The following is a 72,089-nucleotide window of genomic DNA, read 5'->3' as shown; positions in this document are numbered from 1 at the left end:
ATACTAGCCCTTTGTCCGATATGTCATTTGCAAATATCTTTTCCCATTCCATTGGTTGCCTTTTAGTTTTGTTGGTTGTTTCCTTTGTTGTGCAGAAGCTTTTTATCTTCATAAGGTCCCAGTAGTTCATTTTTGCTTTTAATTCTCTTGCCTTTGGGGATGTGTCAAGTAAGAAATTGCTAGGGCTGAGGTCAGAGAGGTCTTTTCCTGCTTTCTCCTCTAGGGTTTTGATGGTTTCCTGTCTCACATTCAGGTCCTTTATCCATTTTGAGTTTATTTTTGTGAATGGTGTGAGAAAGTGGTCTAGTATCAACCTTCTGCATGTTGCTGTCCAGTTCTCCCAGCACCATTTGTTAAAGAGACTGTCTTTTTTCCATTGGATGTTCTTTCCTGCTTTGTCAAAGATTAGTTAGCCATACATTTGTGGGTCTAGTTCTGGGGTTTCTATTCTATTCCATTGGTCTATGTGTCTGTTTTTGTGCCAATACCATGCTGTCTTGATGATGACAGCTTTGTAGTAGAGGCTAAAGTCTGGGATTGTGATGCCTCCCAATTTGGTCTTGTTCTTCAAAGTTACTTTGGCTATTCGGGGCCTTTTGTGTTTCCATATGAATTTTAGGATTGCTTGTTCTAGTTTCGAGAAGAATGCTGGTGCAATTTTGATTGGGATTGCATTGAATGTGTAGATAGCTTTGGGTAGTATTGACATTTTCACAATATTTATTCTTCCAATCCATGAGCACGGAATGTTTTTCCATTTCTTTATATCTTCTTCAATTTCCTTCATAAGCTTTCTATAGTTTTCAGCATACAGATCTTTTATATCTTTGGTTAGATTTATCCCTAGGTATTTTATGCTTCTTGGTGCAATTGTGAATGGGATCAGTTTCTTTATTTGTCTTTCTGTTGCTTCATTATTAGTGTATAAGAATGCAACCGATTTCTGTACATTGATTTTGTATCCTGCAACTTTGCTAAATTCATGTATCAGTTCTATCAGACTTCTGGTGGAGTCTATCGGATTTTCCATGTATAATATCATGTCATCTGCAAAAAGTGAAAGCTTGACTTCATCTTTGCCAATTTTGATGCCTTTGATTTCCTTTAGTTTTCTGATTGCTGATGCTAGAACTTCCAACACTATGTTAAATAACAGTGGTGAGAGTGGACATCAATGTCGTGTTCCTGATCTCCGGGGGAAAGCTCTCAGTTTTTCCCCATTGAGGATGATGTTAGCTGTGGGCTTTTCATAAATGGCTTTTATGATCTTTAAGTATGTTCCTTCTATCCTGACTTTCTCGAGGGTTTTTATTAAGAAAGGTTGCTGAATTTTATCAAATGCTTTTTCTGCATCGATTGACAGGATCATATGGTTCTTATCTTTTCTTTTATTAATGTGATGTATCACGTTGATTGATTTGTGAATGTTGAACCAGCCCTGCATCCCAGGAATGAATCCCACTTGATCATGGTGAGTAATTCTTTTTTATATGCTCTTGAATTCGATTTGCTAGTATCTTATTGAGAATTTTTGCATCCATATTCATCAGGGATATTGGCCTGTAGTTCTCTTTTTTTACTGGGTCTCTGTCTGGTTTAGGAATCAAAGTAATACTGGCTTCATAGAATGAGTCTGGAAGTTTTCCTTCCCTTTCTAGTTTTTGGAATAGCTTGAGAAGGATAGGTATTTTCTGTGCTTTCAACGTCTGGTAGAACTCCCCTGAGAAGCCATCTGGTCCTGGACTCTTATTTGTTGGGAGATTTTTGATAACTGATTCAATTCTTCTCTGGTTATGGGTCTGTTCAAGCTTTCTATTTCCTCCTGATTGAGTTTTGGAAGTGTGTGGGTGTTTAGGAATTTGTCCATTCCTTCCAGGTTATCCAGTTTGTTGGCATATAATTTTTCATAGTATTCCCTGATAATTGCTTGTATCTCTGAGGGATTGGTTGTAATAATTCCATTTTCATTCATGATTTTATCTCTTTGGGTCATCTCCCTTTTCTTTTTGAGAAGCCTGGCTAGAGGTTTATCAATTTTGTTTATTGTTTCAAAAAACCAACTCTTGGTTTCGTTGATCTGCTCTACAGTTTTTTTAGATTCTATATTGTTTATTTCTGCTCTGATCTTTAATATTTCTCTTCGTCTGCTGGATTTAGGCTGTCTTTGCCATTCTGCTTGTATTTCCTTTAAGTGTGCTGTTAGATTTTGTATTTGGGATTTTTCTTGTTTCTTGAGATAGGCCTGGATTGCAATGTATTTTCCATCAGAACTGCCTTCGCTGCATCCCAAAGCGTTTGGATTGTTGTATTTTCTTTTTCATTTGTTTCCATATAATTTTTAATATCTTCTCTAATTGCCTGTTTGACCCATTCAGTCTTTACTAGGGTGTTCTTTAACCTCTATACTTTTGGAGGTTTTCCAGACTTTTTCCTGTGGTTGATTTCAAGCTTCATAGCATTGTGGTCTGAAAATATGCATGTATGATTTCAATTCTTGTATACTTATGAAGGGCTGTTTTGTGACCCAGAATTTGATCTATCTTGGAGAATGTTCCATGCGCACTTGGGAGAAAAGTATATTCTGTTGCTTTGGGATGCAGAGTTCTAAATATATCTGTCAAGTCCATCTGATCCAATGTATCATTCAGGGCCCTTGTTTCTTTATTGACCGTGTGTCTAGATGATCTATCCATTTCTGTAAGTGGGTTGTTAAAGTCCCTTGCAATTACCACATTCTTATCAATAAGGTTGCTTATGTTTGTGAGTAATTGTTTTATATATTAAGGGGCTCCTGTATTCGGCGCATAGACATTTATAATTGTTACCTCTTCCTGATGGATAGACCTTGTAATTATTATATAATGCCCTTCTTCATCTCCTGTTACAGCCTTTAATTTAAAGTCTAGTTTGTCTGATATAAGTATGGCTACTCCAGCTTTCTTTTGACTTCCAGTGGCATGATAAATAGTTCTCTATCCCCTCACTCTCAATCTGAAGGTGTCCTCAGGTCTAAAATGAGTCTCTTGTAGACAGGAAATAGATGGGTCTTGTTTTTATTATCCATTCTGATACCCTATGTCTTTTGATTGGTGCATTTAGTCCATTTACATTCAGTGTTATTATAGAGAGATATGGGTTTAGAGTCATTGTGATGTCCGTAGGTTTCATGCTTGTAGCGATGTCTCTGGTACTTTGTCTCACAGGATCCGTCTTAGGATCTCTTGTAGGGCTGGTTTAGTGGTGACGAATTCCTTCAGTTTTTGTTTGTTTGGGAAGACCTTTATCCCTCCTTCTATTCTAAATGGCAGACTTGCTGGATAAAGTATTCTTGGCTGCATATTTTTTCTGTTTATCACATGGAAGATCTCCTGCCATTCCTTTCTGGCCTGCCAAGTTTCAGTAGAGAGATCAGTCACGAGTCTTATAGGTCTCCCTTTATATGTTACAGCACGTTTATTTCTAGCTGCTTTCAGAATGTTCTCTTTATCCTTGTATTTTGCCAGTTTCACTATGATATGTCGTGCAGAAGATCGATTCAAGTTACGTCTGAAGGGAGTTCTCTGTGCCTCTTGGATTTCAATGCCTTTTTCCTTCCCCTGATCCGGGAAGTTCTCAGCTATTATTTCTTCAAGTACACCTTCATCACCTTTCCCTCTGTCGTCCTCCTCCGGAATACCAATTATGCGTAGATTATTTCTCTTTAGTGCATCTCTTAGTTCTCTAATTTTCCCCTCATACTCCTGGATTTTTTTCTCTCTCTTTTTCTCAGCTTCTTATTTTTCCATAATTTTATCTTCTAGTTCGCCTATTCGCTCCTCTGCCTCTTCAATCCGAGCCGTAGTTGTCTCCATTTTATTTTGCAGCTCATTGATAGCATTTTTTAGCTCCTCCTGTCTGTTCCTTAATCCCGTGATCTCTGTAGCAAGAGATTCTCTGCTGTCCTTCATACTGTTTTCAAGCCCAGCGATTAATTTTATGACTATTATTCTAAATTCACTTTCTGTTATATTGTTTAAATCATTTTTGATCAGTTCTTTAGCTGTTGTTATTTCCTGGAGATTCTTTTGAGGGGAATTCTTCTGTTTGGTCATTTTGGATAGTCCCTGGAGTGGTGTGGGACTGCGGGGCACTTCCCCTGTGCTGTCTTGAATAACTTGTGTTGGTGGGTGGGCCGCAGTCAGACCTGATGTCTGCCCCCTGCCCACAGCTGGGGCCACAGTCAGACTGGTGTGTGCCTTCTCTTCCCCTCTTCTAGGGGCAGGATTCACTGTGGGGAGGCGTGGCCCATCTGGGGTACTTGCACACTGCCAGGCTTCTGGTGCTGGGGATCTGGCATATTAGCTGGGGTGGATCGGCAAGGTGCACAAGGGCGGGAGGGGCAGGCTCAGCTCGCTTTTCCTTTGGAGATCTTCTTCGGGAGGGGCCCTGTGGCACCGGGAGGGAGTCAGACCCGCCAGAGGGATGGATCTGAAGAAGCACAGAGTTGGGTGTTTGCGTGCTGCAAGCAAGTTCCCTGGCAGGTACTGTTTCCCTTTGGGATTTTGGCTGGGGGATGGGCAAGGGAGATGGCACTGGTGAGAGCCTTTGTTCCCCTCCAAGCTGAACTCTGTCATCCGGGGCTCAACAATTCTCCCTCCTGTTGTCCTCCAGCCTTCCCGTTCTCTGAGCAGATCTGTTAGCTTATAACCTTCCAGATGTCAAGTCCCACTTGCTGTTGGAACACACTCTGTCCAGCCCCTCTGCTTTTGCAAGCCAGACTCGGGGGCTCTGCTTGGCCGGCGGGCCGCCCCTCCACCCCGGCTCCCTCCCGCCAGTCCGTGGAGCACGCACCGCCTTGCCGCCCTTCCTACCCTCTTCCATGGGCCTCTCGTCTGCGCTTGGCTCCAGAGACTCCGTTCTGCTAGACTTCTGGCGGTTTTTTGGGTTATTTAGGCAGGTGTGGGTGGAATCTAAGTGATCAGCAAGAAACGCGGTGAGCCCAGCGGACGCCACCATCTTCCCAGGATTCTTCATTTTTATTCTTTATTTCATTAATGTGGTATATCACCTTGATTGATCTGCCAATGTTGAACCATCCTTGCATCCCTAGAATAAATCTAGTTTGATTATGGTGTATGGTCCTTTCAATGTATTGTTGAATTCAACCTGCTAATAATTTGTTGAGTATTTTTTACATATATGTTCATCAGGAATAGTGACCTGTAATTTTCTTTTCTTGTGACATCCTAATCTGGTTTTGGTTTCAGGGTAACACTGGCCTTATTAAATAAGCTTGGGATAGTTCCCACCTCTTTGGTTATTTGAAAGAGTTTGAGAAGGTTTAGTATTAACTCTTCTTTGAAAGTTTGGCACAATTCACCAGTAAAGCTATTTCTTTGTTTGGAGAGTTTGGATTTCTGATTCAGTCTCTTTGCTAATAATCTTTCTGTTAAGATTTTATGTTTCATCATGTAGGTAGCCTTAGTAGGTTGTACATTTCTAGGAATTTATCCATTTCTTCTACGCTGTCCAATTTGTTAGTATGTAATTGCTTATAGAACTGTCATAATATTTTTGCATTTTTCTTTGGTATTAATTGTAATGTCTCCTCTTGTACTTGTGATCTTATTTATTTGAATTCTTTTCTTTTTCTTGGTGAATCTAGCTAAAGTCTTGTCAATTGTGTCTATTTTGCAGAGAACCAGTTTTTAGTTTTATTGATCTTTTCTGTTGTCTTTTTAGTCTCTATTTCATTTATTTCTGTTCTAATCTTGTCATGTTTCCCTTCAACCACCTTTGGCCTTTGTTCTCTTTTAGCTTCTTGAATATAAAGTAAAGTTGTTTATTTGAGACTTTGCATGTTTCTTGAAATAAAATTTGTTGCTATGAACTTTTCTCTTAGAACTGCTTTTGCTGCATCCCATAAGTTTTGGTATGTTCCATTTCCATTTCCATTTGTTCCTAGGTATTTTTTTTCTCTTTTTCTTTCTTTGAACAATTGGTTGTTCAGGACCATTGTCATTAATCTACACATATTTTAATTCTCCAGTTTCATTCCTGTAATTAATTTCTAGTTTCCTCCTTTTGTAATTAAAAAAATGGTTAATATGGTTTCAGTCCTCTTGAAATTAAGACTTGTTTTGTGGCCAAACATATGGTATATGCTGAAGAGTGGTCCATATGTGGTTGAAAAGTATATTTTGTTGTTATGCAATATTGTGTTCTATAAGCGTCTGGTAACTCCAAGTGGTCTAATGTGTCATTTAAGTCTAATGTGTACTTAGTGATTTTTTGTCTGGGTGATCTATTGATGAAAGTAGCGTATTAAAGTCCCCTAGTATTACTGTATTGTTGTCTATTTCTCCCTATGTTTGTTGATGTTTGCTTTGTGTACTTAGGTGCTAGTATTCCTCTCTAGACAAATAAAAATGTGCGTTTTTAGCAACAATCTTATCTATAAAGATCACTTTTTCCAGTCATATATTATGTGGTGACAAAAGCTTTTAAGTAAATTTTTGAATTTTTCAAATAGAATTTTCAGTGAGTTTTCATAGAAATAAGGTTTTCTTCTGTTAAATAGAGTTGGATAAACATCACAGAAGTATAGTACACTGTCATTAAATATGGCCATTTAAGAGATGGATCATGTCTAATCATTAGTAAAAACACTAATAACTGCAATAATTTTTAACTTGTGATTACCAATCATCCATCACATTTTTTCTAAATGAAGGTATTGAAACTTTGAATTATGTTTCTTTTCATAAAAATTCATTTTGTTTTTTTTTTCATTTTGAAAGAACAAACATTACTTTCTATATCTTAGATGAATTTTTTCTTAATAAAAAGAATATATTTCAACCTATAATTTTGATACAGCTCTTTTTGATATCTCCTTTTGAGGGTTGTCTCCATTTAAAAGTGAAAATGCACAATTACAATGCCATCCCTGACTTGTAAAGATTCTTACATAGAATTGCATGTGGTATTTAATAGGATACCTTTTCTTTTTTTTAATGTTTATTCATTTTTGAGAGACAGAGAGAAACAGAGTATGAGCAGGGGAGGGACAGAGAGAGAAGGTAGACACAGAATCCGAAGCAGGCTCCAGACTCTGATCTGTCAGCACAGAGCCCCACGCAGAGCTCAAACCCACAAACTGCGAGATGATGACCTGAGCTAAAGTCAGACTCTTTCTTAACTGACTCAGCCACCCAGGCACCCCAATAGGATATCTTTTCTTTGCCAGTATACCAAACTTTGATTTTTGAAAAATTAAAATTTTTTGAGTAAGGAATTTTATAAAACTTAAATGGTGAAGAATGTTTTGGAACATTATCTTCTCAGGTGCACTTCTGGAAAAGACCGGTATATCATTGTTAAAAGAAAACTAAGTAAGGCAAGTGATGGGAAACTTGTGTTATACTTTCAGCTTTGTTACTTCCTTAATGTAAAACCCGAAAAATTTACTTCATTTTTCTAGACTTCATATCTCTTATCCATATGATGTTCAGATACATAGAATGCTAATGACCACAGCCACATTGTCCTATAAAAGTTATTGACTGTACTCTATAGCCATTGTAATATTTATTAAATATCAAGTGTGCCAATTACAAATACTTTCTCTTCACATGCCAACATTATTTGTTTCTAAACAAAAAAACTCACAAAGGGATTGTACACTATTCCTCATTATATTTGTGTCAAGCCTATCTCTACCATTTTCTTACTCTTTTAGATTCTTAGATTTCTCAGCATAGAGTGGTTGTATATATATGAATAGATAAGTGAAGTAATTAATTGAAGAATATACAAAAGAATGAATGAATACCATTGAATAGTGACATTCATTGTTTGTAACGGTAAAGGCATTATGTCAAAATGCATAAGTATTATAGATAGTGACATTTGGTTTCTCCAGGTTAAGAGTCTAGGAAGTCAGGGGGCACATGGGTGGCTCAGTTAGTTAAGCACCTGGCTTCTGCTCATCTGGGATCAAGCCCCGCATGGGCTCTGTGCTGACAGCTCAGAGCCAGGAGCCTGTTTTGGATTCTGTGTCTCCCCCTCTCTCTCTGCCCCTCCCCTGCTTGTACTCTGTCACACTCTTTCTCTCAAAAATAAATAAATGTAAAAAAAAAAAAAAAAGAGTCTAGGAAGTCTTTTAAAGTGGTTTCTTAAAGTGAGTCTGCAAATATATTTGGGAGTGTTGGAAGGTTCAGCATTCTGTTATTTTTTAATATTAATTTTACTAGTTATAAAGGCAAAAAAAAAGTTTAAAGCCCATAGTTATGAAACACTTTCATAGTATAAACTTTAGTTTCCAAAATCTGTTACAGCTCTGTTACAAATCTGAGAGTTATTTTCTTTAAAACACTGTGTGTGTGTGCCTGTGTTTGCGACTCAAATTTGAGAAAGACTTTATCTATTTATAAATGTAAAAATAACTAACTAAATAAATAAATGTAAAACCACTATACTTAAAATGGAGTTTCTTACAGTATTTTTTTTCTATCCATCTAAAAAAAAAAAAAAAAACCCACACTCATTGCATTTGCTATTAGTTATTACTTTGTCAGTAGGAACTTATGTTCCCTACTGGAATGTAGACACCTTGGGGTCAGGATCATTTCTAATTTACTTATGGCTATATCTATTGTATATAGGATAGGCCTACTACATAATCAGAATCTAGTAAATTTTTGTTGAATGCAAGAGTGCACAATAATGAAAATTCCAAATTATTTTAACTCACATTAAGCTAAAAACAAACAGTTCCCTGTTTAAGAACAAAGCACTTTGTTTTGCCTTTCTTTAACTTCCAAGGCACCGTGGAAAATTCTCAAACCCTCTATTTTCTGTCACTTTTTAATAAGCTCATTGTTTTGCTGAATCTGCCAGGTCAAGTCACAATTAATTTCACATTTGAATTTTAAATTTTTTTTAATGTTTATTTATTTTTGAGACAGAGAGAGACAGAGCATGAACGGGGGAGGGTCAGAGAAAGAGGGAGACACAGAATCGGAAGCAGGCTCCAGGCTCTGAGTTGTCAGCACAGAGCCCAACGCGGGGCTCGAACTCACGGACCGTGAGATCATGACCTGAGCTGAAGTTGGGCACTTAACCGACTGAGCCACCCAGGCGCCCCACATTTGAATTTTAATGTGTGTAAATGGTTCTGTTGTGAAATTGGGTTAACTAGCACCTTTGCAAAATTTTTTATTTTAGCCACTGGGGATCTATTCAAAGGGTATGTTTTTAGAATATAGACACTGCATTTCAGAGACACAAGATTCAATAATCCTTCTAAAGACAGAAAAAAATGAGGTGAAGATCTTAGGTATCCTGCTTTTCATTCATTTTTCGGTCCACTGGAAAATTCTGTTGGAATGGCAATTCTCCTCAAACTTTATGTATTAAGGCTAAAGATTTAACTTCTTTATTTACTTCTGCTTCAGTAAAAGAAAGGTTTGTGTTTTCGTGAATCAGTATTAGTTTAGTCTGCCTTTTCTTGTGAAGGATCATCACTGGTTAGCTTATAAAGATCCTCTATTTTAATTATACATGTAATGGGGTATGTAAGATACTCCAAATAACCAATTAGAATCAAAATATTTATCATAAATAATGCACAATTTCTATACTGAAATATTAAATTAGTTGGCTGGTTGGTTCATTATTACTGCGAACTTTGATTAGTTGTTTATATTTCTAAAAGAAATATTTTTATTTGCAATTTTGTGGCTACATGTATACATACACAGAATCCAATGGCAAACAGGTATGTATGTTTATGGATAGCCAACCAAGAATTTTCCAATTTAATTACAGAAAGAACGAGAAGAAGCTCAGCTAAAATGAATCTACTCAAACCTAAAATGTCATAATAGTGAAAATAAGTTTTATTAGAACTTTTCATGAAAAGAAATTAAAAACTGTGGAAACACTTTTTCTATTTAAAAACTTAGAGTATAATTAAGTCACTGAATAAGTAATAGTGGTGATTTTTAATATGCAAATTCCACCAAATTAAATGATACAAATGCATAACTTTATTTACTTGCCTTTTGACTTTTGCAGTAAGATCATAGTAAGACTCATGACTACAAAAATATTCAAGGACTTCATCAACTTTCCTAACAGCTTCTATTCATATTTGTTACCTAAATCGTTTTCTTTTAAAATATACCCTTTTAAAACACACCTTTTCTTTTTCAAGTACAACTTTATTGGTTCATCATTATTTGTATTTCCATCAATTCTATAGTTACATAATTTCTTCTTATCTTAGTAATAGCTAACATTTATTGAATTCTCATTATGTGTGAGGCTCTGTTCTAAATGCCTTAAAGGCATTATTTCATTTCATCCTTACAACATCACTGTGTAATGAAAACACCTGTTGTCTCATTTCACAGATCAAAAACTAGAGCATGGAGAGATTGCTACCTGTCCAAAGTCTCAGAGTTAGTACGTGGTAGAGAGACAATTTGAAACTAGGCAGCCTCCAAAATGTATATATTTGAAACAATGGCATCTATATCCAAAATAAACTTCTCTCATAAAATTATATGTGGATCATGTTCCTTATAACACCTCTGGGGTTTAGTATCCTGCAGTAGCATTTTTTTTTTTTTGAGAGAGAGAGAGAGAGAGAGAGAGAGAGAGACAGACAGAGACAGAGACAGAGACAGAGTGTGTGTGTGTGTGTGTGTACAAGTGGATAGAGGGAAAGAGACAGTCTTAAGCAGGCTCCATGCTCAGCATGGAGCTGTATGTGGAACTCCATCCCACGACCCTGGAATCATGACCTGAGTCGAAAACAAGTGTTGGTGCTCAGCGAACCAAGTCACCCAGGCACCCTTGTAGTAGCATTTTCCATTGACTCTTCTGTTACGCAAAAGGAGTGTTTGAGTGGATACTAATTTTATAGTCTTTACTAGCAAATATTTTTACTTAAGACAACTTTTGCTGTTTTTCCAAACCTGTAAATGTAAGAATCCTGTGATAATCCATACTCACTAAAAATGTCCCACTGCACCTATTTATGTTAATATAAGAATATTATATGTTGAGCCACAGGAACACACAAAGAGAGCACAATTGAGACTAGTATTTAAGTGTTCTAATTTCCAGCACTATTTGTAAATTGGTTAAAAATCTCAGAAAGAGAGGGAATTCTTCTTCCTTGATCTACCTACCTAGACTTCACAGGGCCCAATGTGTAGTTCCACATTAAAGATTCCTGAACAAAAGATAAAGATCAGATTTGGTTTGCTGATGATTTTCAGTTTGGGCAGACTTTTTTTTTTTTTTTAGAGAAAATTCTTTGTGGAATATAATCTTTTACATTTTTAGTTTAAAGCAACCTGGATAAGATTTGGCTATTTTTATTTTATTGAAGTGTAATTGACATGCAATATAATATTAGTTTCAGGTGTACATCATAGTGTTTCAATATTTTTATACATTAAGAAATAAGCCCCATGATAAATCTAGTTGCCATCTGTCACCATACAAAGGTATTACAATATTATTGACTATATTCCCCTTGCTGTGTATTACATCCCCATGACTTATTTATTATAGCTGGAAGTTTGTACCTCTTAATCCCCTTCACCTATTTCACCAGCCCACCTCAATACCTCCCCACTCTGGTAACCAGCAGTCTGTTTCCTTGATCTATGAGTTTATTTCTGTTTTGCTTGTCCATTTGTCTTGCTTAGTGATTCCATGTACAAGTTAAATTGTATGGTATTTGTTTTTTTCTGTCTTATTTCATTTAGCATAATACCCTCTAAGTCCATCCACATTGTCACAAATGGCAAAATTTAATTCTTTTTTATGGCTAATATTCCACATATCTATATGTATGTATGTACATATATATTTGTGTATGTATATATGTATATATATATATATATATATATATATATATATATATATGTGCAATCTTCTTTATCCATTTTTCTGTTGATGGACACATGTTGCTTCAATATCTTGGCTGTTATAAATAATATTGCAATGAAAAATCTGACCCTTTAAGTTCATGCCATATGTTTGTTGATTCCTAACGATCTTAGCATTGGTTTTTTCAGTGTCATTCCTCATTTAGTTATCAAGCCTCTGGATCTTCTGGGTTTCTCTGAGAGTCTATTGAATCTACTTTTTCTGAGCTATTGACACAGATTTTGTGTAAACTGAGAGATACCTGTATTACCCAGCATTATTCAGATTTCATCAATTTAAATTCTGGACACTCTCATGATTATGTTGTATATCAGGAAATATGCTTTGTAACTTTTAATTTCTCCGCCTGTCAGTTATCATTTTGCCATGTATTGTGATCTGTAGAAATATCAAGGCAAAAGGAGTAGTAATCCTGGAGAGTGTGGTAACTTTTTATTTTCTATCATGGGCCAGGTGCATCTATGTTTTCATCTTTGGTGATTTATAAAACTGCTCTCATCCTGCCAGTGATTCACTTTCACTATTTCTTTTCCAAAGGCAAGAAGTTTTTATGTTGCTTTCTTTAAAGCCCAACTGCTAGCTTCCAGTTGTCTACAACACATTTTATTTGAAGAAATATATTAGGAAATGCTAAGTAATGAACTTTTTGACATTGCTAGATTGTCACTACCAAGATACGTACCTAGAATGTCCTTAATTTTTTTCTCTACCCAGATTGAATAAAAATCTTAAAGTGTTAACTTTTCTTTTCTTGCTATACAAATGACACTTCTGAGTTAATTCTCAACAATTTTGCCCATATGGCTCTTTGCTACAAGGAAACAGCCACTGGTAAAGAGTCTCCATTTATTTTATGGTCTGAAAGTTATAAGCAGTGTTATAATCCAATTCAGCAATGCCTCTTGCACTTCTCACCATGGAAAGTCATGTATGAAGCCAGAGACAGGTGATCTGTCATATCTGAACCTCTATTGTATCTGCATGATTTAGCACTTTATTATATCACTTTATCTTTTAATTGGTTATTTTTCTAATTCCCCAATTCCTAGTAATGTCATAAATTGTTTTAGGATGGGAATTACATCACCGCATTGTTCTAATGTCCTCATTTCCTCCTCTGTTGTGATCATAGTACCTAATGCTTATACTTGAAATTGAACAATATTTATTATTTAGTAATTCTTATCTAAGTAAGTATCATTTAAAAAGTTACTTCCTACATGAAATCTGAATGGATGTACTTTGTAAATCTGCTAACATCACCTCTAGCAAAAATTATAAAAATGCTTTTAATGTATTAGTTCAAATTCTTCATGCATTTCCCATTTTGGTGTGCTCTTTGCCCTATGACAATAATATTTAATTTTATTTTGAGGAGCTTCAAAATATAATAATAAATAATGACAAATTAAATAAATAATTGTAAAATTATGTTTGCTGTGTAAGATTGGCAACTAAAACAGGAGGGTTTCAATAGGATGAATTTGAATCTTTTCTGAAAGCATAAACTTTTAGAAGTATGAATAAGGAAATTGTAGAAATGTATCAGTTGTATGTGTATCTGTTTGTGACTTGACAGTGCAGGGAACCTGGACCTCAGGACCAGCCAGGTGCATATCATAGAGTCTTAAGGACACATTCATTCCTATATGCTTCTGTATTTTTAGGAAGAAATATGTTTACTACTGGTCTTTTGATATTTCTCTGAATTGAAGTTTTCTTATCACACACAGGCAGCATTCAAATCCATGAATGTCTGAGTACCATCTATCACTGACAATATTTTTGAGAAACTCCCTGTGGAATACTTCTTTTTCGAACACTCTCTGCATCACGCTTATTAAGTTGTATCACGCCCACCAAGATTTCCTTGTGAATATCCTCGGAAAACCCACTGAGATTCTAAATAGAGTGAACCACTGATTAAATGAAAAACTCAATTAATCAGCATTGTTTTCTCTTTCTGAGCTCCAACGACGGGTAAAGAATTTAACAGCAATAACAATAGCTATGACAAAAGAATTATATCTTAAGTGAATAATTTTTTTTCTACAATGTGACTAGGATCAGTCAAGATTAATTCTGATCTCTGGTGAGCCAATTTTTAGCCCTGAGGCTGCTCATGAATCATGGGAAAAATAAATTAGATTTTCTACAATGTACTTTCCAAGGTATATATGGAATAACATATCTAAGAAATATTTCAACCCACTAGTAGGAGGAAAGAAAAAAAAATATTTCATGACACTCAATGAGCAAGAAGCTTTACTGCATGAGACTATACTATTGTTTTATGCTTTTACTTAACCAAAGATTATAATCAATATGTACATTGTCTTTAGCATCTTTTGGGAAATGTGGCCAGCTCTTAATGTTTCTCTGGCTCTGAGAACTTTCGTATTTACCAACAAGAGCGGGCTCTAAGTACCTGCAGTCTGGGACACAGCTGCATGGGTCAGGAATGGATTCCTAGTGCAGACTGGGCACGTGGCTTTTCTCTCCAGTTTGTTGGTGGCATGTGAGTAGAACCAAGTTCACGTTCTCGAGAGCTGTGTGGGTATTATACGTAAAGAAACCCAGAGGAAAGCAGTCTGCAGATTGAAACACACCAGTCAGGATGAGCCTATTTGACCCCAGTAACTAAGAAACCAAGAGAGCAGAAACTTTGATACCTCATGGCTTTCCTTTTCTTGATTCTAGGTTTCCTGGCTTTACATTCTGCTCTTGAGTTGTATCACATGCCCCTCGATCCTTGAACATGCTGAGCCAGTACTAGTAAACTTGATGTTTGCAGCTAGAAAAATCATAACTAGCAGCCATTAAGTAGTAGTTAAGTCTTTATTACTTGCTCTTCCGGAAACTGTTTTTCTTATGAGAAGGTACTATTATTTACAACTTTCATTTTGATGTACTTCATATACAAAGCAAACTACTTGCATTATCAAATTCTAGTGACTTTGAAGTGAGACTTTGGTATTATTATTTTCCTCTTGATAGTTGAAGAAACTGAGGTCGAAGGAGGTTAAGAATATTTCAAGAGTAGTCATGATGAAATGGGGATTTGAATACAAGAAGTCTGGTACAGAACCCATATATGTAAACCCCAATTCAGTTTTGAAAATTAAATAATGATGAGGGGGACTATGTTCAATATATGATAATGGGGAAAATACAGAAATTTGTGAGAAAACAAGTATGTGTGTGTATATGTGCATGTGTACATATATGTATGTGTGCAAATTTATATACCCTTATATATACAGAGATTCACTCATCCTGTGTTAGGGTATTGAAAAAAAATTATATATGAAATTGTTATAGAAAGTTTCACATAGCTTTTGTATTTTGTTATGTTTTCTGGAAATACCTTCACCTATTACATGTCTAAGTAAAAAATGCAACATGTATGCAATGGGCATAATTGGGCCTTCGGTGCGTATTCTTGATTAGCACACTCACACAGACTTCTGACTGAATCCCCAACTTAGGCTGCTTCCTTCTGTAAGCAGTCATCACCTTTGCATAATCTCTCTACTCTGAGCTCTGTCTGGGCAAACCTAGTGAGACAGGGTGAATTTTAAAAGGCCACCATAAACTGAGCCACAAATTACCAACAGATCCAATGGTTCAAGAATAATTTCCTCTTCAGCTTGAAATGTAACTATGGCTCACTGAGAAGCGGTATTACCTCCTGATTCCAAGGAAGGCCTGTCAAAGCACAGCTCATGTAGTGTAAAGTTTTTAAAGTGCATTTGTTATAGCTTGCTAGTCTGACTATTAAAGTGAAACACTACACACCGTTAAACCTTCAAACTAGCACTGCACAAATACTTATCAAAAATACAGCCTCTGGGAGATTTGTTTACTCTAGAAATATGCTGTCTTTGCAGTTACTTTTTCCTTAATGAGAAGGCAATGCAGGATTTGTCTTTTTCATGGGGGGGTGGTGGAGGGGGCAAAAGCCAAATACAGAGAATTGTCCTTAAAGTGATATGGCTGTACCCAATTCCTAGGTATGGTTCAGAAATTTTCCTGAAAACACTTTAAGTTCTGAAATCTAGTTCTACATTTGAAAATCTTTTGTTTTGCCTCAAAACTTTGTATTCAGCAAGTAACTGATACATAATATGACAATTGAAAATATAAACCTGAAAAACAAACAAACAAAAAAATAACAAAAAAAAAAAAAGAAGAAAAAGAAAATGTGAGCCTGAAAATATGCTCCTTGACTTAACAGGTATTGGTTTCCTGAAAGTATAAAGATATATATTCCTTTGCATTTAGGGTAATCTAAAATTATCAGGCACTTAGGATAATAATGGGTTGAATTACTCTTTTAAAGCACTGCAAAAGTTTCCTTTGAAAAATGAGTAGTAGTGCTGTTGCCAATTACCAGAGGATTCTGTCTCCTTTTGTAAAGTCGTACATGGATTCAGTTCTTTGGCTTGCACCTTGAGTATGGCATTTGCTTGGAGAATGTGTGGTCTGCCTTGTCAAACAATACAGGGCAGAGTAAAGGTTGAAAAAAAAAAAAAAAGTAAACCTTTAGAGGCATTTTCTTGCTTTTCCCATTTAATTTTTCATTTGGGTTATAAATGGCATCTCAGATAGAAGGAAGCCTCCTGGGTTCATCAGGATCCTCTGCTGGCTTAATCGTGATCATGACACATGTAGATGTGCACCCTGAGAGAATTAGTGATTGAATCAAGAAGAGAAGGATGATCAATTATTCACTGCGTGCCACCAAACAGAAGAAGCATGACCACTGCTTGTCTCTCATCTTCTCTCCTGTAGACACACAAACAAAGCTTTCCACCGCCTACATGCTATTGAGAGAAATATTCCTTTCAAGCAATCCTCATTTTCACCATGTCTTCCACATTTGGCTTTTTAACTAGACAACTATAATAAAGGAATTAAGTTGTATGCCTTCTCAGTTTGTTTCTTTCATTCCTTGCTCTCCATTTGTTAAAAAGGAAGAAAAAAAAAAACACCCAGGTTAGTGACCTTGAGAATATATTATATATATATAATAAATAATAAATAAAAGTTTCTAGATAATCTTTTGCAGGTAATGTGAAGCATTTGGTAAATTCCTCCCATTTTTCTGTGGCACTGTCCATCATGAAAAAAACACTAGAAATAACGTTTCAGTCATTTCATCTATATATGGATGCTTTTGTGTGAAGGGAAATGGGCAAGGAGATAGTTATTCAGTGGTAATCATTGCTTTGTGCCCTATCCCTGTTTATTTATGAAGTATGCAATCTTAGGCAGGTCATTTAAATTTATTATATTCAAGCCTTTCTCATCTGTATAATACCTCATCTTCTAGTATTGCCTACTTCACTGGGTTGTTAGAAGAATTAAATGAGATGATATCGTAAAAGCATTCAATTGTTGTTACTTCTCATCTCCTCCTTTATGGCTGATGCAAAACTGTTCAATATCTTTACCTGTTACTAAAACTTATAATGGATACTATCAGAGGCCAAAAACAAGGTTACTTTTTCTCAGATTTTCATATCCTCTGTATTGCTTCAGAAAGAAGCATTTATGGCTTCTTTTAAAATGTTTTTGTTCTCTTGAGCTCTATATTTATTATGTAGCTTCATCATTTACTGTGGCTCAATATGTGCCAGGAATTATGCTAAGCTGTCCTTCACTTATATGATCTCTTTGTATCCTTACAATAATCCTGAGGGGGGGGGGGATAAGTTCCATTTTACAGGTAAATAAATTGAGACTCAGAGGAATTAAGTATCCTCAATTTCATGGCTGTGGAAGTCCACAATCAGTGCTCTTTGAGAGCATTTGTCAAATTTTTAATGTATGGACAAATCACCTGGGGATCTTGTTAACATGCAAACCTGATTCAGCAGGTCTGGGATGAAGCCTGAGGGTCTGAATTTCAAACAGACTCCCAGGTGGTACCTTTGCTGCTGGTCCTTAGACCACACTTAGCATACCAAGGCTTGGAAACATCATGTCACGCAACTTTAAGTCCAGGCAATACACACTCAGCAAGTATCAACTAAATAAAAACCAAAATACCAAAGGATAGGGAAAAGAAAACTATAATGAAAGATGACATCTTCAAATTTGTTCAGGTGGAATTTTCTGGAATCAGTGACTAATGTTTTGTTGAGTCCATATCCTAGTAAGAGCAGTTATATGACTGTGACAAATGGCCTTTGTCATATAATGTGTGTCCCTTTATTGGGCCAGTTTCATTGACCTCACTGAGCCCCTGGCCTGTTACAGATTCTTGACTATCCAGTCGACTAGAGGGAGGATATTGCCTTTTCCAACTGGCTACTTTCCAGATCTGTTCCTCACGTCATGTTTCAGTCAGCCTGACTGAGTACCCATACTAAAAGTCTGAGTACCCATATCTTGGGCTCAGATGACCAACCCGGAGAATGAATTTTTTATTAAAATAATAGCAGCCTAGCATTAAGGAAGGAGAAGGGGGAAATAGGAGAAAAGAAGAGAGAGAGGGGAGAAAGGAGGAAAAAATATTGGAGATGAAGGAAGATAAACACAAAGACCACAGACTTTAGAGTTGTTGAGGCCTCAAAATCTGGGAGTTAAGCAAGACAACAAAACCTAGATGTTAGACTGTCACCTTTTATCCTGAGAACAATATGTATCATTAATCACTATCCAACATAGTCCAGAAATACTTTCCCTTTGGCACATAGTTGTCATGTGACTTAATATCTAAAGAGTTTACTCTTGGTTCCCCTCCTTGGAAAAAGTAGTGAATGAATCAGATAGTAACAGACATTTATGAGGATCTAATATGTGCCAGGCACTGTGGTGGAGAAGAGAGAATGTGTACCATGACCTTATGAACCTTTGAGTCTAGAAGGGAAGTCAGGGGACAGGAGCAAATGCCATCATCCCTATTCAGGCTCTGCCCTAACAGGACCTAAACTTCTAGCTTCTACCCTATAATCCCCAAAGTTTCCTTATCTAATATTTACTTATAAACCTTTGGTACTGGCCCACTAATTATTCTGTATAAGTGTGTATTTTAACTAATAGAGAAACTAAAAGTAATGTTCATCATGATGTTGAAGCACAAAGACACATATGTGCCTGTGTATTTCTTTCATTATTGCATAATTTTATATTTTATATTTAGTATGACTGTGTTTAATTAACATAACATTCTAATTGCAAATATAAGTATCACTGAGCCCACTGGTAGACATATCCAAACCAGACAGAGCCAGCACAATTGTGTATGGTAATACAAATTGCTTAAATAAAGGAAATTATATGTATATATGTATACATTTATACACATTTATCTCTTGTATTCTAAATGATGGTTTCTTGGGTAAAAGGAGATAAAGATACAAACTCGTGTAAAGGTATGTTCATGCTTCATTCAATCAACCCTCAGATATGGTTCTAGCATAAGGATCAAACCTAGGCACAGATGTATAACCTCCACTTATGGAGCTCACAGTCAAGTAGGAGAGACAAAATAATAATAATATGAATAAGTGTACACAAACCAAGAACATGTTATGAAATACTCTGGAACACAAAACAAAGGAATCAGAACTAAGGCATCTTTTAGGGAAGGAGGTTTTCCTTAAGAAGTGGCTTGAGTTGACCTCTAAAAGATGACTCAGGAGACACAGAGGTTGGAGTGAACCCTGTTGTAGAAGGCAGCATGACATATTCCAGAAATTCAATGGTTGGTGTTATCTGGAGGACAGAGATTGTAGAAGGAAGATTAGACAGAGGCTATATGTAACCTGGGGTCCTTTAGATACGTGGGATGGCAATGACCATATAGCAAAGCAAAGCAAAGCAAAGCAAACAATATTTCTTTGGTTCAGCCCTAATCACAATAATTTAGGTGTGTGGAGGAGAATGATTCAAGTACCAGGAAACTGCTCATGTTTCTTTGTTTCTCAGTCACTTTGTCCTGGAACTCCTTACTGACTCGGTACATATTGTCCATGTGTTTAGGTGCCCAAGTCAAAGTGGGCTTTTCTTGTTTCTTATTTTGCACAGAAGTCCTTTGCTGCTTCCTATGTCTTCTTATGCTGTAATAATTGGATTTGAATTATAATCCCTTATAAAACAAAACTGGTGCTTTAATGTAGAATTGTAGAATCCTAAGGATTATCCATAGGGAATGGGATGAAGCAACATATTTTACTAGGGTCATTGCAAATGGTTGTGAAAATTGTGGGGGGGGGGGAGGGGGCAACTTGCGTAACATATCTGTAACAGATCTGTTAAACAACCAGTGGTCACCATTTTCCTTGGCTCGTACTTGTCCAATCTTGCTATCTCAAGTGAATTCAGAGATTCCACTTTCATGAAGGCCCTCAGTCCCACAGTCTCACATAAATAGACTTCTGGTCAAACCATTGGCCAAACACACCCCTATCTCTAGCACATCTCTTATGATGTATATTCACTAGGTTTACATTCTAAGCACATTGTTCTGATAGAAGTCTCAAATACACTTAAATGAGCTGACATTTTATTGAGCAACTACTAAGTAGAGATACAACTTCATTCATTTATTCATTAATTCACTCATCAACAATTCATTAAATATCTCCTGAGTGCCCATTATAAGATAATAAAAACCCTACTGAAACAATGGTGAAAAAACAAACTTGAGTCCTATATTTGTGGGAATTATTGTCTGTGGCACAGCGTTGTTCTGAAAATCAATTGAGGCAGTAGATGTGAAAGAATTTTGAAAATGACAAATATTACACATGTGCTAATCATTTTATTTACTACCCTCATGCTTAAGCAATTTCAAATATTTTCAGGACAAAAATGTTAACATCAATAAAATATGAAGAAATAAATTATTATAGGAAATAATAGAACGAGGTGGTGTATTTCATACTCTTTTTCGCCAATGCAGTCAAGTTTCAAAGCAGACATTTCAAGTTGCTGTGAAACAGATCTCTTTGAGTGTAAAAAACTTGAGCTGGTCCTTTGACAGAGTACCACTTTGCCTACTTGACCCTTAAAATATTTTATATATAAGAATGTCTAGGGGTGCCTGGGTGGCTCAGTCGGTTAAGCGTCTGACTTTGGCTCAGGTCATGATACCACTGCTGTGGGTTCAAGCCTGGTGCTGGACTCTGTGCTGACAGCTCAGAGCCTGGAGCCTGCTTGGGATTCGGTGTCTCTGTCTCTCTCTGCCCCTCCCCTGCTCACGCTCTGTCTCTGTCTCTCTCAAAAATAAACATTAAAAAGTTATAAGTAAGAATGTCTATTGTAAATCAGTGAACTGTTTTGACATATTTAAAATAGAGACTCCACTGCGCATCATTGCCATTATGACTGTAAGGACTAGATCTAACTTTTTTCTCCCCTGAAAGCATGGTTGTGAAGCAGATTTAGATTCCACTGCTCCTTAAAACTAAATGGAAAAGAAACTAATGGTTTCACAAAAAAAAGAGAGAGAAAGGTGATTTATTTCTTCTACTGAAAATGCAGTATATACCCCGTTGTTTCCTCTGCCTCTGTTGAGTTATTGTGTGGTTAGTTGGAATTGATATTCAGGTCAGTATCATTCTTTGCAACTTGTAATTCTTTGTGGATATAATTTGTTCCTTATATGTTACTTAAGACATTTACAAAGGAACTTCGCATGCTTCCAGGAAACGTTGGCCATTTTGACTATCATGAAACAATACCATAAAAGAAAACCATTAGTGAAATTGGTGACAAAATGCTTCAACATTTGCTGAAATAAAAAGCAGTGGTATGTTTCATTAAAAAATTTATAAGAAACAAAACACTTCTAACTAGGCTTCTGATTCAATATATTCTTCTTATCTTTCTTATCTCCCCCTGGGCTCTTTGATAAAAGGTATTAAGTTTAGAGTAAATATGGGTGTCCCTCAGAAACCAAAAACCTTTGAAGAAATGTGTGAAACTATATGTTAAGGGTATATATGACAGAGCAGTTTTGATTTAGAACCTTTTTTGTATAACCATGGTAGTTAGAAACATCTAACTACCTATTAAGTTTATTTTGTTTCCATATTTAACCCCAATTACCCTGTACAGGGGAATTCTTTAAAAATTTAATTCCCCCTCTTACTTTTTTTTTTTTTCTGCTTCTGCAAGCCTTTTTCCCCCTCATGTAAATTGCAGCAGGTGCACAAAATTGAAGACATCACAATTAAATGTAATCAAATATTTTAGGCACTAAAGAACAGCTCCAGGAAAACAAGTCAAAAGAAAAAAAAAAAAAAAAGGAAAAGAAGAAGGCTTTAAGTGAGTGGATTTTCAAACACCCAAGGCACCGTAGGACCAATTAAGAGAGTCAGATACCAGGACACATACTGACATTAATTATCTTTGAGTTCAGGGAAATAAAAAATAAAAGCAACAATTATCATAAAAAATCTCCACACAGTGCTTGTAAGTTGTGCTAATCTACAACACACCTGGGTTTCAGATATTTAAAGAGAATACTCAATCAGTTGGTAACGACCTCACAGAGGGGCTCATGGGACATTTTTTCCTTCCTGTGATCTGCCAATCAGACAGAGGGGCTAAAATGATGTCCAACAGCTACCTCTGCTTTATTTCGCATCACTCACACGAGTTCCAGACAGAAGCACTGCATAATTTATTCAATAAAGTAAGTCACAAAGCCAGCATTCTCTTCAGGGGATGTTTATTCAAATAGAAGGAAAAGTCAAGAATAGATATGCAAGGTAAAAATTTGTATCGTTAGAGTCTCAAAGTCCCAGGACGTCTCTGTAAATTTATTCTCCCTGAAGCCAGAAAGAATCTTACTAAAGAGAACAAATATTTCAGTCTGGGAATATGGACTTTCATTTTTTAAAACGCACAGGAGGGGGCAGAGAAAGAAAGTTAAGTGCTATAAGCCAAGAGGAATAGAAAGGAAAAAAAAATACTTGTTATTACATTTAACCTAAATTTGATTGATAATTTGAAACAAAAGCATAAAATTGTAGCAAAAAAAAAAGAGGATCTTTAAGTGGTAGAAGGTTTGCTACGTCTCTATAAACATAAAAACATTAAAATGAATATAAATTGTTAGAACTATATAAATGTTTTTAGATTGAATGGTGTCAATATGGTCCTGGTATAAATGTGAAATTGCCAATTTATCTTTCAAGATTTGACACAATAATATATTAATAAGAGTCAGTGTACTCCTGGAAGACAACAAACATGTGTTTGTTTTTGTTTTGGGTTTTGGTCTTTTTGTTCCTTTCCTGTGCCCATGGAGAGTACCCTCTTCTTCAGGAAAGGTAAATTTAATTTCTATTTTTTCAAACCTTTACATCAATTTCAATATGATAATCATCTCAAAAATGTGACTTTGGTTTAGTTTGTCTCCTAAATCAGTTGAGGGCTCTGATAATATAATGTGTGTGAGAACTTCTTAAGTGCTCAAAAACATTCAATGGCATGTGATGTCTGTATTATATCAAATTTGAGTTAGTTTTATAATGCAGTACAAAACAGAGAATACATGTACAGGTATACTTAGGATTCATAAAATCATTTTGTTAATCGGGTTCACAATTTTAGTATAGCTTCTAATCTGAAATTGGAGAGAATAAAGCATGATGCTTATCAATACACTGGTGCTAATGTGCTATGGAGATTCTTTTTTCCATTTTGTACTTTGTGATAATACTTTGATTCCTCGAATCTTATATGCCTTTAGATTAAGCAGCAGATGTTTAGTGGCAAAGTATGAGTTGTTACTGAACCAGTGCATATAGCTATGGCATGGTCAAATGTTTGTCCACCATTTTTTTTTTAAAGAATTTATGTTATAAAAACGTAACCTTGAGTTCTTAAAGTTTTTAAGAATGGTATCAAATCTAGAAAACATACAAAGTTGACATTTTATAATGTCTAAATTTAAAATGTATTTACACTAAAATGAAAAAAAAGATTTAACAGATGAAAAATTGTAAAAAAAAAAAAGTCCATACTTTTCTAGTAAAAAGTTAATAACTTGAGTAAATAAAATTACCTACCATTTAAAGAATATTTAATTTATCCAATCATAAAACTTATAGCTTAACTTGCCTATAAAAGAGGATACTTAAACCAGAATAAACACAAAATGGTGCTAAAATTTGCTAATAATTAAAGGAATACACACTTACCAACAATGGCACTTTTAAAGTATCAAATGTATTAAAATTAGATTATCTGATATTATATAATCACGATAAAAAATAAACAGGTAAATATAAGTTATATTATTAGAGCTTTTCATTTACAATATTTTCTGTTAATAAAATACTGGAATTAGTGCACATGTCTATCCATCACTTAGAGATTGAATAAATAAATTGTGGTGCATTTATAAAGAGATTATATTAAACATTAAAAAATTGATTTTTAAATTTATTAGCATGAAAGAATTCTGTATATTATCTATTCACAACTTGATTTCTTCACACTTGGACTGAAATAAATACCATAGAACCCTCCAAACTAAAACTCTATGGTTGAAAGTAAAATGTATTTTCTTTTTCTTTGCTCTTTCTCTCAAATCTGCGGTAGACATGTTTTGTCAACAAAAATATTGTTTCTGGAATTGAGCAAACATTGAGCTTATGATCAAGGATTTTTCACATAAGAATCCAGATTTATAACTCCTGAGAAATTCAAAGATTTAGCCCTATTGGCCCCACGTTTCAGGCAGTGAATATAAGGTGGGCCTGTGGAAGAAATAGGTCTGGGCAGGTGCTCTCTAGTTAGCCGTGGTCTCTGCCACTCCCTGTTGCTTTGCCTGACAGTGATCGAAGGAGTAATTGCTATTTTAATTGCATTGGGACTCTTGTTTTCCTTGGGTAGGAAAATATTTCTCACACTATTTGGCCTTATTCATTTGCATGCTTCTCAAGTGTTTGTTTATATCCCAGATCTGCTCTTCTCAACCTGCTTTAATTTCAAGAACCAAGTGAAAAAAAGGATACATATTATTAAACTTCACTTTGCCCTGACAAGTTATAAGCAAATGTCCAAATTTTCTGACTAGTCTTGTTGTTTAACCTTTAACTTTAATGCTCTCCTATGTAAACTCATACTTAGTCCTGGAACTTCCTGACATGGCATTGCCATTTTGGATTTGTGATTTTTCCCTGTGATTATGTATTTTTCTTTATTAGTGGATATAACAGCTTTCATTGCTGTAAGGCTAGAATGTTTTGAATGCTTGCTTTATACGCCCCGTGAATGGTACCATTTTTACTATCCAGTCTAAGAAATTTATCTAAATTGCAATTTTATTAGTAAGGTTTTTCTTCGTATTAAAGGATACTTAGAGACCTATTTATAATTGAACAAAGCTAAAAGACAAAATGAAAAAGAATACAGTAAGCTTTAAAAAATATCATTCAATATTTTTAATAAAATAGATTAAATAAAATGCTGCTGCAATTTTCTTACGAAATGTAGAAAGAATATTGGGCCCTCTCACATAATTAAAGTCATATGTGCCTAACAAGCCTCCTCATTTAATTGAGGCTTAAAACCATGCAGCAATTGTAAATTTTAAGAGCCCAGAAAAGACTTTTGTTTGTTTGTTTGTTTGTTTGTCTTATAATTAACCATGCATTTTATTTTAAGCAAAAAACCATTAAATGCATTTTTATGACTTTCTATTTTGCTTTTTTGTTTTAATTTTACTCTCCAGTGGGCCACATCCTACAATCAGTGCTAGGAGGGGAAGAGGAATGAGGATTAAAAAGAAAGGATTAGAGGGAGGTGTATGGAGCTAGAGAGGATGACAGATGATTTGTCCTTGAATATTTTATTTTCTTAATTGAAAAAAAAATTCTTAGGACCTAGGGACACCAGCCACTAAATCAATTATTTTTTTTTCTTTCTTATGTACAAAGCAGATCAATGAACCTGTTTATGTATTCCTAAAACTATTTACCCTGTTACTTGGAGGAATAACCAAAAGAGAGTATACAAAAACATTGATTTCTTTCTTCATCTTTCATTATTCTCTACAAATCTCAGTATGGAGGGAAACATGTAAGACACCATGCTCAATGAGATCTTATTAGGAATTAGAAGGAAAAAATAGAGGGCTTGGTTTTTCAAGTAGGAAAGGATGAACTAAATTTGTATATATCTACCCTCATTTATTTTCTTCTCTTTCCCTTTTCTCTTTCAACTCTGTATACGCATAAAGAAAATGTTCTTTTCTGTCCTGACAAAAATCAAACCCAATTATCCCAATAGACAGAGGTTTTCCCAAAAGATTTATTATGACAGTCTGGTGTCAGGCTCATGATTGCAACAATAAGTCTAATAAATTTAAAAGCAAAAGAAAAACTCCTGAATTTATATCTTGTATCTTCTTATCTTTTTATATATCTTGTGTATAAATTTTTATATCTGAAGTTTCCAGTGATCATATCTTTAACCTCAGGATTTTATATTTAGATATCTTGAAAAAAGACTTGAAATGCCTACCTTGATGGATACATGTATATACATATCTTGACTTTTTATGAAGAGCTCTTTACCTCCTTAACTTTTAAATCCATTTTTGCTACCTAGTTGAACAAATTTAATAATGTACTTAAGCTTACTCAAATTCATGTCACTGCTAACACTTAAGAAAAAAAAAGATGATCCCTAAGTTATTAGCTTCAGTTCTTAGCTAAAAATAAATTATCCTCTCCATACAATGAGAATTTCAAAAGGCATGATTGTATCCATTCCTTTAATTACTTGTGGAAAAAAAAATGGCATTTTTCTTCCTTTTTTAAAACAGTTTTTCCTAAAAAGCATGTCATGAGATAACTTGCATTAGAATTTCTCTTAATAGTTTGATTAAAACCTACGTGTTGCATTTGCACACAAGTGAAATAGTTAAAAGATAGATTAAATTTGTAAAGAAAACAACCGCTGAAATGCGGAGTTCAGCGATTCCTTACTCATTCTATCTTTACGTTACTTGAGTTTTTTAAGAAAGTCGATTCTGACATGACTGTCACTCTTTCTACTTATAGTTCAAAAAATAGCTATCATTTAATTGGACTTAAAACTAGAAAAACAATTGAGGACATGACCTGTGGAGTATACATGATTGTATCAATTCAGAAGACCTTAGTTACAGGGAGATCATTTGTACAACTTTCTTTATTCATTAAACAAGTATTTGCCATTCTACTTCTGATTCAGAAGAACCTGTCAGGAAAAGCCCCTGCCCTCCTGTAGCTTATGTTTGAGTTGGTGGGGCTGGGAGAGTGGATCACAAAATAGAAACATGAAAATGATCGTTGCAGATTGTGAAAAACATCAGGAAGGAAACAAATGTGGTGATGTGATCAAAATTGAAAGCGGAGGATTTATTTAAATGGTAAGGAGAACTCTCAGAAAATAAACTTTAAGCTATTGGGACATGAACGGTAAAGAAGACCCAGATATAGGGGCTCTGGGTGGCTCAGTCTGTTAAGGGTCTGACTATTGGTTTTGGCTCAGGTCATGATGTCCTGGCTTGTGAATTCTCCCTCTCTCTGCCCCTCCCCCACTTGTGGTCTTTCTCTGTCTTTATCAAAATAAGTGAATAAACTTAAAAAAAAAAAAAACAGATGTAGAAAGAGTCTTTCCTACAGAATGTGAATATGCCTAATTTGGGAAAAATTAAGATATTTTAAGAATTGATAGCCAGTGTAGCAAAAAACAAATGGCAGAGATTGTGCACAAACTTTGGACAATTTGGAGAGCTCTAGTGCCAGATTTTTAATTTTGATTATATTTGTATGTCATGCAGAAGGAGGAATAATATATGAAATATGGCAGGAATGGAGAGATGTTTAAAACCAGTTAATCTAGTTTATATAATGAAGAAAATAAATCACTAAAATCCCACTGTCTATGCAGTTATTTCCAGAGATTTTTATGTTTAGAAATCTTGTAAAGTTGCAAACAAATTAGATTTCATTCAAAGTTTGTGAGGTTAGCCACACATGATCATAGGACATCCATAGAGCACAGGAAATATGCCAATCAACTAACTCACTTACATGAATAGAAATACATTTGCTTCTCCATTGTACTTCAATGCATAAATTAAGCTTACCTTCTGGTAATTTGTAAAATGCTGACAGGGAAATGTCTGGATAACATGTAAACAACTGAGGCATAATATAATAATGATATTCTAATATTTCCATAAAAGAAAAAAAGCACAAAGATGCCACCATAATTCATTTAAGAATGATTCATCTTACACCAATCATGAAAACACTCAGAACAATATATTTCATACCATCACAAAGAATTTCTTTCACTTACAGAACTGCCTTTTGAATTCATATACCTACATTAAAGAACCTTTGTTATATTGCTTACACTTGTTCTTTCACTAAATAATTAGGATAATTTGTTATCACACTTGGTTATAGTGTAACTTTTGTATCTTCAGATGGAGCTGCTTTTGATGTTTTTGTACTTATTAGAGGGTCTCTCTATATAATTATCAATTCCTGAAGTTTAATTCTGTGTGTTCATCCAGATGTTATGGGGGGAAAAACATTAAATATACTTTTAGCAACTTTTTATTTAAAATAAATACAATTATTGCTGCCATTTTCTCCAGATATGCCATGGTAATTTTAAGTTGAAGGCATGTGGGCTCATATTTGCTGAGTTAATTCATTATTTATAACAAGCACTTGGGAATAAAAGAATGCAAGTACTGTCTATACAGTACAATAGACAGCAATAAGAACATCCATATAAATTGAATTTTCTTTATCATAGTCTAGAAAAGTAGAAGTAAACTATATTAAAAATAACATAGTTCAGAGGTAAGATAGTTGGGGGATTTTTAAATCTCTGGCTCGATAGGATTTTAAGGATCTTTCTTATCAGTCGAGGAAGAGAAATGAAATGTTTCTGTAACCTATATAGTTACTGATGTTGCTTTAAAGCACATATTCACTCACTTCCCATTCTTGTTTTAGGCCATCTATTTCTTTCTTTTGTCTTTTTCAAGTTTTTATTTAAATGCTAGTTAGCTAACATACAGTGCAATATAGTTCAGGTGTATAATTTTGTGACTCATCACTTACATGTAACATCCAGTGCTCATAATAAGTGCCCTCCTTAATACCCATCACCCATTTAACCCATCCTTCCACCCACCTCTCCTCCAGTAACTCCCAGTTTGTTCTTTGCAGTTGAATGTGTTTTCTCCTTTGCCTCTCTCCTTACCCCCCACACGCTTATGGTAATCTCTTGTTTCTTAATTTCCACATATGAGTGAAATCCTATAGTATTTGTCTTTCCCATATTTATATCACATGGTAGGGACTAAATCAATAAAATAACTGAACACAAAAAAATTATATAGAAATAACTTTCTAAAAACCATACTAAATGAATTTTTTCTTCAAATACAAATATCAATAAAGATTTGCAAAATGCTTAACGTAATTTGGTTTCTAAATCTGAACGTAATGAATAGCACTGACCAAATAATTTATATAATTCAAAATCATCCCATTTTGAATTATAACTTTTTAAAGAAAAACATGAGTTTATTAGACATGCATTTTAAAGGCATTATGAAGTGCAGTTCTCTGTTTTATGCTAAATATTCTTTATTTCTTATAAACAAAGGAAGGTCTAGATGATGCACTGAAAATTTCTAAATGAAAATATTTATAAAAACATATCAAACCTTTTCAGTTCTTTCTTATATTTGAAAAAATTGTTGTGGTTGATAATGAGTTTTTGGAAATTTCCTTGGATCACCAATAATAATCAATGTAGCACCTAGGCAAGCATGTGTATTTGAATTATGTTTTTATTTCTATCTCTGATGAAATTTCCTTTATTTTTTATACCTTAACTTTAAACGTTTATGAATCCCAGTGCTAAGAATACAGTAATGCCATTTTTTTTCTCTAGCAAACGAGTATATTTTCTTTCTGATCAATTAAAATGCATCAGCATCACATTTTCTCTAAGAAAATGTAGAAGTAATGCATATGTTAGGTATCTTTTACCATTTACCAAATTACTTGAAAATTTAGAACTTAAAATAATGAGCAACTCAATAATAAGACAAATGACCCATTTTTTTTAATGGGCCAGGATTTGAATACTGATATGTACAAAGAAGAGATGCCTATGGTTAATAACCGGAGAAAAACTCTCAACATGATTAGTCATCAGGGAAATACAAATCAAAACCACAGTCAGAAACTATTTCACACTCATTTGTAAGGCAAATTTCAGAAGGCAGGTAATAACAAGTTTTGGTGAGGATGTGGAAAAATTTAACCATCATACACTGCTGGTGGCAACGTAAAACAGTGCTGCCACTTCGGAATACAGCCTGGAAGTTCCTCAAAACTTCAACATGGAGTTATATGACCCAGGAATTTCATTCCTAGGCTTACACCTAAAAGAAAGGAAAATATATTTCCAGTAAAAAAGAACAAACAAAAACTTACAAATAAGTGATCAAAGCAGCATTATTTACAGTGGCCCAATGTAGAAACAATTCAAATATTTAACTGATGAAAGGATAAGCAAAAAATGATATACAGTGGGAATATATAATTTTGTAAAATGAAAATGAAGTGATACATGCTACAACATGGAAGAACCTCAGGAACATTATTTTAAGTGAAATGAGCCAGTGACAACAGGCCACATTATTGTATCATTCTATTTATGTGAAATGCCCATAATAAGCATGGAGACAGAATGTCTCTCTGTTTAGAAACTAAATAACTCAGTGGTTGCCTAAGGTTGAGAGCTGAGAAGCAGAAAGTGATGAGGTGAGGGGGTGATGAGTGACTGCTGTTGGGTAAACATTTATTTTGGGGATAATAAAAGTGTTCTAATATTAGATCATGGTAATGGTTGCACATCTTGGTAAATCTATTTTAGTACCACTAAATTGGACACTTTACACTGGATAACTTTATGATATGTAACTACATCTCAATAAAGCTATTATAATAAAAAATAATTATTTTCATATTTGTGTGTGTGTGAGCGCATGCGTATGGAATTTGGGAGCAGCTTAGCTGGTTGGTTCTGGCATAGTGCCTTTCAGGATGTTATAACCAAAAGTCACCTGGAACTGCAGTCACTTGAAGGCTTGACTGGGCTGGAGAATTCACTTCCAATATGGCTGACTCATTTGGCTGTGAGCAGGAGGCCTTAGTTCCTTGCCTTGGGTTTCTCTTTACAGGGCAAGTTGAATATCCTCATGTAATGGTAGATGGTTTTCCTCAGAGCAAGTGATCCTAAAAAGGGAAGCAGGAGCCACAATGTTTTTTATGACCAGATGTCAGATGTCACTTTCACAATATCCTAATTGCTACACAGCCCAGTCCTATTCACTGTTGGAGGATGCTATTCAAGGCTGTGAGTTTTAGGAGGTGAGAATCATTAAGGAATATCTTCTGTAACCACCTTTTGTAACTTGAAATTAAAACACATATTTTACATTAAAATAATATTTGATATAGGGACAGCTCCATAGAAATTGTGATATGTATTTCCTGCTATATTTCCAATGATTTGACTTTTTAAGCCATACTTCCCAACACAATTCACTTTATAGAGGGAATCCATTAGAAAATTATGATATTTGCTACACCTGTCATAAAGGGATCTCATTATTATTCTCACATTACTAAAGAATTTCACAAACATCTTTTATGGCAACTCAGACATGCAAAGAATTATTAACTATTGGGGATTTTTTTAATTGGACAAGATAATAGTTTTTAGTTTCTAAATTTCAATGCTCTAAGAAAAGCAATTATTAGTGGGATTTTATTTACATATTTTCTCCTGTGGTTTGCAAGCTGCAAAGCTGCTGACATTTGTCTTTCTACTGTTTATTGTTTTAATGGTACTTGAATTAATTTAGGGTAGATGCACACACAGAATTAAAGGTAACCATGGTATAGACAATCCACATTCTTAAATCTTCTTCTTTATTACCAGGTGCACAGAATAAAGATATATTACAGATATATATTGAATAGAAATTATAGAGTATCTTTCTTCTCTTACTTCATCTGATATTATAGAGTATCTTTCTGCTCTCTTTTCACCTACTATCTCCTATACATATCCTTCAGGACTGACCACATTATCTCCATTTCTTCTCAAATTTTTGTTCCACCTCTACGCTTCCATAACATTTGTGTAGCACTCTATCATTTTGAAATTTTACTGAATGATCTGGCTTAACATCTAGACTAAAGCTTCTTGTGGGCTTTACTTCTGCATTTCTAAATCTAGAGTAACGTATTATAGATTATGGACACAAATGAAATGAGTTGTTTACTTCAAGTTGGAAAGGATATACAAAGGTATCTGTTCTAGCATCATCCACTAATATGGAAATGCCTTCTGCAGCTATCGTAACAGATGACATCCAGCTTCTGTTTTAATAAATTCATTGATGAGGTAGATGCTTGGCAACTTATTAAATAGCTCATGATATAGTTGTTGTATTTTATAATTTTTAAATTGATGTTGAAAGTGTTTCTCTTTGACTTGCAATTATTAATATTATTCCTATATTTGATAGTAATAAAATATATCCTTAAGACTTCTGAGTAGTTTCATTTCAAATATTTGAGCAGCTCTTTTATGACCCAAAATTATATTATTCAGACCTAAACTTTCACAAATTTCCTTCAGTTTCTTCTTATGAAATAGTTTTCATACTTTTTCATGTGTTATTTTTTTTTCCTGTAGATTATCTCCAATTCACCTATAAAGTGGCACCTTGAACTGAAAACAAAACCAGTCAGACAGAGTATAAAAGGCTATTGAGGTAAGTCTTTGAATGTGATTTAAAATCTATCTATTACAGTTGTAACTGTCTGGTCAACTATTCCCCACCTGAGTTTTTTTTCAAATGAAAAAATAGCAAGTCACATATTTTGAATAATTCCATTCCCTCCTTTTCACTGATTCTCTTTTCAAAATAAGGTTAGTCCTACTTGATGATGGTAGCGGGGGCAGGCAAAACATGCCTCACGATAGGGTACACAAAATGGAAAGCAAATTATCGAAAGCCACCACATCATAAGAATGGGTTCCATCTAATCTCATTCCTAGGGTTTAATTCTATGCAGCAACAATATTATAAAGTTATTACCAACTAAAGAAGGTATCCATGAACCGTTTATTTACACTTAACCACATTTGCAGGTGAGGCAAGAATTCTGCAAGACCTAACAAATTTTGAACAAGCAAACTCATTATAATCCCTATTATAGTTGACCCTTGAGCAACCTGGGAATTAGTGGTACTGAACCTTTGAAAGTCAAAAATCTATGTGTAACTTTTGACTCCCCAAGAACTTCTGGCCTGTTGTTGACCAGAAGCCTTACTGATAACATAAATAGTTGATTAACACATGTTTTGTGTGTTATATGTATTATATACTATATTCTTACAATAAAGTAAGCTAAGAAAAAAATGCTATTAACTAATAAGAGAGAGAAAATATATTTACTGTAATAGATTTATTTTAAAAATCCATGTATAATATGACTCACATAGTCCAAATCCATGTTCACAGGTCAGCTATATTTAAAAGCCATGTTCATTCTATTGTAACCAATCCTTTGTTCCTTGTGCAAACCCTCCCAAACCACCCCCCTGGTCTTCTCCTAAGATGGAATGAACTAGATCTCATTTTTTTTTCAGCGTTTACTTACTATTTCATTCACTTGCATATAGCCTATCAATTTGTAATACCATTAACACACAGAAGGGAAAGCCATAACTAAAATATAAGTGGTGGCATCTGTGCAATCCAATATCATAAAGAGCCTCTTCTTTATTTAATAAAACCCCAAATGTATTCATGGTTTAACTTATCCTTGTGGTTGCAGGAATACAGACATTCTGTATTTTTCCCCCCAATATCTCCTTTGAACTCATTAACAACATACTTTATTGTTACCAATTAAACCTAAAACTTTTCCCCTCTTCAGCATGGTAGATTGCCCACATGACAAATACTGAAGCAATCATAAGTAATATATAAAAATAAATCACATTTCATTGGCCTAATAGTAATAATAGTAAGGATTTTTTACTGTTTAATATGGGTCAAGTACTTTGCTCCAGGTGCCATATTTTTTGCACTATAGTTGATACATAATGTTACATTAATTCCAAGTACACAACATAGTGATTTGACAAGTCTATACATTACACTATGCTCACCACAGGTGTAAGTACCATCTGTCATTATATGCCATAATACATTGATATATTTCTTGTACTGTAACTCTTATTCCCATGACTTATTTATTTCATAAGTGGAAGCCCAAATCTCCCATTTCTATTCACTCATTTTGCTCATCCCCTACCTATCTCCCTTTTGGCAACCATCATTTTTCTCTCTGTATTTATGGTTTTGTTTCTGCTTTGTATTTGTTTATTCATTTGCTTTGTTTTTTAGATTCTACATGTAAGTGAAATCATATGGTATTTGTCTTCCTCTGTTTGACTTCTTTCACTTAACATGATACCCTTTGGGTCCATCCATGTTGTTGCAAATCTCATTGTTTTTTATGGCTAAGTAATATTCCATTGTATATGCTATATCTTCTTTCTTCATCTATTGATGGAAACTTGGGTTGCTTCCATATTTTGGCTATTGTAAATAATTCTGCAATAAACAAAGGGGTGCATATATCTTTTCAAACTAGTGCTTTTGTGTTCTTTGGGTAAATCCCCAGTTGTGGAATTACCAGATGATAAGGAATTTCTATTTTTAATTTTTAAGAACCTCCACATTGTTTTCCATTGTGGATGCACCAATTTACATTCCTACCAATAATGCTTGAGAGTTATTTTATTTCCACATTCTTACTAACACTTGTGTATTTTTGTCTTTTTTATTCTACCCATTCTGACAAGTTTAAGGTAGTATCTTAATTGTGGTTTTGATTTGCATTTCCTTGATGATTAGTGATGTCGAATGTCTTTTCATGTGTGTTAGCTATCTGTAAATCTTCTTTGGAAAAACGTCTGTTCAGTTCTTCTGCCCATTTTTTAACCAGATTGTTTCTTGTTTTGCTGTTGAGTTGCATAAGTTCTTTGTATACTTGGGATATTAACTCCTTATCAGATACTTCATTTGCAAATATTTTCTCCCAATCAGTAGGCTGCCTTTTTGTTTTGTTGATGGTTTCCTTTGCTGTACAAAAGCTTTTATTTTGATGTAATCCCAATAGTTTATATTTGCTTTTGTTTCCCCAGCCTTAGGAGACATCTAGAAAAAGATGTCACAGAGATTATCCCCTGTGTTCTCTCCTAGGATTGTTATGGTTTCAGGTCTCACATTTAAGTCTTTAATCCATTTGGATTTTATTTTTGTGTATGCTGTTAGAAAGTGGTCCAGTTTTATTCTTTTGCATGTAGTGGTCTAGTTTTCCCAGCACCATTTATCGAAGAGATTCTTTTCCCCACTGTATATTCTTGCCTCCTTTGTCATAGGTTAATTGAGCATAGAAGTGTAGATTTATTTCTGGACTCTTGGTTCTGTAACATTGATTTCTGTGTCTATATTTGTGCTAGTCCATATGCATTTGATTACTAAAGTTTTGTACTATATCTTGAAATCCAAGTGTGACATGTCTTAACTCATTCTATTCTCATAAGAATCATCATGAGAAACATCAGTGATACCCTGGATATAGATGACAAAACTGGGGCTGGCAGAGTTGAAGGCAAGTTATAAACCCAAGCAGTCTAACTTACAGTTCCTGTTTTTATCTGATATAATATCAGAATCATTTAAAACTCTGGTCCTGTCACCTAGTTTTCTAATTTTGTTTACAGTGCAAATATGATGAACATAAAAATATGATAAATATGATTTCTATATACTCTTTTCTATTTATTGATAAAAGATTCAAAAAGTGGCTTCACACTGAACTTTATTGATACGTAGTTTATTTTCAGAAGTGTAACAGTAAACCCTTTCCACAACACACAACATTGATTATTCATGATCTATATTTTGTTAGTAAGAAGAAAATGTATTGCCATATATAACAAGAAGAACAGTGCTCTGCCCTTGATGAATCATGATTCCTGCCTCTGCTTCTAATATTTCTTGTGGTTCTATTATTCTTTGCTAGTATTTTTAATTTCAAACTGGAAAATAGATGGCTGTAGCCATTCTAAAAGTCACATGACAGTGTTCAGAAAGATGTCTCTGTGTGTCTTTCCTAGTAGGACAAAAAACTTTCCCTGAAGTTTCTGGGTTACATCTTTGTCAAGGGAATGGATATACAAACATTTGCTTAAACTAAATCATCTGAGAATTAGATGTTAAGGCATCAAGCAAAGTGAATATAATAATCATTAAAGAACACATTATATTTTGTCAAATCTAAGTCACTGTCAATTTTAAGACACATAATTTTGGGTACCAGTGAGAAAGTAGAGATACTGTCAATTAAACTATGCCACATCATTGATTGTAAGATATGTTCATCTTCATAGATGCTGAAATGTGGGAGGAAAAAGTACAATTCAGGATTGATGAAATACAGCATTACTTTACCTTCTTTCTGTTTTTGTTTTCCGCAAGTGAGAAAACTAAAGTGCAGAAATGCTAGCTTGGACAATGTCATAAAATTAGAATTTGAACCCAGATGTGTAACTTTAATTTTTTTAAGTTTTATTTATTTATTTTGAGAGAGACAGAGACAGCATGAATGGGGAATGGGCAGAGAGAGAGGGAGAGAGAGAGAATCCCAAGCAGGCTCTACGCTGCCTGTGGAGAGCCAACGCAGAGCTCAAAACTGCGAGCTCATGAGCTGAGCCATAACCAAGAGTCAGACAGCTAACCAACTAAGCCACGCAGGCACCTCCAGATGTGTAACTTTATATTATATTCAAAGTTATTGCTCAGAGTGCTTCCCTTTCCTTGTTTGCCCCCCCCCTTTTTTTTTAATTTGCTCCTGAGCCATAATATGACTTTGGTCTTAATTAGATGGTCCTATCTGCCATCTGATTTGAAAGCAACCAGAAGGAGCTTCCAGTAAAGAAATATGTACTGTCTGATACCCATCATGAAAATCTAGATGAACATATAATCAAACCTGACCCCTAGAAAGAAAGCCCCAAGTGGAAGGTATTACAATAGAAGGGAGTAAATCTAAGTGCCTTACCAAAAATGGGAAACTTCTGCTATTAGTTCCAGGGTGGAGGTCTTTAAATACTCATGAAGGATACAAGAAATAGAACTTAAAACAAATATATGGTACCTCCATATGGATGTTGGAGGAATGGCATTTTAACATAGTAGTGTAGAAGATGGGTTCTGGAATCAGCCTGTCTGATCAAGGGGATAATAGTTACTAAACTGTTAAGGATCTTAGTTAAATAAGGATAATAGTTGAATCTAAGTTGTATAATTTTTATAAGATCAAATAAGACAATATGTGTAAAGTGCATTGTACAGCATCTCACATATAGTAAGTCATTGGTAATGAGAGATGATGGGAAAGCTGATCATATACACACGATGCTGGTGGATCTTCCTTTGATAGTTTAGGACACGGTGTTCCTTCTTTGTTGTCCTCTGATAGGTTTCTCATCCAGTGTCCTGGAAAAGAAAAGTTAGGTTTTGAAGTGAAATTAGTCATTATAAATATCCAGAACCCTAAGATGCTAAGAGTCTGAAAATCTCAAAATCCAGAAAATAAGCAATGGACAAACATGATTTAAAATTCTATATGTACCTCTTATGATCTATGGGGCTTAACGGATTACTTAAATATACGTGTTTTTTTCACTTTTATAGTAAGTTAAAATGTACAGTTTTGGAGTTAATATGAAGTCTAATTTAGTTAACCTATGTAAATCATCTAGCACAATATTTCGACATACAGTAGGCACTTAGAAAAGGTCACTCATGGGGCACCTGGATGGCTCAGTTGGTTAAGCTCCCGACTTTGGCTCAAGTCATGATCTCACAGTTTTTGAGTTTGAGTCCTGCATCAGGCTCTGTGCTGACAGCTTGGAGACTGGAGCCTGCTTTGGATTCTGTGTCTCCCCATCTCTCTTTCTGCCCCTCACACACTCATGCTCTGTGTCTCTTCCTCTTAAAAATAAATAAACATTTTTTTTAAAAAAGGAAAAGGTCACTCATTTTGTCTTTAGAATAGCCACAGGAACCCTCAGACACTTCTTATCTAATTGAACCTCAAGCACCCAAGATCAAAAGTATTAAAAAGATAATTCTATTTTAAAATGTCTGTGTTTAGAGTAACAACAGTATTATGTTGTACTTCCTTCACAAAATTATATGTCAATAATATTGTAGATTAAATTTAATTTGGGGGATGTTCCTGGCAATCTAGACACTGTTTATTACATACTTTAGTAGATAAAATTTTATCCTAATCCATAATAATCTATTTTCAGGTAAAATTTTGGAAACTTAACTATTTGCAACTTGCAATATATACTCCAATGAAATATGTAATTTCAAATAAAATACAGGTTATTTTACTTTAATCATACTACTACAATTTTTGATTGCATATTCTGAGAACTCATCACCAGTATCACAATTCTCTGTAGAATTAAATGACCCCCTTAAGAATCCCCTTTGATCCCAACAAAAGCACATTATAATAAAGATGTTTCCACTGAAGGAAATGAATCAGCTGAGGTAAAATGAATTTCCCATTTTGTGGATTTAAGTGAGTTAAAATTTGTCTTTTATCACAGAGTGAGAAGTAAAATAGATTCATGTGGAAGTGTCAGGCATCAAACTAACCTCCTTCCTTAAATATCTGTAGTTGGAACCACTCAATAATTGGGTATTTCTAACCTCAGACATTTTCACTTTTCCTCTCAGAAGGAAAAGTGAAACTTTTCCTTACATCTTTATATAATGGGATTTATTCTCCATTTTCAAGTGGTGAACAAAACACAGACATTTAGGATCTGAACCTCTTAATTCTTACCCTGGTTCCTGGAACACACACACACACACACACACACACACACACACACACACACACACAGTGTTCATATTAAGAGAGTCATGGACCATCTTTATAACTCACTACCAAATTAAAGCTTATAAGCTCTTCATAAGCAGTTGTGAAATTGTGATCACTGTTTTGTTGTTGATAGCATTAATGCTGGAAGGCTGGTATTGATAGATATGACATTGCAATGAATGTTCCAGCAAGAAGAGTTTATTAATAGTGTATCCAAGCATAATGAAAATTTGTAAACTATGCTTCCCTGTTTGTTTCCTCTGGACTACTATAAAGCCTAAGTCAAATGTTATTCCTAAATAAGTAAAGTTTTTGTATCATTTTTTTTTCCTTTCTTCAAAGATCTATTCAGGTAAATCATAAACATTACATTTGATGCCCTTTTAAATACACTTTTTATAAAATGCTAGTGTATAATTATTTGACATAATCAAGGAAGCCCTCTGGTTAAACCTACCACCTGGATATGGAATAAAAGTTATTGGGGCACCTGGGTGGCTCAGTCAGTTGGGCAGCCGACTTTGGCTCAGGTCATGATCTCGTGGTCCGTGAGTTCGAGCCCCGCGTCGGGCTCTGTGCTGACAGCTCAGAGCCTGGAGCCTGTTTAGGATTCTGTGTCTCCCTCTTTCTCTGACCCTCCCCCGTTCATCCTCTGTCTCTCTCTGTCTCAAAAATAAATAAACATTAAAAAAAATTAAAAAAAAAGTTATTGTGTCTAAACGTTTGTATTAATGTTTTTGTGCATACATTTCTCCTGATTTAGAGTGTCCTTTTTCTACCTCCTTTGGATCATTTTGAATCTTTGCTGTTTCATTCTTATTTCTATGATGCTTTTTTTGTTTTAAACTTCCTTCTCTCTTCATTATTTATTTTCCTTCACCCATTGCTTACTGCACACCCACTATGGGATTTGCCCAGGATTCTTGGTTTTACAGAAAATGTACCTAAGGACTTGAAATCAAATCATGTATCTTTATCCAAGGACTTTCTGTGGCATAGGTTCTACAGCCACACTGAAAATCTCTATATGATGTGATGCCAATCTTATTTTCATCTTTTGTGCTCTCTGTTCAAATAGCCCTCCACCCATTCCCCTCTAAATATGCATATGGTTCCAACTTAGTCAAACCTATTTTGCTATCTCCCACTCTCCTCTCTCATTTTTCACACTGGTAATTAGTACCATGGCACATATTTCAAAGAAGTCTAACATCTGTTCATCCTCAAATTCATAGTCTTCTCATTGACAGTAATGGGCTCTCTCTGCTTCTTGCATCAGCTGTGTCAATATCCCCTAGTGTCTCAGTATCCCTTCGTATGGCATAATCACAATTCAACATTTAAACACAGATAGTGTGGCCATCAGGAATAGTCCATTCATCTCCTGAAAGACTTTTTCCTTCCTTGGTTTCAAGTTTTGATCCTTCAAAAAGTTAAAATTGATCCAGGAAATCATGTATTAGATTTAATAATAAATACTCCTTGTAAGAAAACTTGAGCTATCCTCTACTGGATCTAATATTTTCATAGGAACTACAGAAGATATTCTGTATCAAAACTCCATAAACTTCAGCTGGTGTAACACCTATGTGTCCCTTACTAGTACTGGCTTACTGCATTACTCTTTTATTTTTTTTTTATTCTTTTATTTTTTTTAAATTTTTATAATGTTTTTTTATTTATTTTTGAAGGAGAGAGAGAGACAGAGCATGAGTGGGGGAGGGGCAGAGAGAGAGGGAGACAGAATACAAAGCAGGCTCCAGGCTCTGAGCTGTCAGCACAGCCCCACGCGGGGCTTGAACCCACGAACTGTGAGATCATGACCTGAGCTGAAGTCGGACTCTCAACCAACTGAGCCACCCAGGCGGCCCGAATTTTTAATGTATATTTAGTTTTGAGAGAGACAGAGTGTGAGTGGGGGAGTGGCAGAGAGAGAGAGGGAGACACAGAATTGGAAGCAAGCTCCAGGCTCCAAGATGTCAGCACAGAGCCCGATGTGGGGCTCGAAATCACAAACCGGTGAGATCATGACCTGAGCTGAAGTTGAGCACTTAACTGACTGAGCAATCCAGGCGCCCCATCACTGCATTACTCTTAATTACTAAAGGACAACATATAAAAGCTAAAACTAGCATTTCTAACTTGATTTTGTTGAACAGTCCACCACCCACGTTTTGCCAACATTGCCAAAGTTGATCCTGAAATTTTATAACAGTGGGTTGTGAACATTCCCAGTGTTCCCATTTTCATGAAGGACAATTTGTCATTACACATCTTCAATACTGTTTTAGGCTGAGCATGACTTTCTACCATTTTAGCTTTTTAAACTATGATTCTGTTAGTAAAGCTTTGCCCCTCTGTTTATTTTGTTAGTTGATGGTCTCTTACCCTAGGATGCACAGTGAGGCATATTTGCATTACTTGTAGTAATAAATAACAATATAACAGCAACAAAAAAGAATAATCATAAACTTGCATTTTCTTGAGGACTGACATGTACTAGGTACACTGTTGAATACTTGATATGGAGTCTGAAAGTAATTTTACAAAAACCAACTGAAATATACTTTTTTTTTTTTTTTTTTTTAGTAAGTTCCATGCCTAGCATGGGGCTTGAACTCATGACCCTGAGATCAAGAATCACATGCTCTACTGACTGAGTCAGGGAGGCGCTTCATTAAATATGTACTATTAACCTCATAAGTTTAGGGATAGGGATACGCAACGCCTGAAGATGAAATTATTATTAGTCTGAGCACACTCACTAATGCTAAAAGTTTAGGGAGTCTGATTCCAGAGTTCATGCTCTTAATCATTTTATTATAATACAATTTTGAGACATATGGCATTGCTGTTCAAAGATTCACTACAGTATTACTAATCTCTGTCAATAACACAGAGGTAACCACACATCCCAGCCAATCTACTTGTACAGTGACAGCTCATTGCAAAACACGACTCTTCTACTGTAAAAGGCATACTACCTAATACATGCTGTACTGTCCAAAGTTTCTGATTGTTGAGTATTGAATGAATTGGAAAGCAGGAATGGATGGAACATAGAGTTGTTTGTCCGATGTCAATGATAGAGCATAGCATTTAAAAATGTCACCTGCATCTGTGGCTTTCCTAAGAACTTCTCTCCCCTAAACTTCAATATTGGAAATGTAACAGTGAATAAACCCAGTCCTGTTTTCTTTACCATCTGTATCCCTCCTCAGCCCTTTGGTCTTCAGAGCAACCTGCACAACATGGGTAATTTCCCTGAGTTCAAGGATCAAGTTTAATTGATGTTTAATTAAACATTTGGAACTTACCACAGAGCAATGAATCTAAATATATATGTTGATTTATCGATTAATCAAAAGATGGGTTAACAGAAGCCGTACTACTACTAATGATACTAAGAGTAACAATAAAACCATGGAGTGAGTAATTGCATATGTAGAAAAAAATAAATGCTAGTGAAACACACAGCCAGCCATCTCCAGATGAGCCTTATTTTCATCAGAAAGAATAATTCTTCCTAATAATTTTACCTTTCAGATATTTTCAACCACACACTGGAAGAGAGGTGTCTGTCTGCCCCAGCTCAGTCGTGACTGTATATTAGAGTCATCTGGGGAAGCACTGACTAACACATGCCAATACCTTCTCCCATTTGTGGGATGATTAAAGCAGATTCCCTGGGGCTGGAACTCCAGCAATGCGAAGTTTTACAAGGTCCCCAAGGGATTCTAAAGTGCAGCGTGGCTTGAGAAACTGTGCTAACTATGTATGTGTGAACAGATAGCTTGAGTCATAGAGGGTAAGTTTTTGTTTGATAATTGCATAGACTTGAAAGTAGGGAGCTTTTCACCCTTTCTTTTAACCAGAGCTATTGATATGCTTAACATCATGAGTTTGAAAGAATGGTAACAGATATTTTTAACATTATTCTCAAGGCTACTATGCTTCATTTGACATTTTGTTCTTTACTTATATGACCTCTGCCCACAGAAGCTAAATTAGAAAACAGTCATATGATAGAGGTTTAAAAAACTGTTTAGGAAACTGGAAAGCATTTTCGAAACCCTGCAGAACCTTTCATTACCACTTTACCAAGAGCCCTAGGTTTGGTGATGGGACAGAGAGTAGGTTAATCAGTCTATAGGATCATTTATTTTTTGTCCTTTCTCTGGAGGGTACCAGCAAGGGCACCTGCGTAGGAGACTTATTTTTGTAATGTGAACAACTGTTCTTTAGGGATGAAATTCTCTTCTGCTGACAAAAGATGTGAGAAAGCTCAGGGTGCCCCCTTGAACTGTCTGACACTTTGCACAAAAGGTAAATCTGCTAAAAATATTTTTTTAAATACTTGAAATTCTCTCCCAACATTTTCCAAAGTGCCGAAGAATGAGAAATCAACTTCTAGGAAAAGGCAGAAAGAACAGAAACGCTAATAAGGCTCACAAGAAAGCATTTTCTGGAAGAAAAAAAAAAGTAGTTTTCTAAAATTGAAGAACATTATTCCTTCAAAGAAAATATCTCAAAGTGTCCTTTAAAAATATCAGACCCTGGTAAAGTCAAATTGTGTCATTTTTATTGAAGTAACCATAGATCTGTCAATTTTGTGATTGGTTTGGATGGGTCATCCAATTTGACATCTGTGGGGATTTCACTACCAGGCATTCTTATCAATTTTTTAATAAATTCCACAGATTGAGAATGGTAAATAATAAATGATATAGAGCTCACAAAGTCAATATTTAATTTAACATAGACTCAGGGAAGCTAACCCCATACATACGCATAATTCTATGGTTTGAGTTTAAAGAAATCAGGGTTTTTATCAGAAAAACTGAAAAGAATAAAAATGAGATCAAGGTATTAAAAGTCATGAGACTATAACAAATCACAGACTTCATAAGACTAAAACATGCATCCAGTTAATCAGCTTATTCATCTCAGTAGGGAGACACCTGAATGCCAGAAACAAGTCCCCTAATTTCTTGTTACAATTGAAACAAAGCAAAGAACAATATTAATGTTTAGCCAACATAGCTTTCCAAAGTGGGTATTCAGTCAGTAAAGGATATTAAATAATTAAGGAAAAACTCATTCACAAAGAGAAAATAATAATAATTATTGAATTTAGGTACAGGGAGTTTGGCGGAAAGCATTCTGATAAGATTATGGTTAGTGCATTTGAAAAATGCTAAATAGGGGCGCCTGGGTGGCTCAGTCGGTTAAGCGTCCAACTTCAGCTCAGGTCATGATCTCGTGGTCTGTGAGTTCAAGCCCCGCGTCGGGCTCTGTGCTGACAGCTCAGAGCCTGAAGCCTGTTTCAGATTCTGTGTCTCCCTCTTTCTCTGACCCTCCCCTGTTCATGCTCTGTCTCTCTCTGTCTCAAAAATAAATAAACGTTAAAAAAAAAAAAAAAGAAAAATGCTAAATAACTTCAATGCTAAACGCTGAAATTTGGCTTTACTTATGTTTAAAAGTTTAAGATATTCACAGTTTAGTGCCCTATTGAATCTATAAGATAGGGCTTTTTCATGCAAAAATGTGGTTTTTTACTACCTGGTTTTACTGGAGAAACAGAATGGGCATAAATTAAAATTATGTATTTGAATATTATGATTAATAACCTCAACCAACCAGCAAACTATGCCCAAAGCTTAAAGACATCTGAGCAAGCAACCACCAAATTTTTGCAGAACCATAGAGAAATTTTAAGTACCACAATAGTCTAGTAATAAAGAAGGCCTTTATCCTGTAAAAGGTGCTTAGTGCATCATATAACTACAGTTCACTGCCTATAGCTGATCCAGGGTTTATGGCAAGAAATGAAAGAGGAATTATCAACCAAACTTTGGATGAGTGAAATAGAGTGAGAGAAAAAGTGTAACTGGATTTATATATAACTAGATGAATGTAGCTAACCAGAAATTAGGAAATAAAACCTGTTAGTGACAGATACACATATACCATCCAATAAGTATCATTTGCATTTATTGACTCAATAGCAAGCTACACTTCAGGATCAAAAGCACCATGCCAATGCAAAAAGTAAGTCATACCAATGCACACTAGGTTTTAGTCACCATGCAGAAAGAAAGGAGTTTGTTACCAGTTAAACTAGATAGATCAACTTGGTCTTCAGTTTTAAATTGTGCATTGGTTTTCCATTGCGCTTAAAATCCAAAACTAAGTCCTGGCTAACGGGAAAGGGCTGCCTGCTTCTCTGGCGTTATATATTCCTTTTCACTTCCTTCTCTGAGCCCCTTGCCCCTTGTCTCGGGAACAGTCTGTAATTCTCACTGCTAAGTTCTTAGAGTCCCTGTTTCTGATGCCTATACTACCTTCTCATCTCAAACACCAGGTCCCAGAAGAGACTCTCCAAGAGATTCCCAATGAGAGATTCTCCTCCCTCACTATCACTCAACACTCATTTCTTCATATCCATACCTCCATCCAAAAATCTTATTTATTTGTTGACACACTTATTTCTATTATTTTTCTCTAGGACATGAGCTGCATAATTCACAGATTTGACCTGTTCTACCTTGTGCATCATGTATAACATGGCTTGGACTAGCGTAGGTGCTTAGTTGATCCTTTACTGACTCAACGTATTTTTTAACTTCATATACTTATTTTACACTTATATAGCATTACTATGCCACAGTCTTTTTTCTAAGGCCTTTATAAATACTAACCAACATAACAACTTATGAGGTAGGTATTGGTATTATTTTCACTTCCCAGATGAAAAAAATGAGGTATAGGGAGATTAAATTGCTTTCCAAAGGTCAAGAAGTAAGAGGCAGAAAGGGCTTAGGACCTACAGTCATGTTCCAGGGTCTGTGCTATTAACACAACCGTTTACTGACTTTATTGTATGTTATTAAGACAAAGTTAGGAACAGAGAAAATCTGTAATGTTTGAGATAGAACCACAAATCAGTCCATACATATGAAGAGCGGCTGATTTTCAGAAAGTTCCACAATGTTGTAAGGGCCTTAATTTTGTGACTTGACTTCGAACAGTATTCCCTTTCCTTCATCTTCAACTTCTAGACTAATTTCTGCATCTCTTAAATGCCCTGCTTCCTTGACCAAGTTTCTGAGTTGCTGTTTTATTCAGGGAAGGGAAAAAACAATCTTGTTAGCATTTCTTAAATTATGTTTGTTGAACACTAGTGTCCCATGATATTTTGATAGGTGTTCCTTTTAAAAACTGCTTCTCTGGTGAGAAAATGTATGAATAAAGTGAAATAAATGGTTAAAAACAAGGAGGATATTTTGTAATATGTCTAAGAAAAAAATGTAACATGTGTAAATTGGCCCCAAATTATGAAGCCATATGATGTTTATAAAATGTCATTTTCACATATTTCTGGGTCTTTTATATTAACTAAAATGCTTTAGGCTAAATTGATTTTGAGTACTAAATGAGGCAACAAGTAAATAATTCTCTAAATTCTTGAAAAATTGAGGATTGCCTTTAAATATTATTTTAAAAGAATTTTCAGTCACATGTTATTATGGCACTTTTTCTAACTTTACCCAAATAGCCAGTGATAATTTGCAGAGTTTTCCTAAACCAAGTTTCTGCCTCTCCATTAAGAAAATATGAATGCCTCTAATGGCATTTTCTTTGTGGTCCTATTTTGCCAGAGCTCTGAAAGAAATTCAGTTAAACCTAAGATCTAAACTCTATCACCCCTACAGGCTGCAGAACCGACATGTCATATAAGAAAGATTTATGTGGTCTATCACCAAAATTTAGCTTTTCAACACAGTTATTAATCAGCCTGTTGTGATCCTAATATTTCTGAATGAAACAATTTTCTGTAAGCCAAGAAACTTTCACAAAATTAGGAGTGGGGAAGAGGGGCAGAGAGAGTGGAAAAGATATTAAACATGGCCAGAAAATGAATTATTCCTGGAAGAACTGGGCAAATCTAAACGCTTGAAGTTTTTAAAATAATCAGGGTCTAAGGGTGTGTGTGTGTGTGTGTGTGTGTGTGTGTGATGATGGTGTTCTCATTTTCCTCCTCCTCTCCCCATATCTCCTTCTTCATCTCCACTACTTCTGTTGCCAAACAACTTGTCTCATCTGTCTGATTTTCTGCACAGATAGGTGTGTTGATATTTGTTTTAATACTATCTTCCACTTATTATTTAAATTCTCTCTTCCTGAGGGGGCGTGAGACGTAATTATTTGCATTCAGAATGTGAACCAAAATAGAAACTGGAATGGTCTGTTTACAAAATTTCAACTTTGGGTGAGGAGAATGGACTGTGAGCAAATGTCAAGTTTGGCATCACTGTGGTTGTGTTTTAAGGAGAGAAATAGTTTCAAGCAAACATTTAGAGCACTTTTGCCCAATTAAAATTCCTCCATTGTTTTTATAGCTCTATGCCTCAGGGTAGAAGCTAAATTATTTTTATTTTTGTTTCCTTTTTGTGTCCTCCGGTAGTGAGCCCAACTGTAATTTTCTTTGACAGTCTTTATGTTTTCTTCTTATTCCCATTAGTGTTGTGTTTGTTATTTATTTAGATATTAGAAATGCTTAGGATCTAGAAAAAAATGAATCATTCACATATACTATAGAATCAATCTGTACTCATCTTTTTGATTTAGCGGTAGGAGAAATATAGTTCAGTTTAATTAAATGAAAGAGAGGGTAAATGAGACAGTGTCTTATAGTCTCTACTATATAAACTCTTCCATTATTAAATATGAAAATAGTTAACAAAGGCACAAGGAGGAAATATGCGGGATTCTATCACACTGGACAGATTTATAATTGATTTCCAAAAGGACCAGGGAATGAAATATTAAAATGTTATTCACATATATTATTTTCAAAATCCTCTGACCAAGAGTCTACCTGACCAGATACTTATATTCTTTCCATTTCTAAAACATTGTAAGTCAATTAATCAATTAGTAATAAGTGGACAAGGGACGTCATTATGGCAAATTTATTTTTTTTTCATCTATAAAATAATAACTGGGACTTCTTCATAGAATTAGAATGAGGATTAAGTGAATTTATACATGTAAAGTCCCTTAGCACAGATAATAACTGGGACTTCTTCATAGAATTAGAAAGAGGATTAAATGAATTTATACATGTAAAGGCCCTTAGCACAGTGCCTAGGGCATAGTAAGCATTAAATATATATTTATTATTATTACTAATTCATATTTATATCAAATATAAGCTAGGTAATGTGGTAACGTGCGAAATACAGAAATATATGGCATGGGCACTGTTCTCAAGATATTTTCAATCTAGGTGGGAAACAACATATAATATAAAATATATCATACTAGTCAGCATGTAATTAAGTGCTAATTACATAGTAGGAAATATAAGCACTATAGCACATTAGAAGTAGAAATACGTGGGGCACTTGGTGGCTCACTTTGTTAAGCATCCGACTTCAGATCAGGTCATGATCTCATGGTTCATGAGTTCAAGCCCCCCCATTGGGCTCTGTGCTGACAGCTTAGAGCCTGGAGCCTGCTTTGGATTCTGTGGCACACTCTCTCTCCCTCTCCTTCTCTCTCTCTTTCTCTCTGTCCCTCCCTGGCTTGTGCTCTCTTTCTCTCTCAAAAAATAAATAAACATTAAATAAATTTTTTAAATAAAATTAAAAAAGAAGTAGAGATATGTTATGAATAATATAATATTGGTAGTTATTACTATAATAAATACTTCTTTCAGTAGTTCTAAATCATCTAGTGGATTAAAAAAAATCCTACATCATGCTTCCTTTTAAATCTCCCATTATGTCTGCTATGATATGCCCTTCTTGATTCCTCACATTTCCTCATCACATAAATCTCACTTATCATTCAAGACTAATTGCCCCCCCTCGCATAACCCTTAAGTTGATCCTTATAAAATGTAAAGAGCTTACTCATAAATTTGAAATATATTCCAAACTCCTCTCTAGGATATAAAACCTATGTGATCTGGCCCCCACCTGTTTCTCCAGGATTGTCTTATTCTATAGTCTCCTTTGTGTACCTGGCTGGAGTCACCACCAATCAATTCTGAGAACAAGTCAAAGTCTTCCCTCCCTAGGATATTTATAGGTTCTGTTCCTTTCCCTGGAATTCCCCATTCTTCTCATTTCCCATTATTTAATTTGTATCTAAAATATCACTGCCTTCCTCCATTTCTCCCTTCATACCACCCCTCAATCCCTGCCGTTATTCTCTATCTTAGCTCCTTTTTTCCCACACAAAATGTGTTGCATTTTTAAGTAATTTATTTGTTTGTTGGAGAATGTTTTTGTTAGCCATTTCTGTCTCTCCTCTGTAGTGGTATCAGTTTCCTGAAGGTAGGGAACATGTTTGTTGTATTTACCATTTCCTCACAGAACCACAATAAACATTTATTTTAAAAGTGGAAAAATCAATCCTCCCAATCTTTTCTCCCATTTCTGTGTTCCCCAGGATATATGTGTGAACTGGGAATATTGCTAACCCTTGATCCCATCTTGAACTTGTCCTTCCTTGATCCCTTTGCTGATGTTGCCCCCTCCTCCTTAGGCAAGTTCTAATCCTGTCATTTCTGAAAATCCCACTGATTCCTTCATTTCATCCATAAAAACTTATTTTTAAGAAAACACGAGCTCACTCTCCTTTATTTCCTCCTAATGTACTGTTTGTTTCTTCCTATAATACTTAAAATTTTGAATTATAATGCATTTCTTTCAGCACTTGCTTATCCCCTATGAGCTTTGCTCTCAGTCTTTATGTCAGGTTTCTTTGGTTACAAGCAATAGAAACCATCAATGGCTACCTTGAGAATTTTTTTTAAGTGGTTTTGTTTTGTTAGTTTGTTTAATAAATGGGGCAGCTCATAGAATGAATGGAAAAGTAGACCACCAAGGCTTCTAGAAAGGAAGAAATAGGATAACTCCTAGGATCTGGGGATTTAAAACAATTTAAAAGAATCATCAGGTTCCCACTGTAACAGAATGAAGAAACTTTTCCATTAGTTCATTGTACTCAGTATTCAAATTCCTGAGAGAGATTTTGATTGACCTAATTTGGGTCATTTTCCACCTATATTATGCTAATATTAAAATCAGCACCTCATATAAGTATCCCGTCAAAATGATAGCCGAATGAAGGGATCATGTTCTCTAACAAGTAATTGAGGTCATCTATTTCCAGAAGAGAGAGGATCGCTCTGAGTAGGCAAACACAACACATTGTGACTATAGCAAGCTTCAGTGAGAGAAGAAAGAACCACTTTCCTGACCAATTAAGAAACATAACATAATACGCCATATGTATAATGGCACAACTGTGCTTTCCTGATGACTGAAACCATAATTATTTTTTAATTTTAAAATAAGTTTTATTGTTTTACCACATCATTTCTTTTGGAGTTTTTACACTGAGAGGCAGATTTTTTTTTCACTTAGATCTTATAGCATATTATTGTAACAATGGATAATTAATAACAGCATTTAAAATTTAGCATAATATGATCATGACCTAAAGGTAGGAAAGGATACAATGTAATTTCTACATGTCAGCATAACTAGGGATTTATAAGAAATGATGTGTCACTACAAATTCATTAGCTTGAAACTGAACTCTCATTTAATTCACTCATATTCCTGGGTCTAGACCACTGGTTTGGAATGCATATAACTGAGTGTAATCCAAGTTGATGGTGGAGGAACTTAAAGGTAGTGCACACTGCTCATTTATGGGAACCTTACCTATAGGCTCAGTAGTTCTTACAGCGAGTAAAACACACGATCCATTTTGATCTACCACCTGCAGCATCTCCTCTCTGATAGCTCTTTTTGCCTGGCGTTTAAGGTAAAAGATAATTAGATTGGGGCTCTGAAGCTACCAAGGAGGAAAGTAGGCCCATGTGTTGACAACCACTGTTCTATGAGACGGCTTAAATCTGAAGAGTTACCACCATGTTTATGCATTTCAACAGGGAACTCTCCTCTCTCTGTCTAGAGGAAACTGGAGGAAACCAGTTGAAAAATCCAGTTGATAAAGGGAATTATGTAAAACTGCTTTTCAAACCAATGAGTAGGTTAATACACTTGAAGGACTTTGTTTCAGAACTTCAGATCAAATAGATTTTAATATTTGATATATGTGATATTTTTACTATATGGCTAAATTGCTTGTTGCATATGTTCATTAGATGAAAATAATTTATTCTGCAAAAGTATTACAAATTCCTAAACATATGCAGGTTTGCCAACATAGTTATCAAAGACAGAAGAGAGGAAGAAAGGGAGAAAGGGAGAAAGGAAGGAAGGGAGCAAGAGAAGGGAGGGAGAAAGAGAGAAATAAAGAGAGAGAAAGAAAAGGAAAGAAACAAAAGAGAAGCATACATGTGTATACATATGTGAATGCATATTTATATGAGTACCTATATATATATTACACTGTGGACACAAACTGGTCCATTTGCAAATAGCCATCTTATCAGCATATTAGCTTAGCCAAATCCAAAGAAAAACTTGTTTCTTTGTTCAGTCTTAAAAAAAATAAAAGCTGGTTTCTTAAAAAAATACATATGTTACATATATTCATTTGATTTAGATCCAAAAACACATTAAATTGAGACATTTTAAGTTAACTTTAGGAAAGCTTTTATTAATGGGTTGAAAGTAAGGTTGGTAAAATTAATTTAGTAAGACTTTCTTAAGCCCTCCCATGAGGCTAAACTCCACTAGACATTGCTTTTGTTGCTCAAAATCGAATTGTGCTTTATAGGTTCAGGTCCTGCCTCTTAAACAAGGCATGAGAAGTTAAGATGAGATCCATCTCCTCACCTTCTTGTTTAGCCCTTGCTCATCCCTCTTCCTGTATATAATTTAAAAAAAAATTGTTTTAACATTTATTTATTATTGAGAAACAGAGAAACACAGTGTGCGCAGGGGAGTGGTAGAGAGAAGGGGAGACACGGAATCAGAAGTAGGCTCCAGGCTCTGAGCTGTCAGCACAAAGCCCAACACAGGGCTCGAACCCACGAACCATGAGATCATGACCTGAGCCGAAATCGGATGCTTAACCGACTGAGCCACCCAGGTGCCCCTTCCTTTTGTAATTTTTGTACCTGTGTCTCCAGTGTTCCAACTTGATTAACCACTGCACTGCCTTCAGCTCTCTGGGTAGAAGTCTTTTTTCCTGGGAAGATTTCCTTGACCCTTTTTTCTCCTCCCAAATTTAGAACTGTGTGGTCTCCACCATAATCATGCACTTCAACTACTACCATCACATTTATCCCGTTGCATTATAATTGCGTTTTTTTTAATCTTTACTCAGCTGCACTGGAAACTCTGGAAAGACATAATCTGCATCTCGTTCTTCATTATAATTGAGTGTAGTGGGCACTCCATAAATATGTATTGAATAAGGGCCTTGTTTAGATTTTTCTCTCCTGCTCCTCTCACCCCTGCTGCTTTCTTTCTCAAACAAAATGCAGTAGCATCCTTTGTGAAAGCAATTCCCCAAACCAAACTGACCTTGTGTATACATACAGTGAGTGTCTTTTCTTCTCCTTTTTTACACTGCTTGGATACGCCCCAGCCTGTACACCCAGACCATGTATTCAGCAGGTTGACTGCTATAACAAGATGTTTCTGTTTTATATTCCTGAGTGCACAACATCGGAAGCAAGTACAAGGTGACTTTGCTATAACTCAGCAGTCTTTTCAAAAATGTCTTTTCCCCCCCTTTTAGGTCCTTAGAACACTGTCATTAAGGGCTGAGAGGTGAAGATACATTAGATAAGAAAATAGCAGACAGAGACCCTGAAGCACTTTAAGAAACCTCAGTCTGCAGGAAATCCTCATCTTGGCTCCAATCATCAGAAAACCTGTTCTTTACCACAGGTAGGTCTGTCAACATACATTTCTTTTAAGCTTTTCTACAAATGCCCTTCATGGGAAAGACAGTTTTATTTTTCCCTTACCTCTAAAATGAAAAATAAAATTAACTCAAAATTGGAAAGATTTTGCTAACATCCTTCTAAATTGAATGATTTTATTTGGTAGGAAGTGCAATAATTCCTATATTGCATCTTTTGGGGGAGTTTTATGGATGACTTCTCATCAGTTATTCTAAAAAAGTTGCTTTAAATGATGTGGTCTGTCAGCAGCCATTTTGATACCTCCGCATCCAACTACCAAATGTCTATGAAGACAGATTCTGTTTTTCCAGAAAAGGGTCCATTCAGTTTCAAAGGGAAGTGGATATGTTTTAAGTCAGAATGAAATTAATATAAATGATTTTCAGTTACTATTGTTAATGAGGGAGACAGCATGAGTATGATAGAAGGTGTTAAAGAAAAAACACATTGAATAACACTTGTTAAAAATGGTAAGGTAGACATTATCATGGACTATGACCATGAATACAGGATCCACTGCATTGGGAGAAAGATTGGTTCAACCTGTGAATATAGCATGGGCCAGTGGGAACTTAAAGCTGTGAGGCAGGATGGGGGGGGGGGGTGGTCAGTGGATAGAAAATTGCTAAGAGGAAACATCAGGATTCTTGTCGAAGATAGTCCAGAGTGATCAGACATCATCTGGGAGATGGTGGAGGATGAGGAACCTGATCAGATCGAGGTTGATCAGAAATTGAGGGTGGGTGTATTGGTTAAAGTGACCTAGCAGGGTTTTTGCTAAAACTAGATTTTACAAGAAAGCACACAGGTATACCTAGAATAAAGTTTTGGAGACTGACTAAAGTTTGGTCGAGCAAAGAATCTTTGTCAAAGATTAACCTTTTTGTTTGTGTTCTTGCAATTTGCAGACTTGTAGGAAAGCCACATAATGTAAATTGTACTTTTGTTGTGATTCTATTTCTCAGATAACCCCCATATATAATATGGCTATGGCTTGTTTTCTCTCTCTCTCCCTCTCTCTCTCTCTCTCTCCCTCTCTCTCTCTGTCTCTCTATTCTGGGATATTTCTCAATTAATTTGCCAAACTCCAGAAGGAGTTACAAATCTGCTGCTCAAAAAAAAAAATAGTGGGAAGTGGATTCAACTGAAGGTTATATAGAATCCTCAAGATGTAGGGCCATATAAGGTTAACCTGCTATAAAGATTATGGGAGAAGAATCACCCACAAATTCATTAGCTCAAGCCTTTGTGAAAGCAGTTGCAAGATAGGAGTAGGTCTAAAGTGAACCTTTTGAGGGAAACAGACAGTTTAAAGATTTTATAGGATAGGTTAGGGCAAATCAAAGTTCAGTTTTATTCTGAGAACATTTCACTGTTTAATTTCTTGGAAGGTATGGGAAAATGTCGCTTGTGTTTATTACCGTGTCTCTTATGTGATCAAGCCATGGTGCTTGAGATTGCAGAACTATTTATCACTATTATTATGTTGTTTGGATATTCAATCTATTGACATGGTTTATTGGGTTTTATGGTAGATGATTTTTTAAATTGATATATGTATACTATGTTTTCGCTGTAATATTTGCATCATATCTTCTGAGACGCCAAAATGCTCTTTAGTCTCTGGTACTGAGGAATGTTTCTAAAACTGAATCTCTCTTCTACTGCTTAGTATTTCTCACTCCAAAATGCCTAGCAGTGTAGATCTGTAAATCTTAAATATGTATGCCATCACAATGTCATATGTTAACATGAACTAATCATCTTTCACTTCAACATCCCTTTTCCAATTTTATAGTTCTCTCAGTCTTTCAGGCTTTATACTCTTTTACAATTTACAATTAATTTTACAGTTTTTTTTTACCTTATTGTTTCTACTTTTATATCAAGTCTTTTACACATTATTTGCAGAATCCCACTGCAACCCCATCCTTGCTCAAGCTTTCATGCCCTCACTTGTGAACTAACACATCGTCTTCCTAATAGGTCTCCATGTCTATACCCCAAACCTGAAATTCAGCCCATACCAAGGTAAAATAATGAGATTTCTTAAATGGCATTTCTATTTTTCTATGAGTTTATAAAATTTTAGATGCATCTCATTACCTTCATTTTAAACTTGAGAGGAACAGCATGTTTTCTTGTGAAATCTCATGCTATCAGTGTATAGTTTTGTACTTAGAAAGTATACACTTGAATGTATCAGAAATGAAATAATTGCATTTTTTAAAGGATATAGATTCCCAGAAGTTTATATATACTCACCCTATTAATTAACCAGGATTTGTAATAAAATAACAATGCTTTAGAGTTTTCATGGCTTTGGAAATGAAGTGGGAAGGCAGAGGTGAAGGTTTGGAGGCAATTTGGAGTAAATTCCTAGTTACAAAACAACTCCCCAATGAAACTTTTCTGTCTGAATATAAAATACAAATCTGCAATGTCAGAGTTTTGTGGAGGGGGCACGTGGAGAAGAGATTCCAGATTACTTTGCATTGATACAAATGAGTAACAACACTCCTTTTTAATTTTTTGTCATCAAAGTATATGCTTTCTTAATGGGTCTCTTTCCTGAAGGGAAAAGCTGCCAACCTATACAGTTATCACTGGCCTGGGGCATTATAGTTTATTTCAACCAATTAAAATAATAATTACTGTAGGAAATGCTAATAGGGGCACCCTTATGCTGGTGAGTTCCCACCGCTCCTAGGATTAAAACCTGTCAACTTCAAATTTTTATATTGCAATGGCTACCTCTACCTCAAAAGAACTTGTACAGTAATTTGGAAGAGTACATCCTATTTATTCCCTTCATTTTCAAATTTTTATTCTTCTTAATGTCTTATAAAGTCTTTTCTACAGTATTCTAGCTAGCCCAGGTTTTACCTTTCCCTACTCTTGCTGGGAACAGTTTATACCTACCAAATTATTATTTTATAAAAGCCAGGACCATGCTGCCTTAGTCTGACAAGGGGACTGTGGGCTCTATTGCACTGAAAATGTTGAGATATTTCCATAAAGGATTTCCAACGTAAGCTGCTTTATTGCGGGCAACAAAATGATCATTCCAAGCATCCCAACTTGACATATGAAAAAGCTCAATGATAATACTGATTAACATATCTTTTGCATTTAAATTACTATGTTTTTTAAGAAGAGAAAATTGTACATTTGGTGGGTTGTTTGCCTAGCCAAATAAACATATATCAGGATGTACAATCTAGTAATTAGTTGTATTTATCCACTTGTGACACCACAGGAAAATACTCTGAATGAAGAGTCTAGGGGCAAAATACTCTGACTTGGATTGTCATCTGAAAACACATGACTTCACTTAGCAAAATGAGTGCTTATACTCAAACATAGGAAGCATTTGCCTAAGTGCTTGGTTACTTAAGCTAGAGTAATGTATTTGAAATAAAATTTTAAGAGTATATCCTTTATATTTTATGGTTGTGTTTGCTGTATGCATCATCACCTTAGTAGAATCTGTATTTGAGAAAAGAAAAAAACAGCTATAGGACTAGAACATTGCTATTGTCTTAGGAATGTAGGTATTTAGAGATTATTTAGCATTTAAAAGTAGCTGTGTTGATCAATGTCCAAAGGAAAGAATGATGAATAATGTAAGAAGTTCCATTGTGACATATGTTCTACATTCAGGTATTGAAGTTTCAGTACATACTTCACTCAGAATTAAGAATTTTGGAAGGGGATGGACCGCCTGGGTGGCTCAGTCCGTTGAGCCACCCACTACAGCTCAGGTCATGATCTCACGGTTCTTGGGTTCAAGCCCCACATCGGACTCTGTGCTCACAGCTCAGAGCCTGGAGCCTACTTAGGATTCTGTGTCTGCCTCTCACTCTGCCCCTCTCCCACTCGTGTTCTTTCTCTGCCTTTCAAAAATAAAGAAACATAATAAAAATTTTTTAAGAATTTTGGAAGGGAATTTGTTTGTTTTTGTGGAAATTCATAAATGATCCTAATACTTACTATAGCTTAAAAATATCCAGTTAGTACTATAAATATTTTCAAGGTCAGTGAATACAGGTCCATTTTATAATGTTTGGCATCTTGGTAGAGGTATTTGAAATTGAGTCCCGAACTAACAGCAGGGCTCCCATGGGCTATTACCACCCTCTTTATTCTGGCCCCAACAGATTCAAGTGTTCTAGATAATCTGTGGGAACTCTTTGTTCCCTCTGACCTCAATCTCAATTTCCTGATCCTCTTTTATTTAACAACTTCCTTTTCTTAATACCACCCAACTTTAAATATAGTAACATAATTGACTCCACTACATTCAAGTCACATGTATGTTTTTGTTGACTCCAATTTACTAAAGTGACAGTAAAAGAAAAAAATTAATTTGTTCTTTACTTCTAAAGAGGAGGGTGGATCTGAAAAAGAGCAGCTTCTGTTCTTGTGAGGATGGGTGTGGATAAGATGTCAGTCTGAGAGCTCAGTGTAGGGTGAGGCGATTAGATGCTTTAGGAAGGAGAGATTTCAGTAAGAGAGAGAGAAACTTTGAGGAAGGAATGAATAATAACATAAGTTTTCTCAGTTAAGTATAATACTCTCTTCCATTCATTTCTTCATAAAATCATTAGGAAAATCTTATAAAAATACTCAGCAATGCTATTGGGTAACGCAATATTGTGACATTACATAGTAAAATGTATGTATATATATATATATATATTATATAATATATATATAATGTATATATATACACATTATATATATAATATAATATATATATATAATGTATATATATATATATACATTATATATATATAATGGAACATTTTTTTTGTTACTCATAATAAGCCCCATTCAACTACACATGAGTTTATGCTAGAGTTGACCCTTTGAACATGGAGGTTAGTTTACAGAGGAACCAACCATGTGATTAGATTTAGGACTTTCAGCACGATCCCCCAACCTTTGGGAGGAGAAAGGGGCTGGGGACTAAGTTAAACACCAGTGACCAATGATTAAATTTTCCATGCCTAAGTAATAGAACCTCCATGAAAACCATAAAAGAAAGGGTTTGAAGAGCTTCCAGGTTGGTGAACACGGTAAGTGATAGGAGAGTGACGTATATAAAGAGGGTGTGGGAGCTCTATGCACAGCCCTCATGTATTGCCCTATGTAAGTCTTCATCTGTCCATTTATCTGTATTCTTTATTATATTGTCAACAACTGACTTCTGTGCTCTGGAGTCAAAATATAACATAAAACCAGAGTTTGGTGATAAAGAGGAACAATAGTTTTATTACTTTGCCAGGCAAAGGTGGCATCAGCAGGCTAACGCCTTCAAAACTGCAGACCCACCCAGGGTAAAAAGCTGAGGGGTTTTATAGGAAAATATAGGATCTGGGTAGTTTTGATAGCAATTTGGTAGGTGCTGCCAGCCATGTTCCTCATCATGTTTTCAAGGTGGTCTCAACTAGCTGGCCATCTGATTCTTGTTACTAAGTATACATCAGGGTTACCAAGATGTCAGTATTGATACTGAGTTCCTGGAACGAAAGTCTATAGAGAAACATGTGAAGAGGACAGGGAGGAATGAAGAAGAGAAAAAATTTTTCAAAGTCAAGCTTACTGAAGCATTTGTGTGTCCATCTTAACTTCCATCCATCTTTACATTTCTGTAGTGGTTTCAATATCATTTATAGTAAACACATAACTGTAAGTAAATGTTTCTTGGGGGCGCCTGGGTGGTTCACTCAGTTAAGTGTCCAACTTTTGATTTCAGCTCAGGTTATGACCTCAAGTTTGTGGGATCCAGCCCGACATGGGGCTCTACAATGAGCCTGGAGCCTAACTGAGATTCTCTCTCTCTCCCTCTGCCCCCCCACCCCCCCAAAAAAATTAAAAAGAGTAAATCCTGAGTTGTCATCACAAAGAAAATAAAGTGTTTCCCTGAGTTCTGTGAGGTTTTATAGCAAATTGCTGAACTAGAGAAGGGGGTTGTGGGAACTCTTAATTTATAGCTGGTCTAAGTATGGGAAGCCTGGATTTGCACTTGGCATCTGCTGTTGGGGGCAGTCTTGTGCTTCTGAGTTCCTTAACCTATGGGCTCTAAGCTAACTCCAGATAGTGTCAGAATTGCTCAATGAGCAGGAAAACACCACACATTTTGTGTTAGAAATGCTGTAAGTCGAGGAAACTGGAGTTTTTCTTTTAGAGGAGAATTTGGAATTTGTATTGTTAGTGTAGTTTATAGATGGCATGTAGATCTGGTGGCAGGAACTGGTTGAAAGCAGGGTAGTATTTTTATTTTATTAATCTACATTTTGGTGATGACCTAATCTCATTACCTATAGATGTGATTCTCAGTTTACTTGAGAGTCAAAGTCTGAAATATCTAGGAAACTTTACCCCAGGTAGCATTAGAGGACACCTTCAATAAGATTCCATTCTGGTAGAGTGCCTGTGGATTCTAAAACAATTTTCCTAATCATAATGATATACATTTGTTATTGGCAGTGAAAGAGGGAGAAAGAGAATTATCATGCTAAACTGAAGGAAGTATATACTGGTGATAATTGTTTGCTATAGCTAAACAATTCAATTTTCTTTGGGACATCGGAGAAACAACAGATATTATAAATATGTTAAAAATGTTCAACAAAATATAATATTTTATAATATATTTGACAGTTTTAAGGAATATATGTAATATTTTCCATGATCAATTCTGTCAGTGTCATTAATGCCAAGTACATAACATTAATTGCAGTTCACCGGACATGGTAGTAGGGACGGGGATAGAGGTAGAGTACAAAACAAGTATTACCTAAAGATTCTTATATATTTAAGTGGATAGGTACAGTGTTTTTTTATACTAAGAGTGGTCAGATAAAAAAAAAAATTAAGGGTGACTTGTTTAGAATATAGATTCTTAGTACTTCCAGAATTAATCCTATGGAGGTAGAATCTGCAAATATAGAGTGTGGGAATTCAATTTTTTATGCGATCTAAGTTAAAATTATGCCATATAAACTGTGATACTTAACTTGCACCTTTAGAACGTGTAGACAGCTTCAGACAGGTATTCAGAAGCAGACAGTTCAAAATAGTACCTTTTATTATGAGCAGGAAATGGTGGCATTCAGTATTGTTGACTGAACACAGTAAACCTCTTACTTTGACTTGTCTTCATTTGGAACTATTCTATCTTGGCACAATACTCTTCATTAGAATAGAATAGTAACAACAGCTACAACAACAAAACAAAACAATAAAAGCAAAACAAAAAGATTACCGTTGCCATGCATGCATACATTCATACATTCAACAGTTATCTTTTGAGTGACTAAAAAGCACATAATGGATTCTTAACATTACAGTTGCATTACTGAAAGTTAAATGACTGGTATTTTCCAGTACTCTCTTAATAGTAAAGGTTGAAGGTAATTCATTCAATAAACACATGCAGTCCTTAATTTTCTTGATAGTGTAGGCTAAAATATTGTTTTCATTGATTCTTTTGCAAAATCGCTTCAGTAATCTCCTTTCCTGAGATAAGAGACTCAAGAGACTATTTAGATATCTTGGGATAATGGAATAAAAATATAATTTTAAAATTAGTTGGTAATTTAAGTCTTATTTGCCTGTAAAAATATGTAAAGCAGTTTGTTAGGTATTTACCTTCTATTAAATAAAAATTAAATCAGGACTTACTATAAGCTGCTTTTAAACTCTGAATTTCCTAAGTAATTGCAATTTTGTAAACCTAGTCTCTTACTCTACAACCCTATGCTTTTATATTATATTTGTAGTACATTATTAGAATGATAATACTTGGTACTTGTAAAATATAAAAATATATAAATGATGCTATGACAACTATCTATGAATATTATCACTTGGAATGCAGTATTAATTTATGATGATACCATATTTTTAAAAAAACTCTAACTTCATATCACATACAACTTTAAACTTCATTAAAATTAGATTTGTTCTATATTTTCATATAATAAATAAAACTTTTTGCAGTCAAATGCTCTACCCCTGAACTATACCCCCTAATAAAACTTTTTGGATACATATTGCAAATGCTATTCTTATCCAAGTAGAAACTATATAAATTGGACAAATTTTCCACTAATATTTATAATAAATTTCTCTCAAAGTATTTGAATATTTTATTTGAAGTCAAATATTTCACTATATATACCTAAATGGCAGAATATCATCAAATAGAATGAACTCTTCAAAAGTAAAATAACTCTGAAAGTAAGTGAATGTCTGAGAACCTGATTGGAAGGAAATTACCAAGAAGTAATAAACTAGATGAACCTGAATTTCTAAGAGAAGGTGTGGATATCACACAGAATGCTTCTGCATGATGTTTTATCCACTTAGACCTTTATCCTTATACTTTTATCCTTTATATCTTAATAATGTTAATAAAAAACAAAAGATTATATAAATTTCATTGAGCCATAGAAAATATATTGAGCTAAATTTTAAATGAAACAGTCAGAAATAAAATTAGTGAAAAAATTTAAAAGGCCATTGGAAATAGTGCAACAGAGTTTTATATAAGTGACCATAACAGTTGTATTAGTAAAATATAAAATATCCTAAGTAATCAGTCCACCTAAATCTGCCTCTTCCAGAAATTATAGCCATCTCTGAACTATTTGGTTATGTGAGCCAGTAATTTCATACATACCGGTACACATGCCACTAATTGATTGGAACATTTTCTGAATTTAAAAATTTTGGTGGTTTACTTATAAATTTTTTATTCGACATCAATAATGTGCAATATGCTAGTTTGAATACTTTTTACTGTTTTTTGCAGCCAAAAAATTGTTGCATAGCTTACTAAGCATCTTACTTGTGTTAACTACTTTTACACATCTGACCTGTATCAAATTGAAATGGACTTCCAGAAAATGACTTTGGCTTTCATATGTCTGGTATGCCTACATTTCTGTGGTTCCCTCTACTTGGAATGTGCTCTAGAACTGTACTGTCAGTAGGACTTTTTGCAATGATGGAAATGCTCTTTTATACTAAGTACATGTGATTACTGAGCACTGTAAATGTGGCTAGTCTGAATTGGTAGGTGCCAGAAATATACATGACATTTCAAAGACTTAGTATGAAAAAGAAAAGTAAAATATCTCAAATATTATATATTTATTAGTGTTGAAATGACATTTTGGGTTTACTGGGATAAATAATATTTATTACTAAAATTAAGTTGACTTTGTTTTTGTTTTTGTTTTTACTATGACTACTAGAAATTTGTAAGTTACATTTGTGGCTTGCATTATATTTCCACTGGACGGAGCAGACCTAGAATCACCCTTTGTTGAGTAGTTTATGGATTTTTCCCCTTTCCCTTTCCCCTCTCCTGTGTCCAAAGTTTCAAAGTATCTTGTGTCTTTGTAAGTTGCACTAACAGGTATATAGAACTATCTATATTATCTTTGGAATACATTTGATCACCATTTCTAGATTTTAACATCCTTGAGAACAGAGATGATCATATTTGTCAGTGTAACCCCACAGCAATAACAGAGTGACCTACCTGCACAATCATTTATGTTGGGTTGGTTTTTAGTTGACTTAATGGTGAAGGGTTTTGGCTTTTGATAATTGGAGGTAGATGTCATAAAATCAAAGGCTTACGGGGCATTTTAAGTATAGTAAATGGGTGAAAGGTGAGATGGATAAGATAAGAGAGTATTATGGAATCTCTGGTAAATTGAAAAGCAAATGCCCCATCTAAAGGAAACACTAGATACCTAGCCAACTTTTGTCCTGCAGGTGTTCTAATGTAATGCTGCCAGATTTTCAAGTTGTTCAAAAGAAACTCAAAATCCAAATCATTACTTCTTAATACTCCTTAAATATTAAATAAGGATCCAAACCTTGTAAAAACATTGGCCAACAAAATTACCTCTGTGGGCTGGATCTGGCACACAGGCCACCCAAATAGGGCCTGAGGTTTTGTTTTCCACAAGTTTCCATCTTTGTTTTCAAATTGTGTTTCCTGTTATAGATAAGGAAAAGGTACGGTAAAGTTACATGTTAGTGCCACAAATTAGTAAAGGATTGAAAAGAAAACCACAGGAATTCAAAGTTTCTGACTATCCTTCACATTATTGAATCTGCCACTCTCTGTAATTAGGAGATGGCATTAATCATTAATTAGAAAAGAAACCCTCAGTGAACAGTGTGAGATATCTCCATGGGAACACCACTGGCTTTATCTCAACAAGAGTGAAAGATACGGGAGCACAAAAACAGATTTAGTGCACATCTCTGTAGGTCTGATTTAGGTAGCTAATATTCTATCCATGTAAAAACCAAATAAAACACTTTTTTTCCCCTTTCTGTGTATAGCCATATTATCTCTTTCATCCTTTTCTTTTAAATCTTTGGTGATATGTTTCTGTTTGAATGAGGTAGTCCGACCTATAGCACTCATAGGAGTGAAATATCTTCTCTACCTGCAACATCAAACACTGAAACAAAAGAGCAGTTGTACTGAGTTCATTGAGATTCACTGAAAAGTGTTGCTCGCCTGCAGAGCAGGTGAAAGTTTCCTGCCGGTTTCTCATTTAGGGAAAACCTCTTGGCTTATGCCTCAAGAACTGTACAAGCTTCTAAAGAGTGGTAGTGAGGACTAGATACAGCTTTTGCTTGTAGAGATAGTTAAGTTATATCATGGAATAAGGATCAGGGAATTAATAAGGAAAGAAAAAGATGTGATGGACTCAACAGTCTGAGTCTTTTTCTAACAAGCTGTCCTCATGTCCGCCAGCCCCCCATCTGCTGAGAAATTTGAAATACCACTTTGTTGGAAAAGTGCTTAAAGAGGAGTGTGTTATTACTTGTCTCGTCCTTCTAAGCCAGCTACGTTTTACCTTAGCTTTGAGAAGAAATATTTGCATCCATTTCTGTAAAATAATTTATTTGTTTCAGGTCTTTTCATCAAATCTTGAAAAAAGCCACATATAAGATATAAGCAGCCAGGGATTGCCTGGATGTTCTCCAGGAAAAGATGGCTGATTTTGGTGGAATTCATTAACTTAAAAGGTTGGAAAACAAAAGCAGATTCCATTTACTTGGATAGATTAATTTTCTTATTGTAATGTGGCAGGCAATGTAACCGTGCAGATCCCTTTATGATTATTAAAAATAACTTACTCTGCCAGACCCAAGTATAAGGGCTTACCTGCACGATCTCATCTACTCTTCCCAGCTTGAGGAAGAAATTGTCATTGTCTATTTTACACAGGCTTCAAATGGTTAAATCATGTGCCAGTTGATCTCACTATCACCCAACAAGTAATTGGCAGTCTAGGATTGGAATTAAATCTGCTCTGACTCCATAATTAACTCTTATAAATAACAACAAAACGATAGTAGCAATCACCTGTATTGCATTCACTGTGATCTAGGAACTATTCTAAGCATTTTACATTTAGCAACTGTTTAATCACAGCAACCCTTTGAGGTAGGTATTATTATCTTCTTTTTACAGATGGGGAACAGAGTTGCAGAAACCTATCGACTCCGATAATTTACTAATATGAGATATAACATCAAAAGTAAAGCAGGTCCTTCTGAAATGATACTCATTAAATGTATAAGATGCATAATAGTCCCTAGATGCTATTTTCAACAAATATTTGCTAGGGAAATGATTTTTTTTTTAACTTCAGCAGTACAATTAATTTATTCATTATCAACATCTCTTGCTTTGCAAACTTGGAGCCTGGTAATAATTACTTTAGTCACTGTTCCTTTGCTGTAATGCAAGAGACACCCCTTGTCAAGGTCCAATATAATTGAAAGGCAAGTTACCATTTTTATTTTTAGGTTCTGAAGATTCTCTTTTGCCAAATTGTTATGTTGTCCTTCTGTTGCTATTGATTTCTGTTCTGGCCTTAAATCCCATCTTGTACTGTATCTGCAGGTATTCAATTCTTCTTATATCCAATAATAATAAATTAACATACGTGTTTGAATAATATCAGAAACTTTTTGGCTGTTCAAATTAAACATGATTAAAAAACAAGCTCAGACTCCTAAAAGACTGCAGGATAAGTGCATGATAAGGAATAAATGATCTAAAGAACACTAACAAAAAATGTAAACCACAGAACTCAAGATATCTGATCTAATAGCTTGAAGTATACAGATTCCTTTTCATGAAAATAAATAAGTCAGCTGAAGGATTGAACTGGAGTGACTAATGCAGTACGGCGATGGAATTGTGTCCTTCTTTCCCCCCACTTAAAAATAATGATAGGTTCTTCTGGAACCTGCTTAAGTAAGTGACACTCGTAGAGATGGATTGCTATGCTGTGACATATGGTGCACTGATATTCCGGTTGTATTGTAGAGATTATTACTAGCAGCAAGATTTTATAGTTATTGCCCTGTCAAAGCTGGTGTTTTAATCACTATCATCAACACCGCCTTCATGTTTTACCTCATCTTCTATCCAGCAAGCCATACCAGTGTGTCATCCAAAGAGAAACTCATTTGTTTGGGCCCATTATTTCATTAAGATATATATTTCACAGGGACAAGTGAAAGATGACTTTACGAGAAGGGGAAAAATACTCATCATAGGGAATAGAATTTAAGGACTGCAATTATTGATCTGAGGAGTCATAATACCAGAGAGTTTGTGAACAATCCCATAAGCCTGCCTTAGAGAGGAGGGATGACTGAAGGTGCAGGTGTTTCCTCTTGTTCCTGAGAGCAATTAGAGATTCAAATTATTTCCACTGTTACCTAATAAGGCAACAAGTGTCACCTGATGAAGTTAATCCCAGGCACTAGCAAGGTAAACATAGCTCAGCTTCTTCAGTTCACTGGCATCACATTTTGTATATCCCAAGGCCTCAGAAAGCAGAGGCAAAGAATGCAAACCATCCACACCTTTAAAAATCACAAGCAAAGGAGAAACGGGAAGTGAGTTAAGAACTGTTTGTCGTTTGACCTTTAGTTATTTTACCTTGGTTTAAAAATACAGTGAAATCAAATAAACGTTTTTAAATGAACTGGAGCCCACCTCTACCTCATTCCCAAGGTTTTCAAAGCTAACTTGCCCCAGTGTCAGTTGTCAGTTTCACAAGGTGGAATACACCATAACATTTTTGTTTTGTTTTGTTTGGAGGGAAACCGGACTATTTCCTCAAACCCCTTTTCTGCCTCCCACTTGAAATATAAACGTGGTTGAGAAGCTTTGATGGTGCAAGTTACAGCTGTGGAGCTCTTTTCCCCTTTGTTTGTTACAATTGACCTCTTTCCCAGCATGTTAGATTCAGCCTCAAACTTAAATTGCAAGGTGTTGTGAATAACGTGTTTGTCACTTCAGGCTTTGCTGGGAGAGCTGTTCTTTCCCAGGGTCTCAGCACAAGCACCTCCAAAAAAGCCAAGAGAGACAAATTTCTCATGTGTGGAGCACAGCGGGTCAGCCCCTTCCATATGCTCAAGATTTGTGGCTCCTGTCACTCGCAGCCCATTCTCATCTTTCAAGTCCTAACAGCTCACTAGCCTCAAATCCCTTTGAACTCAGATTAAATGGGTTCTGGAAAACATGCTACTGTGTGTGGGGGCTTAGGGTTCTCCTGAAGTACAATGCAGCCAGAGCCTTCCTTAGACTACCCTTTGGCTATCTATCTAAATAGCTCAATACCAGTCTTTGGTCTATTTATCATCCAAACATGGTGTGTGTGGGTGGCTATGTATATATGCATATTTATGTATAATTCAGCATGCATATTTGTATCATTTTACTCTCTTGGCAAGCACATTTCAAGACCTGGCTTTCTCAGCCAAAATGAATTTCACAATTTAAGTATAATGCCACGTCTCTTTCTTGCCAAGTACGGGGGACACATTGTGATGATTTCTCCCCACTGAGCTTAATCTGCAAGTCTTATAGGATATTCCCACTGCAATGGGATCCTAAAGGAAGAAGTACCTAATCTATAGGGCATCAGGAGACCTGAGGGCCATTTATTTATTTTTTTTCCATTGTTACCAGTATTTTACAAAGGTATCACAAACTTTCTAGCTAACCTTAATGATGTTGTATGTTCTTTTATTGATAACCATCTTAAACTCTGCCCAGTTTGATGATAACTTAAATTGACTCTTGTTTAAAGTCACATTTTTTTAAATGTGTATTCATTTTGAGAGAAAGAAAGAGAGAGAGAGAGAGAGGAAAGGAGCAGGGGAAGGGGCAGAGAGAGAGAGGGAGACACAGAACCCAAAGCAGACCCCAGGTTCTGAGCTGTTAGCACAGAGCCCAACACAGGGCTTGACTCATGAACCATGAGATCATGACCTGAGCCAAAGTCGGACACTTAATTGACTGAGCCACCCAGGCACTCCTAAAGTCACATTTTAAAAAATCATTTTTAATGTGCTTATCAACAGCATTTTCAGTAGCCCGGGGACAAAGTGAACAAGTCTGTTCTGGGTTTTGGTATTTCTACTGTAGAACTAGCATTCTGTGTTCATTTTAGGAGTCCATACCTCTTCCATTTCCCCACTTTTTTGGAAAGCTTTTCTTTTACCAATACCTGTGTTTTGGTACCATTATAGGAATGGAGACAATTCATCATTATTGCTTTATAAAGTGTTTCTGGAGTTTTGTTTTGTTTGTTTTGTTTTTACATGTACTCTTCCAGGTAAAATTTAGAATTTTTATGTAAACTGAATTCCTGCACACCCCACAAAACAAGGGTTTTAATTGTTTAATTGTTTAAACAATTGGGGTAGAATTGAAATATATCCGTCTGATTGTTTCCATTATTTACCTTGGCAAAGCTCTGCATTAATCCAAGTGCTTCTATACTAATTTTTCAAGTTTTGTAGTTTCCTATATTACAGATCACATTTTCAGTTTGTTTGACTTTTAAAATTTTGTTGATGTGAACTAGATCTTTTATTACACATTTTCTAGTTGAATATTGATGATGTCTAAAAAAGCTATTGACATGTGACTCTTTTAGCCTTCTAACTAATTAAATGATTTTGTTAATTCCAAAAGATTTGGATTTATTCTTTTTATTGTTTATGTACAATCATACCATCTGTGTATGAATGATAAAACTAAAAAGTGATAACTTTGACTCTGTTTTTTTAAATATTTCCATTTCTCTTATTTTCTCAAACATTCCCATTTGCCAACCTGCTTTTTAGAACTTCTTAGTATTGAACATTCCCATACATTCTGTAGGACCCAGGTCAAATATTTTTTCTAAAATGAAGAATAAATACCCCTACTTACCTCATCAATAAGTAATATTCTCCTTCTAGAAATCTCCATACTGTATTACTGTAATATTTTTTACTATATTACTATTCTCTATATTACTATATTCTTTTCTTCTCTTATTGTGCTTAAATGTTTAGCTCTTTTTATGTATTGGAAGATAAGGATCATGTCCTTGCTTTCAATGTATTCACTAAAAATATGCATAATAAATACACATTTCTCTTGGAATGTGGAATTTTCTCCAACAACTGAAAATAATAATGGTACTTATCTGTAAAGTTTTTGTGTAGATAAAATTGCTATCATGATGATGTAAATGAATTAATAAAATACAAGTATTACCAAATATGCATAATATGATTTTCCTTTAGAAAAATGTGTCACTTTTTCTTCCATATTTTTAAATAATAGATCCCACGAGCTTGTCTTGTGTGGAAGCTGTCTCTGACATTGAGGAGTCATTCTAGGACCATTTTTGTGGATTAGGGTTACATTGGCACTGTACATTTCTCCAGCTTGGTAGTCTTTTTATAAGGACAGGCTACTCATTTTACTTAACTGTTAATTTTTTACCCTTGAATTCCCTCAAAATGCTTGAGTGGGTCCATCTCCCAGTAGTGATTTATCTACCTCTAGTTTATCTACTGGCTTTTCTGTGCACTTAGTATGATTAGATCTAGTACCTCTAACCTGCCCAGTTCAAATGCATTTTTGACTTTCACTTAAATCTTTTCAGTATAGCCTGAAGGAAAAAAAAATTGGTTTTCTACTGTAGTCTTTTTAGCCCTTAATGAGTTCTTTATTTCAGGATCACCAAATGGCCCCACTGCTTCTTTAGATGAGTTATATAAAGAACATCCAACTTGTTATAAAGTTACTACTAGTTAACTTTACTGGTCATTTTTCATTTCTAAATTGCAATCACATTTTACATAATATGTGTTTCTCTATTCACTTCACTTTGACCTTTCTCTTAAAATAGTGTATTTTCACTTGCAAGCTTTTTGCATCTTTTAAAACTTTTGTGACCTCTATCATATGGTCCCCTGACCAGGGTTTCAAAAAGTTTTTCAAATATTCTTTAGGTGTATTATTTTTTTTCCACTTCTCACTTTTTAGAAAATTTTATTCCTTCTCTAACTAATGCCCTTATTTAGTCACAGTCTACTTTCCATTCTCATGCTCCTAGAATCACCACTAGTCACATGTTGGGGGAAAGGAGTGTCATTTGATATTTTGTTTTCCATTCCCTTCATCAGGGTCAATGAGTATAGTTGATAGGTTATGTCCTATACTGGGACACCCAGATGAAGGGGCAAATGCAGATGAAATCTAGTCTGTTTTGTGTTGCCAAGAGGACCTGTTCGATTTCCCCACAGAGGATAGGGTGCCTTTTGCTAATTTACAGAATGTCATTGTATACACTAATGTGATCTTGCCCCTCATTGGAAACTATTATTTTTATGTTTATTTATTTATGTTGAGAGAGTGGGAGAGTGTGTGTGCCATCATGAACAGGGGAGGGACAGAGAGAGAGGGAGAGAGAATCTCAAGCAGGTTCCTCACTGTCAGTGCAGAGCTCAACACAGGGCTCGATCCCACTAACCACAAGATCATGACCTGAGCCAAAATCAAGAGTCAGATGCTTAACTGACTGAGCCACCCAGGTGCCCTAGGAAACTATTTTTTAATCCAAAGATCAAAGATCAAAAGATCTTTTAATTAAAAGATCTTTTAATGAAATGATCAAAGGAAGGAAGAAAAGGAAGGAAGGAAGGAAGGAAGGAAGGAAGGAAGGAAGGAAGGAAGGAAAAAGATGAAAACAAACTACTCTTTTGAGTATTAATATATTCAAAGGAATTATTTGGAGGTGGTGGTAGACACATATAATTGTTTTATTTCCCTTATGAGGTCTATTAAAATAGAAATGATAATTAAAGAGGTGAGATTATTCCCACGAGTAGATATCTGGGTTATAATGGGTGTCTTAGCAACTTTGCAGTATGTTTTTAGTAAATTCATATTCAGTTATTTAATTTAATTTAATGTATTTTTTTTGTTTATCACTTCTCTTTAGGGATCTATTTGTGAAGCAATGTGATTCATGTATTTGAAAATTCTCTTTAAAGTACATTTTAGTAAATATTTCAATTTTAAAGAAAGTTCATTTTCTAATTAAGTACCTTATGATGTTTAAAATATCTGATGAGGCATATATATAGTATATTTGATATTTCCACAGACACTATCACTTAAATAGTTTAACGTAGATATATTAATGGTAATAAAACCAAAAGAGTTGAAGCGTTGTATATCGATTCTTAGAACTTTGAGGCTTTACAAGACTGAAGAAAAAGTTAATGTCTCTGTATTTTATGTAAACTTATAATAACCCTTATTTGATCACTAATTTTATATACTTTGAGAAAAATCAAGGCTCCTCAAATAAGTTAAAATGATAATTCATTCAGCTCCAGGTTCCTCATCAATGAAATAAGGATGCTAATGCCTGCTTTGTGCTTTAAGAACTAAATTTCAGTTTTCACAGGTAGAATTGCATTATTTTTCCTCTACATTTAAGAGAGCTTTTAAATAGAGAAACAGACTCATGGAGATGAATAAAGCACTGTGGGGAAGAGGATCCTTGCCAGAAAGGGGAGAGTTGTAGCAGTTTCTCACTATTGGGATTTGACACACAGTGATGGAAGAGGTGGGGTGTGAACTTCTTCTGACAGTCTGTGGGTGTCTTTAATGACCAAAGAGAGTATGTCTATTTTCAAAATGGCATCTTCCAGAGAGAAGAGGGTCCAGGGAAGAGATTGTCCAGGGGATCCATTACCAAAGTCCTTCCTCATAGAATTGGTTGCTTTGAGCTAAGTGCAATACCATATGTAAATCACTACTGACTAGTACTTGGACACACAGACCCCATGTGTGCAATCTGTTACCTGTCTGTTTCACGCTACCCCACCCCTACTGTTCACATAAATTTGTAATTTTTTCTCCCGTTTTTCTGAATATCATCTTCCATGTTGTCAGATGAAAGCTATTAAAGTATTTTCTGTAGCTAAGTATAGGTCACTACAAATGAGATTATGAAAAACACTAATAAACAGTAGTTGAAACCCTAAAAAACAAAACAAAACAAAACAACAATAAAAAAACCCAAAAAACAAAACACAACAAAACAGAAAACACCAGGCAGATTGAGAGCTAGACCATTGCCAGCACATTAGAGGCCTTGTGTCAGTCTCTGTCCTATCGAACCAAAAGAGAATGGATATACTGACACTTGATGTTGCTGTCTGTAGATTAATCTATTTATAAACTTTTCATTTTTTTGGATTTTTCCCTCAATATTATGTTTGTAAGAGTTTTCTGTGTTACTTGAAGAAGGTAGTTAGTTCTTTTATTCTAATACTATACCATATTTTGTATGAATATAAAATTTATTTCTCCATTCTACTGTTGATAGACTATGGTGTGTTATCCAGGTTTTACTATTACAAATAGTACAACTATGAAATCTTAAATATGCTTTTGGACACATATGTACATATTTCTGTGGCTTATTCTGCTAGAGTAGAATTGCTGAGTCACAGAGTATTTCTAGATTCAGTTTTTCTTTATTTTTCTCTTTTACTTTATTTTATTTATTTATTTATTTATTTATTTATTTATTTATTTATTTATTTTCTGGTTACCCTAGCTCTTAAGTTCTTTAAAAACTTTGAGGGGTACCTGGGTGGCTCAGTTAAGTGTCTGACTTCAGCTCAAGTCACGATTTCACAGTTCATGAGTCCACTGGGCTCTGTGCCGACAGCTCAGAGCTTGGAACCCATTTTGGATTCTGTGTCTCCCTTTCTGCCCCTCTGCTGCTCACACTCTGTCTCCT

The sequence above is a fragment of the Acinonyx jubatus genome, chromosome A1 (assembly GCF_027475565.1).
Source record: "Acinonyx jubatus isolate Ajub_Pintada_27869175 chromosome A1, VMU_Ajub_asm_v1.0, whole genome shotgun sequence".
NCBI classification, from domain to species: domain Eukaryota; kingdom Metazoa; phylum Chordata; class Mammalia; order Carnivora; family Felidae; genus Acinonyx; species Acinonyx jubatus.
The sequence above is the reverse complement of the archived record's forward strand: the minus strand, read 5'-3'. Positions refer to the sequence as shown.